Source organism: Pangasianodon hypophthalmus, chromosome 16 (assembly GCF_027358585.1).
Source record: "Pangasianodon hypophthalmus isolate fPanHyp1 chromosome 16, fPanHyp1.pri, whole genome shotgun sequence".
Lineage (NCBI taxonomy): Eukaryota > Metazoa > Chordata > Actinopteri > Siluriformes > Pangasiidae > Pangasianodon > Pangasianodon hypophthalmus.
The window spans coordinates 15072895-15144983 of NC_069725.1; the positions used below are offsets into that span (position 1 = coordinate 15072895).

The 72089-nt window shown below is 39.7% G+C and overlaps 2 protein-coding genes across 4 annotated transcripts in view; one reads left to right on the forward strand and one right to left on the reverse strand.

The window, feature by feature from the left end:
• The window catches only part of osbpl2b (oxysterol binding protein-like 2b), a 21443-nt gene extending 20470 nt beyond the window's left edge, over window positions 1-973 (reverse strand). The window contains exon 1 of the mRNA XM_053240463.1: window positions 793-973. Coding sequence (XP_053096438.1) covers window positions 793-958 — 166 coding nt within the window. The 5' untranslated portion in view covers window positions 959-973. The remainder of the gene's footprint in view (window positions 1-792) is intronic.
• Window positions 974-6239: 5266 nt separating this feature from the next.
• Window positions 6240-50580, forward strand: soga1 (suppressor of glucose, autophagy associated 1). Of its 3 annotated transcripts, XM_026920485.3 has the most exons (15): window positions 6245-6464; window positions 6569-7409; window positions 9263-9487; window positions 16804-16962; window positions 33371-33433; window positions 33775-35082; window positions 36410-36538; window positions 38799-38936; window positions 39401-39631; window positions 42325-42468; window positions 42585-42755; window positions 44287-44547; window positions 45296-45354; window positions 45478-46930; window positions 49108-50580. In XM_026920485.3, exons 2-15 carry the CDS (start codon window positions 6591-6593, stop codon window positions 49258-49260), a joined length of 5313 nt encoding a protein of 1770 aa, XP_026776286.1. In that variant the 5' UTR covers window positions 6245-6464; window positions 6569-6590; the 3' UTR covers window positions 49261-50580. The 3 variants fall into 3 exon arrangements, with proteins under 3 accessions (XP_026776287.1, XP_026776286.1, XP_026776285.1); XM_026920486.3 differs by having other exon boundaries at window positions 6240-7409; window positions 42588-42755; XM_026920484.3 differs by having other exon boundaries at window positions 6245-7409.
• The last annotated feature ends 21509 nt before the right edge of the window (window positions 50581-72089 follow it).

Here is a 72089-nt window from a genome sequence, read left to right on the forward strand (position 1 = left end):
ATGACAAGTCAGATTTAAATAAAAAGAAATAAAAGGTTCCCATAACCAGCCAGAATATTATTACAGAGAGTTTAATACTTTAACAGTTCATAAAAATAAGGGGATGCAAAGATTTTTTTTTTCCCAGTTAAAAAGGATTCTGGTGGCCAAAAAAAATTTAAAACCACCAGTTTGACAAGCTCTGATGTAGGAAATGTTGAGCTGATGGCTGGTATCTCAAACCCCAGCAAGGTGCTGTTTGGACAGAATCATGACTGTCCTCTGAGTCACTCTAAACACATGTCACAAAGTCAGATGAAATAACCGGAAATGGAATGTGAGGTAAATTCACAGCACACACTTACCTGCAGCAGAGAGTTTGTTTAACAGAAGCAGAGGGGATCAGTACTAACTCTCACAGCTCACAGCTCACAAGCAAGCAGCAGCCTGAGCCTGTAGCTAGTTAGCTCGCTAGCTGTGCTAATAGAGTTTCGCATCACTCCAGTCCAAAGCGTAACGTATAGCTAATAATGTTTACCATGTGAACTGAGTAATGACAGTAAATAACATGTCTCTCTGTGGCTTCTACACTGCAGCTTGGTGCTCGCATCACCACTGTTCAAGTGCGGATGCTCGCTTACAGCGTTCACTTCAATACATTCCCCATGATAGCTACAAGCTAAAGAGCAAGCTAACTTACAAGGTCCCAGTGCTCAGAGGCTTCACACTGACAGACATGGTGTACACAAGTGTTTATGCGTGTAAAAGCAGTCAACAGCACTACAGTAGAAAGGTAGAGAGCTCATTTCGTACCTGTGCTGATTTGAATGTGATGTAGTCCAGCGCCTGCTTCCCACTGAACCTCTGAGTGCTGGGACGCTAACGCAGCTGACACAGAGACGGAAGTGCCTGAAGTAGGCGGGCTCATGACGCGCCGATTGGCCAATCGCAGTCGCTGGATTTTGTCGCCTGACATCATTTTAAGCTACGTCACACTGTGCCTGGCTGATAAATGGTACATATGAGGGCGGCGCAGTGGATAGTGCGCCAGCTGCTGCTCCAGCTCCAGGGTCCTGGGTGCGAAGCTGAGCTCGGGTTACTGTTACATGTTCTTCCTGTGTCTGTGTGGGTTATCTCTGGATTCTTCAGTCTCCTGTCACCTCACACGCCCCTAGGTGTGAAGGTGTAGAGCCCTGCAATGGACTGGTGTCCAATCCAGGACATACTGTATTCCCATCTTGTTTCCAGTGTTCCCAGGATAGACTCAGAATCCATCCCTGACCAAAATAACATTCTCACTGTAGATGAACGAATGATTCATTTGATCAGTTAGGTCACTACATTCAAGTTCATCCATGTGTGTATTTCTGGGCAGCAGGTAGCACTGCCGTCTCACAGCTCCAGGCTTGGGTTACTGCCAGTATGGAGTTTCACATGTTCTCCTCGTGTTAGTGTGGGATTCCTCTGGGTTGCCCCTAGGTGTGAGTGTGTGTGTGTGTGCTTGCACATGCATGATGCCCTGCAACAGCCTGGCATCCTATCCAGGGTGTGTTCTCAGCTTGCATTCCAGATGGATCCATTGCAACCCTGATCAGGATGAAGTGCTTACTAAAGATGAATGAAATCTTCATTTTGTCAGTCAGGTCACATCTCCATACAAGTTCATCCATTTGATTTTGTCCTGATAATCTCTGATTTTTTATTTCATCAAATAACTTCTTACGGTGAGTATTGCATCACTGGTACATTATTAATGAGAGATAAGTTTGACCGGTGTGTATGATCCTTCTTGTTAATAATGTAAGCAGGCATCACTGATACACTCTTCTCTTCTTGTGTACCACAAATAGAGCGGCACACCGTGACCTTCAGTGACCCTGGTGCTAATAAGAAAGCATTCATGAGTGCAAAAGGGACACCGAGTGAGAAAGACAGAGAGGCAGTGAATGTAAAGGTTCTCAAGATCCTGTGAAAGGAGACAGTATAACTTTGCAGAACGACTTGAACTGTTTGCATATTTGGTGTGTAGTTAAGTGAGTGTTCACTGGATTGAGATGGACTGATAAGGAGAACTGAATAAAGACAACGATAGCTTCTTGAGTCTGAACCAAAAGGTTGCTAGAGTGAACATTCATCAGCAGCCTTCTCTCTCTTACAAGTTCTTGCAATTTAACTCTAATCAGAGGACAGTTTGAGTGTTTTTTTTCCCCTCACTGATTATTCTTTCCATTAAAAAACAGTGTTTAAAACCATTTTCCCACAAAAGAGCACTGCTGGAGATCATTAATGCACTATTACTGATTGTTGCTGAGTCATTGCTCCAAAATTTGTGGAAGTTTGAGGAACACAGAGCACAGAGAAGAAAGTCTTTCATCCAGCATTATACACGCCAATTACACCCACTGACTGTGCACAACATAGCCTTGTTCCCTACTCGTAAAACAGCCCAAATTTGTCGCTTTCCTACCCGCACTCAAACACTTCCTTACATTCGACCTTGGACTTGGAACACATAATGCAATGACTTTTCACTGTTTTTTTCTTTTCTCTTATGATTGTCACAGTTGACTTCTAAACATAGACCTCTTATGCCTTTTTTCATCGTACAATTGTACTTCCTGAAAGTGAACACTAGATGGAGCTAGAGCACTGCTTAACTACATTAATTTCCCATTGGCTCTGTTCAAAACTGAATACTATATAAAAGTTTAGTCTATGATTAAATACTACATCACATTCCTTAATAAATTGTCTTTAAATTAATTATAGTATTATAAATAACATAATATAACATTATAATAACTTTCCTATTAAATTTCCTATTACTTCAAATGCATTGTCTTTGTGCTCTTGATCAAACCTACGTATTTGTAACAAACTTTAGTATAAAATACACTACATGGCCAAAAGTATGTGGACACCTGACCTTCCCACCATATGTGGTTCTTCCCCAAATTGTTGCTACAAACACACAATTGTCCAAAATATCTTCATATGCTGTAGCATTACAATTTACCTTCACTGGAACTAAAGAGCACAAAACAAAGCTGTGCACAAAGCGAAGGTTCATAAAGACACGGGTTGCCAAAGTTGGTGTGGAAAAACGTAAAAGGCCAGAACTCTGACCTCAACCCCAGTGAACACCTATGGGATGAACTGCGCCTCCTCACTTGATCAGTGCTTGACCTCACTGATGCTCTTGTGGCTGAATGGGCAAATCCCCATAGCCATGCTCCAGAATCGAGTGGAAAGCCTTCCCAGAAGAATGGAGGCTGTTATAGCAGCAACCAGAGGCCCAACTCTGTGTTAATGCCCAAGGATTTGGAATGGGCACATATGGGTGTGATGATTGGGTGTCTACATACTTTTGATATTTTTGATCGTGTATATTCTAACATTTTTAGTCCCAAATGACTAAAGGTTTTACATGGCTTCAGAGCTTTACTACACAACTGGAGTTACAGAATTGAACTGAAATTAAACGTGTTATAACACATCATGCTGGGATAAAGTAAGCACAGTAAGCTTCAGGAAGCACATTACCTTGTTATTTCAGTTCTGTGGCAGTTGGTTACGAATCACTCGGTTACTATCACCTATACACCAACATGCAGCCAAAGCGTACAGTCATGTCCATGCATGAAACAATGCTAATCATGGAGTATTGAGTTGCAGGAATCCAGTGCCTAGTTTTAAACCTGCGAATTAATTTGTGTTTTTTAGTTTTGTCCTTTACTATTTCTTTTCAGGCAGGTCACATGATGGGCTGATTGGGAGAATCTGTGCCTTTCCATATGCAGACAGAACGTACAAGATACTCCGGACCCAGATTGGCACTGTCCTCATTAACATCCTCACACTCTGAACCAGACAAGACAGTTTAGTGAAAAAACAAGACAGTATTACTGAAAAGATAGTAATACCTCTGATAGGTTTCCCTCTGTCACTAACTTCAAAACTGTTATTTAGGCTAAAAAGGCTAGATAAGGGCCTAAAAGACATTTCACAATAATTATGCACATTAGCAAAGAGTCTATCAAAGAGGTTATCTAATATATTCTGCAGCCAGCTTAATATTTCCTCTTCACACCTTTATCTCTTTATCTCTCTAAGGAAATTAATAGCAATAACAAGTATTTTAATCAAATACTATCAAATAGAGAGAGAGGCAGAAAGTGAGAGAGAGACAGAGAAAGAGAAAAGAGAGGCAGAGGGAGAGATTAAATGACATAATAAATGTTTTGCTTGATCCTCTATAATTTTTTCATGTTAATTTCTGTGTAAAACATCACGCATGTAGTCAGGGTTGTATAAAAAACATATTTTTAACATTCATTTTTGTAAAAAAGTAAATGTCAGGAATGAATTTATAAATAAAATGCTGTGAAATTAGTGATATTGGTAAAACTCCATATTGTTTATCCATATTGTTTATCCGTATCCATTATAAAGTCAGCATATTTACTTTTAATTTGTTCCATTTACTCGAATATTAAAGCATTGTGTGTTGTGTTGGAGGACTTTGCTCTAAATCTAATGAGGTGTACATTTTTAATGATGCGTGAATGCTTACTGGAGTGCTTTAGTGATGCTCTAGGGCTTTTGCAAGCTCAGTGCAGAGCTCCAGCTTGACTCGGCCAGGACTTAAGCACAGGCCTGGCCTTCTGTATGAAGCAGTCATTAAAACCCAATTACAGGGCTTGGGCATTGTGCTCTGCACCTGTCTATCTCACTAACAGCAACCATTCTACTGCAACAGACATGTGCATGAGTTATTATTTAACAACCAATCCTGATCCTCTACAGCGCAGTGTAATCGCTGGCATATGTTTTGAGTTACAGATGTGTGATCAGTGTCAAGAGGGCTTTATTTATACAGCAGCACGTGCACTGTGTATTACACATAATAAAATGGATAGATTTACTTCCTGATTAACATATTTATCACACATCTTATCTGCCTCCATGGATATTACACATTACATTAACGAAAAACCCCACTTTTCTGTTTCATATGCATTACATTAACACACATATCTCAGACTGCTATACTGCACCTTCTTACTTCACACCGTGAGCATTTGCACTGGCCCACTTTTGCACTAATGTACAGTTAATGTCTTTATTTTTATTTTATTTTCCTAAATTTTTATATTTCTATATTTATGCTTATAGTTGTTTACCTTACTAATATTCTTTTTATTTCTTGTATTTTACTGTTATACTGAGCACCAGTACAGCAAGCCAAATTCCTTGTACATGTAAACTCACGGGACTTGGCCATAAAGGTGATTCTGATTCTGATAACATATTTATTATAAGGCTGTTAACCTATGGCAGTTATACAACCAAACAGATCTGACAAAAAAAACAAAAACAAATGAACACTAAATAAAATAAAATAAAATACAGGATAAAACAAAATGGAGAAGCTTCTACAGCTTGGAGTGTACAGATACGTACAGGGTGCAGGTTCACGTAGGGTCTAGATACCTCTAAACAATTACTCTGAAGCAGGAACTTTTATATAATATCCTGTTTCTTACCCTGACAAAACACACTGTTACTATCTGTAGACCTCTTCCTAAGAGTGCAGTGGGGTGTGTTGCCACCTCACAGCTCCTGGATTGTCGGGTTTGATCCTGAGCTTGGGTTACTGTCTGAGTGGAGTTTCTGTGCATGACCCATTGCCCACATTGATTTCCTCTGGGTTCTCTGGTTCTCTCCGACCTCTCAAAAACACGCTTGTGGTTAAATCAGCTACTGTAAATTGCCCCTAGGTATGAATGTGTGTGTGTGTGTGTGTGTGTGTGTGCATGGCTCTGGATCTACCACAACCCTGATCTGGATAAAGCAGTTACTGAAAATGAATGAAAATGAATAGCCTTTTGAAGACCAACATGTGTTGTTCTACAGTATAGTATATCTTGCATGATGCATGGGCCTACACTGCAGTACAGTAATCTAAGTAGGATCTAATCTCGGATGGATTTGAAACTCCTGCAGAAGGTCGAGATAACACTAGAAATGCTGGAGCTCTACATAAAGTCTCATGGGATTGACCTTTGGTGGAAAGGCAATCTGTAAAACTCCTGCAGGACAGCAGCTCATCCCCGGCATGTATTTAGCACTGGGGTCCAGCTTGCCTACAGGTAAGGTAAGAAGTGGTGATGGTGCTGAGGGTTACTGGTGGTACTGGTGTTACTGCTTCCTCCACAAGGCGGTGGTGGCACTACAGAGCTGTGAAGGCTGTGTTTAGCTGCTGGTCGTCACCACAGCCGCTATCTGGGCGGAGAGACAGTCCCACATTCACTGACTGCAGTTACACAGAGCAGAGTGGAAGTGGAACCGGTCAGGGAAAGAAAGAAGAAAAAAAAAAGCAAGAAGCGAGCACGAGTTGAAACGTGGTCCTAAAGCAGACAGTACAGAGCTTAGTCAAGCTTCTTCGGTGTTTCTATCTGCACCGGATTCACCTATTATTCAAGGTTGTTGTTGTTGTTGTTTGTTTGTTTGTTTGTTTGTTGCGGGCGCGGCTTTATTCCAGAGCTGAACCTCTGCCTCTCTACGCGGGGTTTTATTTCTCTTTCAGTCGGCACTGGAAAGCGGAATGAATGACCAAGACAAAGGTTGACGCCGCGTCCCCGACTCACTTCGTCTCGGTTAAGGAAAAGAGACTCAGGAGCAAAATGGAGACGGAAAGCGGGCGTGAAGCAGGAGACGGCGTGCAAGCGCAGGCGATAAGCCACGAGAAGAAGAAGCCGCACCGCGCGCCGTCGCCCGCGAGACCCAGAGACGTGCCGGGATGGTCCATCACCAAGATCCGGGGGGGGATCGGGGCGCCGACCCTCAGTGTGAAGCCGGGGGCCATCCATTTAGGGAGCCGTCTGTCCAGACGCAGCCCCGTTAGCGGGAAGGAAACAAAGGGTGAGAAGATGGGGAAGTCAGCGGGGAAATCGGCGCTGTCTGCACTCGGGGCTACGAAGAGTAGCGTGAAGCCGAACAAGGCCGCTCGGAGGAAAGTATCAGACGCCAGTATCGCGTCTGACGACCTGAGCAAAGACTCAGGCAAGGAGTCGGGCAAACTGTCGCCCACTGACAGCAGCTCCGAGCTCTCCGACTGCGCCTCAGAGGAGCACAAGCTCTCCACGGACGCGCTGAGCAGCGACACGGAGAGCAGCAGCCGCGGCGCTGGAGCCGAGAGTGAAAGCGCGCGCGGGGAGACGGAGAGACAGCGGCTCGCGCTCGGAGCAGACGCGGCGCAGGAAAGCGCGTCTCCGGGGGATGAGCGCTCCCTCACCTCGCTCGACAGCCGGATGCCCGCGAGCACATCTCTGGCCTTCTCCGATCTCAACGAGGACCTAACCGATGGCATGCACGAGGAATATCTCCGAGAAATCGAGGAACTGAGGTCGGAAAACGACTATTTAAAGGTAAAAGCGCGTGGCAGTAACTTCTGTTCAACTCAACCTGCATCTCTTATTGCATGATTATTACTGCAGTATGTATTTATGTGCACTCAGAGTGGAAGGTTGACACAAGAGCCTGTATGTTGTCCTTCTGCTGGATCACTCAGAAACAGTGGTGCACTGAATTTACTCTAATGCATGCATCATTTCCATGTTTTTAGTGCAGCAGCACAATTATTGCCAAAAGGAAGTAAGCTGAAAGACAAACGTGTTCATTATATAGTCTAGCCAGTTTTATTTGTGTGGAAATGGTGCACATATTTGAATTAAGTAAATGCAATGCATCACTTTTTTCCACTGATGGAGAACTGTACAAGTGAGTGTTTCCTATCATAAAGGGTTTCGAGGAGTTTTTTTTTTTCCTCTGACTATACAACTACCCACTGCAGAAGCCTTGAAGGTTTCCTTTTAAGTCCAAGTCTTTCCCCCAAACACTGCAAACACACCACTATGGGTTAGTCTTATTAGCAGCTTATTACGCCTCTTATAACGTTTAATTACCAGTGGAGTAGGCCAGAGAGTGCCATTTATCATTTCTGGAGGTAACTGTAAAATGGCCTCTCTAGCTGTCTGTTAGCTCCTGCAATATATTTTATAACCTAGTCTGTTTAGTCAAAATCTTATCCACACTGATACCAGTCAAACAGTTCATGCTAGCACTGTAGTAGTTAATCTGCTGTGAGTTGTCATTTATCCCATTGAGAAGATGATTTGTTATGGTGAGTGTGTAAATGACAGAGTGGATGATAAATGATGGCCAATTGTTCTCTAGTTCATATCCTCACAGCAGTCCACACACCGACCCACAATGCCGAGCGCTAGCTGCATATGTGCAGGCGTTAATACAAAGCACTTTGCAGGCAATAAACATGTCTTTGTGCAACTACGTGAAGTTCAACACAAGTATTCAGTTTCTGTATCCTAGTCATGGATAAACAGTGTTATAAGTCTGCTTAAAAGAAGAAAAGGTCTGTGAATTGTAGGCAGCATTAAGTTTAATTCGTTGGATACTGGTTTGTGAAGTATAATTTAATAGCTTATTCGTTGGTGCTTTAAAGCCCATTTTGACCCTTCCTCCCTCGTCAATTACACAGGATAATATTATATATAATATAATCTATTTTCTCTATTCATTCCTTATTATTAGTGTGATTATAGTAGCTGTTGTTTATAAGCACGTAGATCACATGACCCATGCTGCAGAGCCGACCTAGATTCACGTAAAACCTGTATACATTTACTTACCATGTACTATTATTCATCCACCTCTCTTAGCAGCCCTTTTGTTGACTGGTTCAGGTTGGTGATGTTTCCTAAACATTGCTTTGTTTCGCAAACCAGCAGCAGCAGGAGTAAATGGAACTAGACTGCAGCTGAATGGGCGCAAATAAAAGCACAAATACTAGTCTGATTGGATTACATGTCTTGCTCCTAATGAACTGAGATGGGACTGATACAGGCCATCTGGTCTGATACAGTTCATGGAACAATGGATCAAAATAACAGCACTTACATGCTTCATTAATCCTGTCTTATTTCAGCAGTTATCAGATTATAGAAGTGATAACGTAACAGTGTAGTACAAAACAAAAAGACACCTGGATTTCAATACAGTAATCAGGTTATGTATTAAAATAAATGTGAAGGAATTTCACATTAAACGTCACATCATTCTTCTTCAGTGGGCGATGTTGCAATGCAAATATATAGGCGTATGGCATATATATTTAGAAATAAATTTGATTGTTGACTGACATGTGCAGACCTGCAGTTACTCAAGGTGTGTGTGTGTGTCTGTGTGTGTGTGTGTGTATCAGGATGAGGTTGAGGAGCTGCGCTCAGAGATGCTGGAGATGAGGGACATGTACATGGAGGAGGATGTGTACCAGCTCCAGGAACTTAGGCAGCAACTGGAGCAGGCCAACAAGACATGTCGCATCCTGCAGTACCGACTACGCAAGGCCGAGAGACGCAGCCTGCGCGTGGCTCAAACCGGCCAGGTGGATGGCGAGCTCATCCGTACCCTGGAGCAAGACGTTAAGGTGAAAAACAGCGAGCACGAGTGGTGCCGCAGTGTGTTTGTCTGTTTATATAGTTTCTTTCTATAGTGTGACCATTAGGCATGTGGAGATGTTACATTGTCATTATTAGAAAAAAATATCAAACTTTTATATCATGGTTTATGATAGTCTCACAGTACTGTACTTACATTAATACAAATTTAGCTGCCTTTAAGTGAAAATAAACTTTGGTTAGCATTGCATTCAGAAATCCAGTCAGTGTCATAACATGCTGTGACTGCTAGTGAACTAGAACGGTTGTCTTTGCCAAGAAGGATATATGTAATGCTGACATTATCATTTTCCCGAATCTTAGGAATGTGCAAATGTTGACAAAAAATGCAGCCTCTTCCTTAATGCAATGCAGTGCTACTGCTGATCTTTTACATTGTTTGCAGTTACAATATTGTGTGTGCTGAATATCACTGTTTACACCACAGTGCTGCTGAATTCTCGATTCTGATTGGTTCAAAGGTGTTGATTAATTTTCTGTAACAGCACGCCTCTGACACTAGTGCTGGCTGTAATTCAAACCGGAGGTTTATATTAATGAGATCGTTCTAATATATTATTATTACTATAGTAGCAGCGAATACACAGGGACTTGTAATCTAAAGCTAATAATAATAATAATACAGAAAAATCCAACATATAGTTATTTAACAAAGAAACATGGTCGTTAAGTCCACTTATTGACCATGGGAGAGTCTTTAGGACCGAGGACTTTGCACTGTCATGGCAACTTGAGGTTTTTGATGTTATTAACTTCAAGAGAGAGGGAAGAAAAAGGCTGGGGAGGGAATGACTGTTTCAGCTGCTATAACGTAGGCGTTAAGAGGAACTAAGTTGACTTGAAGACATTCCACAACTATAAATGGTTAGAAGTACAACTTGTCATGAATTAATAAATTCAGCTGTTGTGGTATAAGAGACAGGAAACACCCTGGGACATGTTGTTATTGGAAAATAATCAGTTGTTGGGTGGTTATGCACCATCACACCACTCCTTTGTGGATTATTTTCCTATAACAGCAAGCCCTGTTGTGGTTTCTTCCTTACATATTGCAAAAACAATCATGTGCCTGAATTATTCTCTCATGAAACTCGCAAACGTACTCTCAGCTTTTTGGCTTGTCTGCTTTGTGAGAAACTGAGCTGTCTAACTGCAGTGACAGAAACACCAAGGGTCATTAATTTTTGCCTCATCCAGTGAACAGATCTTCAAATTTACTCTCAGGCTCTAACCAGGAGGAGCTCTTTAACAAGGCTTTTAAGAGCTTACGTTAATGGCTTACATGTGAAGTTATTTAGGCCTCAGTGTCTTGTGGCCAGGAGGACAATACTTCTTTTCTCAAGCCTGTCAGTAACGGAAGATTCAGGGATGATGTCATTCTCTTAAGCCACATCCTGCTACTGCCGAGTCTCGTTTTAAATAGCCAACATGTTCTTAGTAACACAAACAACAAAAGGAGCTGTGTCCCATCTTCAGCAAGGCTAACATGGCTGACATTTAAATCCAAATGATTTCAAGTCCATCCTGCTCAAGAGAGATTGTCCATGCTCCTGATTTAAATTGTGCTTAGCCAATCAAGAAACACTTGCCAATGGTTGGCACATGGATAAAATGGGTGTGTAAGAAGGATTTAAAAGTAAACACTCAGTGCGTGTCAGATTCTTTAAGTGCTAGCAGGAGTCTCCTAACAGTGGGCCAATTGTCTGTCTGTGCTACTAGTTACCAGTTCAGATTACACTGTCCTGCTGAGTGTTTGCTGTTTCAGCTGAGTTTAGACGGTGTTGTGGGACTGACGATGCCACAGAAAAACACTAAATCACTGGCCGTGCTGTGTCCGAAACGCTTTAAGGAAGCATGGTATTTACTTCTTGATTTATATTAACCCAGCAGAAGATAACGCTGATTGCCAGTTTGGACGTATTTCTTAGCTGAACTGTAAGATTTAGTCAGTTATAAAACACACTGCTGGTTTATAAATGTTTGTGTTACCCAGGATAATATATTGAACACAATTTTGATGTTTTTGAGGTTTTTGGGATATTTGGACACTTGAAAGATTGGCCACCAAATATCACCCCTCTATCAGCTGCTGTTTGGTACATTCTGAATGAATGACCACCAGTCACGGTTCAGCTGTGCTCTTGCATTACGTCTGTGTAACTGATGTTTTGTTTGATTTCGAATCGTGCCTTGAGCAGTTCCCACGTTTGGCTTTTTCCTGTCTTTTCACAGAGCACAAGATGATGTCATGTTATGTAGGTCATTAGGGAGGCTGTGAGGAGTGACGAGATACTTGGATTTTAGGAAAATCCCAGCACTCTTTGCTGCCCACTTATGCACTGAACTCATTTTTCAAACCAACAAGACACCCAGGCCCAGTACTGCTTAGGGAGAGAGAGACAGAGAAAAATACAACATAGGGAGAGAGAGAGAGAGAGAGAGACATGCTCTTTGTCTTCTACTTGGCTGTTGTGGTTTAGTGAATGTAGGTTGAAGAGGCACTGTAGATTTATCTGAAACTCTGTTGGCTGCAACCCTCTACAATTGAGGGCCTATCCTAGTGCAAAGAAAAATTCTCAAGATAATGGCTAAACTATGTAGGGGAGGACACGGAGAGCTACAATGGAAAAAGCTTTCCATGAGCCTCTAATTGGTGTTCCCTCCATGTCAACCAGCTCTCATTGACCCCAAACTCCATCCACGCTTACTGTCTTTACTTTTGCTATCTAGGACAAGGTTCTGAAAAATGGATATGGAAGTCATCCAGTCAAACCAACTACCAAAAGGCTTAATATCTGTTTTGTGAATCAGTGAAGGTTCCAAGTAGAAACAATGAGGTCTTCAGTACACAGGAAAGAGTGTTAAATTAAGAATGTTAAAAAAAATTACATAAAAATGGATGATGTAAAAGCAGAAATGAAAAATTAAAGCCAAATGCTACCACTCAAAAAGCACCATCAGCTGTCACTTGAGCCTGTAAAAGTGATTTTATGGTTAACACGGCAGAAGCTATATTAAGCTGTTGTTGTTGTTGTTGTTCCTCTTTTGGCTGCTTCTGTGAGGGGTCGCCACAGAGGATCGTTGGCCCACGTATTTGATTAGGCATAGTTTTTACACTGGATCCCCTTCTTGACGCAGCCCTCCCCAATTTTATTCAGGCTTGGGACCGGCACTGAGACGCACTGTTGCATGCAACCCCAGTAGCTGGGGTCGGTTCCCTGGCCAGGAATCGAACCCAGGCCACAGCAGTGAGAGCACTGTGGCCTAACCACTAGTCCTCCAGGGACCCCAGAAACTATATTAAGTGTTTTTAAAAAAAAAAAAAAAATTTAGGTTAACAATCATTGTAACAAAACTTTGGATGTTTAAGCAAAGACCAGCTAGCTACATATTAGCCATCCAAGTAAATTTAGCTACTTTTTGTGTTCTTAAAGCTGTGACATTGTTAGATTATTTTTAAATAATTGAGCTTATTATTTGCTCAGACTAGCTTATAAAACCAGCTAAACTGCTAATTAAATGACATCGTTGTTTTTGTTCATGATGTCAGTGCTGAAGTCGAATCCAAGGCTGGTATTTTTAAATGGGAAAAAGTCCCCATTTGGTCTGGAGCTTTAAATTTAAGTTACGTCTACAACTTGTAAAGTTCAAAAGGCTTAGCTGAGGTAATGGCTGATAGCAACCATCGCTAAGCAATAATAAAAACAAGGCCAAAAAAAATAGAATCTATCTACATCAGGAAAAGTGAGTGCCACCCCTCCCCCTTCCTCTTCCCCTTCCACATTCCACAGACAATGAGAGCCGCATCCATAATGGCTCATGTGCTGAGTTCACATGTCACAGTCAGTCCAAACATCTGACACAACTCATATCAGCGATGAGCACAGAGAAGCCTGGCAGCACAGGGACCCGGAAACTAAACACCATATTCTGCTGTCTCAGGCTTGTCAGTGCAAGAGTGCTACAATTAGCCAAAAGCAGTTTTTTTTCTTTGTCTGTAAAGGTACAAACAGTTGGAAAATGGCCAATGGTGTTGTTATAATTTGAAAATCATGTGAGTGTTGGATTAGTCATTTTACTGTTCCAAAGCAGCAGGTTCTAAAGGTTCACTCAAAAACAATACTGGATTTATATTATAAATAATTATACTGTATATATTATAAATATCAGAACACATGTGGTGGCCTGGGAAAACCCCTGACATGGGGAATTTTGACATTTTCTACTATATATAGTAGTGAAATTTGCACGCCTTACTGAACTGAAATATATTTCTCTTTTGCTTGTATCCTAAGCAGAATTAAAGTCATAGCATTTTAAACCTCCAAAGTGAAAAACAGAATGCATTTAAAGGTTTCATTTCAAATCCACTGAAAGACTTCATGGCCACCTCCACATTTATACCCTATTCTACTTATGGATAAACAGTATTGCCAAAAGATTAATTTGTTTACAATGGGAAATGAGTTATCACTTTTATTACCAGCATCATCCATATCAGTTTCTGTCTCATGCCCTGAGTTAAATGTTGCTCACAGCATTTAAATGCAAGCCTCATGGTCATTTCCTGACTCAACTGATCTCTGTTTGTGGTAACACAGGTTGGGAACCGCTGATTAATTCAGTCAGTTATGCTCTGTTGATTAAATTTCTTTTTGATCAGTCATTTAAACATTGTAAAACTTTGTTCTTATATTATATTATTATGTTTTATGTTAAATTGGATATAATATGTTACATATTATATGTTACATACAGCATATGTATATACACACAAATGGGATAGCGAGAAGACTGGACAGATGAATAGTTACAAATAAGTACTTTATGAAATCGATTATGTTATGATGAAACACTTTTTCTTTTTCTGTGTTTTTGGGGAATCTTTATTATGGAGTTCTGGAGAGTGCAATGAGCTGGGGTTAACTGAAGAGTAGTGCAGCTGGTTTGAGCTGGGTTTAATGAGTGAGAGTTGACCTCATACAGACCTACACAGTGAAATTCAGTTAAACAGCTGTTTTGTTAGTAGGGTGCTGGGTCAAGCAGGACCACACACATACACAGGCATCTCTTTGATCGCTAATTGCACCCCTTGGATTCCTGTTGTTGTTTATATGATACACACAGACAGCCGATTATGCCTCTGACTGGAGTAGGGTGGAGGAAACCAGACAAGGGAGGGAACAAGGCAGTTTTAACATCTCTAATGCCCCGTGATATAACACCTCCTTCTCACCTTTGAAACCCCACTGAAATCTGCACCAGCCCTTGTTCTCTCCTCCATCTTGGCTCTGCCTCTTTAATCCACCCCCAGGTGTCCTCCGCTTTACCATATCAAAGCAGCACCTTTTAGGAGTGTTAAAGCTGGCAGACAGATGCAGGTAGGTGGTGACAGACAGGGAGGCAGAGAGTTCAATGCAAATAAATCATCGTAGCTACTTACTTACTTACTCAGAGGACCGTTAAAAAGATGATGTGAGGATGCATTTTGATGCATTTCATATTTTTCATTTTGTTTGTGTTATAAATAAAGCAAATGTAACGAAATAATACAATTAAAATATTATGATATTATTGTTTTAGATTTACAGCTTATTTATTGCATTCTATTCATGAAGAATCATGATAAACACTGCCCCTAAAAAGCAATAGAAAGTGTCAAGAACAAACTCTGAAGGCTTGTATAATGAATAAGAAAGAGCATTGATTAATACTAACATAGATGACTCTCTGTGTGTAGCCAAAGTGCAACCAAGAGCGCGACTGTATAGACGGGACAGTACAAAGAGTAACTGGTGGAGTGTCAGAGATGAACAGAGATGGTTTATTCTGCAAAACAAAAATGGCAATGGATGTGAAGAAAATTAGAGAATGAATAGATGCACAAGTGAGAGGAGGCAGAGAGAAAGAGGCAAGGCAGGCTCTTGTATAAATTCAAGCGTGGTATGTGCACAGAGGGGTATTGTGGGTACCCAGCTGCTCTCTGGCCTTGATTCAGATTCAGAGCAGGGATTGGTCAGAGAGAAAGGAGAACCCCTAATGTAGTCAGACTCACAAATGTCCACTACGCTCTTGTCTTTTCAGCGAGAGCTGCCTTCTGTTGACTCCAACCCTCCTTATCACACACTCTGTCTCACCATCATTCACCTATTGGATCATTTTATAGATGAATATATAAAATAGCTTTGCTGTTTTTTTTATAGAAGGTTCCCTATCTTGCTTTTCGACAGGATAAAGTGATTACAGAAGATGGATGAAAGATGAATGGAAGTAACATATTCCAAAACATCAGAGCTTATTTTAACATACTGCTAATAGACTCCAGTTAACTACCATGTTTGTGTGTGTGCGTGTGTGTGTGTGTGTGTGTGCGACACTGATAACAGCCCTTCTTAGCATGGGTTTCTGATGGAAAGCTTATAACATACTCTTTTTCATGAGGGAGACAGTAATTCTACACCTACTGTTAGTCTACATCTCCTTAGTTCTGCTCTCCTCAACTAAATAACATAGAGCTCTAATTACAAGAAAAGTGGTTGCAATCAGAAATTAAACATGTATTAACAATGTAAAAATAATATTCAATTGTTATGGAGTTCTGTGTAAATGTTAAAATATCCAGCTGAAATGCTTTATTATGGTAAGATACCCTCAGCGAGGTCTTTCAAGCTTGTTCAGTAACAATTACTGCGGGAAAAGCTGTATTTCTTGCTTACGGCATTGCCAGGTTTTTGTACTAATTTGTTTCAACAACTAAAGAAGTGCCTTTTAATTTGTTTAAAAATTAGAAATTTGAACACCATGTGGAATGTCTTAACTAGGTAGAAATGAAGTCCCCTTTGTGTTAATATGGGCTAACATGTGGCCACATTTCCACACACATGCACACACACACACACACAGTCATGTGTGACTCAAAAGTCATAGGCCATTACAGTGTGCCACTAACTATAACAGCCTCTTCTACAGCTTGTGTTTCATGTCTGCAGTTGCACATTAGTCAGATGACCAACTTCCACTCGGTGTCATGAATAATAGCGACTGTGGTTTCTTTTGTTTAGACCACAGCTTCCCAACCCTGGTCCTGGAGAAACCCCTGTCCTGCACATTTTAGTGTCACATTTTCCCTGCTCCTAACACACCTAGTTCATCTAATCAGTTTATTAACAGCCCTCCCTGAGTTGAAGCGGATGTTAGAGCAGGAAAACGAGTCGAGAACCTGCGGTTTAGCCAGAAGATACAGTCTTTTTATATCTTTATGTCACATTCACTCTCTGCATTCCAGGTGGCCAAGGACGTGTCCATCCGCTTGCACAATGAGCTGGATGCAGTGGAGAAGAAGAGGAGTCGTCTAGAGAAGGAGAACGAGGAGCTGCAAGTGAAGCTCCAGGACCTGGAGGTGGCCAAGCAGGTTCTGCAGGCCGAGCTGGAGAAGAGCCGAGAGGTAGGACATGGGCCAGGCTTCTGAAACGTACAGTGTATTACTGTCTGCTGGTTTATCTGGAGGTATTAAAACTAACCGCTATTAAAAATAAAACTAAGTTAAACAGATCTTAGTGCATGATCTGAGGTTTATATGGAGTCAGTGTAAATTTGGTGATTTGTAGAGGGCATGATCAGTATTATTCTGGAAACAGGGAACATACATGTATAATGAAGCAGACTTGGAAGGGAAGTCAGGTTAAAGAGAGCTTTATATGAGCAGTTGGCTTTCACTTGACCGCAGTTTAACTTTTACACAGACCTTAAATATACATGGCTCAATAAGCATTTCAGATGTAGTTTTGCATTCTTTAGAGATTAGTTCATGGTGTGGTCAATATGGTTAGCTTAAGGCTTGTCTGTGCCTGAATATAGAGAGCTGCTGGTGTGTGTTTAGCCAGTGATGAGCTGTTGACTTTTGCAGTGTAAATGTCACGGAAGGGGAAAGACATTAATCGACTTTAATGGTAGACACACAAATGGGCTTTAATGGTGGACTCCTTCTGTGAGACATGAATGGTGTGTAACGTAGTTGTAAGGTTCTCCTGTATAGATATTTTCAGTTCATATTGTATGTTTGTGTGTGAGAGACAGTCAGTATGAATCAGTGTGATGGTTGTGGAAGTGAAACTGGTTTTTATTTCTATTGGAGAATGATTGATTGTATTGGAGTTTATTAGAGTTTATTATCTCAGAGGGGCAACAGAATGACTCATTTCTACCATCAATGAATGCATCACTGTAAGGGTTCATAGTTTACACGTTGATTTAAAAATCATTCTTTGACTGTTTTGTTTTGTTTTGCATGCTCAGATGCTCAGCTGCTGTTTGGCTGCACTTCTGCATGTGGGCTGGCACACAGAGCTGGCAAAGCCCTGATTGGATAAATTCCTGAGCTGGACTTTTCTACTGTTTACTGACCATTTGTGGTAGAGGACTTGGGCGTGTGTGTGTGTGTGTGTGTGTGTGTGTATTACAGAGTAAAGCTATCTGGTTACTCTAGTGATTATATTTAGTGTAAAACAAAGGGTTTGGGTTATTTTGTTAATGGAGTTTGCATGTTCTCCACATGTTTGGGGGGTTTCCTCCCCCAGTCCAAAGGCATTTCTAAAAAATTTTCTGTTATGAGTGAGAGTGTGTGTATTTGTGCCCTGAATTGGGTTGGCATCCTGTCCAGGGTGTCCCCCGCCTTATTCCCCGAGTCCCCTGGGATAGGCTCCAGGCTTCCTCTGACCCTGTGTAGGATAAGCGGTAGAGAAAATGGATATGTTGTTTTGTATTATATCTCAATATTCGTGTTGCTTTGGTTAGATTATACATTATAGTCAAATTATACATTACGAGGTGTCTAAAGTCTAATTATAAAGTCTGTATGTTTATAATTTTATGCCATTAAAGCATTATAAAAAGAGGTAGACAGAGATATTTATACTTGCTCTTAGATGAGCTGGAAGGTGGTGAAATATTTATCAAGAAATATACATAATGTGTAGTTCTGAGATGGTGCCCTCAAACTGAAGACTCCTTTACATTTACATTTAAAATGAATAAAATGTAGGGATGAGCTATGTGACTAAAAAGTGACATGGAGGAATTTTTACGGCTAGTGCTCCCTCTTTGCAGCCATAATTTTGATAACTTCAAACTATCAATCGGTGGCACAAAGTATCAGCACAGGATGCAATGCTTTTCATTCTGTTTAGACAGATGATCAACACACTGATCATCAACTTGCTGCACTTGCCGAAGGTCAATCAGGAAGAAGCACACTGCGCTTATTAAAAATGGCCTGCCAACCTCATGGCCTGTCATGCCAATGCTCCCACACACACACACACACAACCTTTAACTCTTGTCTTCCACTTTCTTACCATAGAGTCCTGTTTTCTCTCTCTTTTCCCATTCTCTTACTCTCTTCACTTACGTCTTACTCTGTTCCATCTGCATCAATCTTCCAGCTGTTAGAAAGCTTCACGGGGGATTTAGACAGGGAAGGAGAGCAGGATGGGGGATGTGAAACGTGTGTGTAAGATGGCTTGAGGCTGATATGGCATGGGATTTGGAGACAGACCTCTTGAAGCAATAATTGGCAGAGACTCAAATTTACAGTAAATTCCATTTTATCCCAAATGCTGTTAATCAGATATGTTTGGTATCACGTTTGCTTCAGATCTGCAGTTTGATATCTGAGGGTGACGTTAGTATTTCAAGTTTGTACAGGAAATACTAACGAATTTTGTGTTAGTCAACATGTAATGGTAGCTTGTAGACTCCAGTTTAGCATTGTGCAAACTGCATTGTGCAAACTGTAGCATGTGTAACTCAACCAAAGCAAGTTTAGATTAGATTAGATTAGATTCAACTTTATTGTCATTGTGCAGAGTATGAGTAGAACAGCCAATGAAATGCAGTGATTTAAGCATTAGGTTTGTATGAGGATAAACTAGTAGCTATGGTTGGTAGCTATATTAGCTTTGTAGCCTCAGAGCAGAGAAGAAAAACATCGAAAAATTATATAAAAATGTCTTGCTTGTCTAAATTTTGGGAAAATTATGTCAGCATAATTTTAATTTCTTTCATCAATATTTTTGCATTTCTGTTCTTTTAATGGGAAACATTCCCACAGGACCTGAATATATCCACATACACATCCACACACCGCACACCGCACACCACACACACAACTGCTAATAATTACCCATATATACAGGCATACCCGCGGGCTTCTGGTGATAGAGCTTGCATTAATATTTGGATAGTGCTATATCTGTTAAGGGCAAACCCTGAGAGGCAGCTCTGTACTCACCTTGTCAACCATTTTATCATTTTGGGAAGAGGACACAGTTCTCAGACTGACTTCAATGTTATTTATAACCTTCAGGAAGTTGCTGTTTTTGTTTTTCATGTAATTAGGGCCTACAGATTGAGAGAGGGAAGGGCCAGAGTGGAACTGATTTTCACTCATCTGCGCAGCACACTCACTTGGGCTGTCCACAATGACAAAAACCTTCAAGTTTAAACTCTTTTGACTATTTTCAAAGATATTGCACAGTAGGCAGCAGCTACAACACAAATGAAATAAATATATGCAAAATAAATAATAGACCTAAAATCAATATAAAAGGCTATAGCTAATTTCAAATGAAGATATTATCAAAATGATATTTTGACTAAGAGAATTCTGACTTTAATTTTTATGCTTAAACAGGCACTCTTACTTAATTTCCTTTTCACTGAACTGTTTTAAAATGTACTATTCTATTGATAAGCATACACAGTAGGCCACTAGCAATGCCTACTTAGGCTTCTCAGAGGGTACAAAATAGCAAATATCTGTCACACTTAGATGGCCACATAGCAATTTTGAAACTAACAAATCAGTCATTCATAAATAAATATTCCAGCAATGCTTTGAAAATTCTTTGATGCTAAAATAACTAACCACTAAACTGAAAGTAGCTTGAAGATGAAGGAAAGATGGGCTACCTAGAAATTGTAGCTTGTCAAGGTGTAAGCTTCTCATGATTTGTAAGCAGTAGAGTATCTCTGTAGGTAATTTACATTTATATTATTTGCACTGGGATGATCACACAACAGTCATTGTTAGAGTACCATTTATTATGCAGTGCTACACTGTGTGTGCCATAGATGCCTGTCTGAGCAGCTGCATCGCTATCATCTGCGCTTGTTGCTGTCATAATCAAGTTTGTAAGTTTTGCGTCTTGCTCTAACGCCTTTCTCTTCTTTAATCTGGCCTTTTCCGCTCCCCCTTTTCTTTTTTGCTGTCCATATTGATTAAAGGCTTAGAAGGCGCTCTGGTCTAACTGTAAACCTGTACATTTGTCATGTGACCAGCCTGGAATCAGTCGACCAATTAGGGCTCTCAGGAGGTCGCTCTCATTGTCTCATTGCCTTCTGTGTGGGGAGGCAGGGGCATGATCGATAGGCTACCAGAGAGTGTGTGTGTGTTTGTGTGTGTGTGTGTGAGTGAGTATGCGGCTCAGAGCACAATTGCCTGCAGTCTCTGCTGCAGCAAGTAGTTCTAAGTTATAAAGCTAACATGAAATTTACAGTTTGCAATCCGCGACCCACTGGGAATTCTCCCAGTTCTCCCGCCACTCCGGCACTGGGATGCGGTCATCCTAGAAGAGACCACTCCCATTAGTATAGAAATGTTTCAGCATAGGATAAAGGTGATCAGTCAAAATAAATTTGTAGTGATTTGCAGTTTCCCTCTAAGGGATTGAAGGGACCCAAACAATACCAGACAAATATCTCCACAGCATAACAGAGCCACCAGGTTTTTTGTTTTTTTTGTATGTCTGTATAGGAGCTCGGTGCACATTTATCAGTGACCATTTTACCAGAGCTGTCACTGCTGATGTGGCAAAAATATGAGTAACCATACAGAATGAATGGGAAGTGTTAGAAAAAATGTCAGGGATATACCATTGTATTGGTCACAGTTTAAAATTCCAAACAGGAAGTACAGAAATTAAAAGGTTTGTGCTGTCATGTGAGTCATTATATGATGACAAAGAATGTCTATTCAGATTCCTCTAGTTAAGTCGAGTATACAATTAGGACCTTAATCTGAGGTTCAACTGACAGACACCTCAAGTAGCCAATAGGAAGACTGAACAGTCACATATTGTATATCTTCATGATTCATGACACTTATACTGCAGACTCTACCAGCTTACACCTAATTAGTCACATATATAACTTAAATAACAACAAAGAGAAACTATTGTATTCATATTGGTGTGGGAAGGAGCTCTTATCCATCATCTGATCTGATCTGTCTCTGGTTTTGTCTCTAGAACAAAAGTAACAGTGTAGTCTATCTCTTTCACCTTTTCTAAGACTGGTAACTTTAAAGTAGATTATTATTATGTAGTATTATTATATATTATGTGTTTGTGGGTCATTATAATTGATACTATATATAAATATACATAGAGCAGCTGTATTTACTGTAGAGGTAACACACACATACACGCACACACACAAAGACAGGTCAAACACTTTAAAGCTGACACCAACATTTGTAATAACATGTTTACAACAAGATAGGCAAACATTTGTTCTGGGATTTGTATCTCACACATGTACAGATACAAAGAAAATATCAATTAAAAAAAGATTAATTATTTTCATGTTCCAGTAAAATACCAGGCACACACCCTCACCATACTGAGTTTAATGTCTGAAAATGTAATCGTATCTAAAGGAGAAACCTTGAGTGTTTGTGCATGTTTGAAATACCTCTTTCTTTTCACCACTGTCAGTTGTTTATTCATACCCTTACACACACCCATGGCTGTTGTTTTTCTATTCTTCCTTCTTTGTTTCTCCCTTATCTTTGGAAACACTTATTGGATGAGAGGTGTTTTGAAGTGTCGGGTTGCCAGACCCAGCGGGATACACTGATCCAATCGAGAAGCTTTTAAAAGGACCAGGGGTGCATTCACTCTGACTTGGTTTTGGGAGTCTGTTGGGAGCCATTGTTGTCTGGGTTGAAATGTTGAGTGCTGCAGGGGTGGGGGAAGGTGAGCGAGTGTGTATTTTGGCGTGTGTGTATGTGTCTGAGGGGTTGAAAGGATACTAAGGTTACTACCTTCAGCCTTCAACTGTTTACACTAAGTCTTTGTAGTTGTGGTAACTGCTCATCCATGCCTTTCATCTTTCACCTTGTACAAGTGAATATCATTAAGCAGAAGAAAGGAACGTCTGTTAGGGATGATAAGAAATTTCTGAATATTACAAAGCAATTATACTATATCCAGATGCTTGGACTGCACTCCAAATCACTTTGGATAAAGCCTCTGCTAAATTAATAAATATCAAATTAAATTATATATGCGTATGACAGCATATGATCATTTACATTCTATGATCAATACTTTTGTTTGCTTAGTTACTGTACAAGCCTTGGCAAAGGTGCGATCATCTTAACTGGGAGAGAGAGTGGTCCGTGTGATGCTTGCTCTGTGATTTGTGCTGTGAAAACTTTGGAAAACTCGATGTTTATCACAAACCAGTAAAAAGTAGAAAGCAGTAGAAAGGCTTTAATGTTGGGATTAAGGGTGCCTTGCCCTGATACTCTTATCCTGAAGAAACAGGTGCACACACACACACACACACACACACACAAGATCAGAGGTAATTTGATTGATAATTTGACTGATTTGATAGGGTCAGCACTACAGCACTGTCATCTTGACAAGTCATCTGTAAAGCGCACACATGTGCTCTCTCTCCTGCACAGTACATTATTCAGAACATCTGCCACTTCTATTTATGGGCTTAATGTTGTTCTAATAGTGCCGTCTCTAAGCTACAGCACCAAACAGCCTGTGACGTCAAACAGCATACCACAGAACTCGACAAGAGCCATAGTGACTACTTTGGCCTACAAAGAAGAATCACAAATTTTAAAAGACATATAATCTATGTAGAATTACAAATTGTTTTTGTTTATTTTTAAGGCCCAAGAAACTAGTAAATTGTATAGGAACATCTCCATACCTTTACCCTCCTTAACATATCCAGGATCTATAAATATACAGGGTGTACCAAATGTCTCCATACATAGGAGAAATTAGCACTTTTTAGCAAAATGTGTTCCAAAATTTTTCACACTTAGCTTACATTATATATATATTTTTCCGATAGTGTTTAAGACAATGCCTTTGACAAAAGAAGAACGTATTGAAATCATCCTCATGGCTGGATGGGCCACAAACTGATGTGGGCCACAAACACTTCCTCTCACTTTCTGATAAATTAGGACATTTGAATACATTTTGCTGAGACTCCAGGGTGTCCCAAAAGTCTCCATACATAGGGGACTATGTACGCCAGCACCATATCGGTTGTGCCTTCATCAGTGGATGTCCGTAGACGTCCACTTCTCGGTTGGTCTGCGACACTTCCGGTCTTTTTGAATTTGTTAATAAGTTTGGCAGCAGTGTCATGTGTGTGATGTGCTTGCCATGTTTCCTGTTAAAGTCCATCGCAACCTTGTGACAGCTTCCCGATCCAGCCATGAGAATGATTTCAATACGTTCTTCTTTTGTCAATAGCATTCTTAAAGGTTATCTGAAAAAAATATATATAATATAAATTAAGTATGAAACATTGGAATATATTCGGCTAAAAAGTGTTAATTTTCCCTATGTATGGAGACTTTTGGGACACCCTGTATAAAAATTAATAAATTAGGTTAAAAACAAAATTGAATACTTAACAAGTAGCTCTGGCAGGACACACCATCTTCTCATACTTACGGTAACGTTGATATTAAGTGCCACTGCAAGTGCATGTGTATAAATTTGATTTGGATTACATGTAACATATAGAAATCATTTTTAAGAGAGGGTTGAGTTTAGGGAAAGTAAAAGTCATTTAGGGAAAGTGAGCCATTCAGAATTAAATCAGTCAGCAGTTGGAATCAGTTCCTTCAGATTTAGAAAGATCTTTACATGTCAACATAACCAATGGCTCCACATTTCCTCTGTGAAATACAATGTTTGACATAAACATTTAGGTTTTAAAGGATGAGAAAATTGGCAGACGAATGGTTTTAGTTCAAACTTGACCAAAAATGCTTGAGTTCAAAAAATTAGTGCTGAGTGAGCACAGAATGAGTCTGATCTCTCAGATCAAAATTACGTTACTGTACAGCTTTTCAGTATAAAAAAATATAAAAAATTATATTACTGAAGTCCTGCACATTGACCTGACTGACAAAGAAATAGAGAGAAGTATTTCACTGGATCTTTCCTGCGATTTGATTTAACATAATGCAATGATGTTAAAACCATCATGTGCTACCAACTTCATTAATATTTATTAGTGAGACGGCTGAAAATTCTAAGTACATAAAACGTAATTTGGCTACTTTATTAACAGTATGCATTATTCCCTTGTGTCTACATTTAGTCTGGTATTTGCATCAGTCTAGTCATCCTGCATTGTGCTGAATCAGCCCTTAATAGGATTTCAAGTTGACAGTATATGGATGTATTCATTAATAGTTAAAAAAGATCGATTTACAAGCCATTAAAATGCCAACAACCACACTGAATTAAATTAAACTGCCATTGAAGGGGCTTTGTAGATTAATCAGGAACTAGAAGTGGTAGACATGATAAATGAGGGACAGAATTAACTCTATTACAGATTTGTGATTTTCAAAAGCTTCATTTATTTCTCTTTGAGAGAATCAGGGATATACCGTAAAGGTCCCTTTCTCATTTTTCTTTCTCATGCTGTGAAATGCTGATGGTAAGTGAAGTTTCTGCTTCAGTACTCTTGTTTGGTGATGAAGTGGAACTAGTGAATGACTATCATACACTCTCACATATACACATGTTCCAATAGTCCTACTGCAGAAATATATAACGGATGAACCATCCAAGTTATCCAGGCAAAGACAGAGTGTGTGTGTGAGCAAATGCTTGCATGGTACAAACACTTTTAGACTAGGCTTTGGACTGTGTTTGTTGTGTCTTTACACTAGACTGACTGCGTTCTTCTATCATGTCATCCTTCATAAAGCATTCAGCTTTGAGCCAAGGAATTTGACCTAGTTCCATTCTCACAGTCCTCCTCCAGACGTATACAAATTCGCTCTTCAGCTCTGAATCCCAGTGTTATTGTTACTGATATGAATGTGTAGCTGAGAAGAGGTATGAGAGAAATACACTAAGCTGTATGACTCTGCTGTCTGTCAGTGCATATTAGTGGTTAGCTGCTAGTGGCAAAACACCTTGCGTAGTTTCAAACACTGGTTGTCGTCATGCACAAATGGCCTTGGTGATTAAATTCCCCCTAATAGGGAGTGTAGTAGAAAGACAAGCAGCGGCACTCCTTTTAGATTCTCTCTTATATGCTCCATTACAGTGTGCATTGTCTTATTGGTTGTTAAGCCTTATTGTTTTCTTGATGCCTTAAATACTCGATTACGTCTATAAATAGGCCAGGTTTGAGGGCATGAGTGTGTTCTCAAAAGAGAACTGGCTTGCAGCTCTCGTTTGACCTCTCTCTGTATTCATCGTGGTACTGGGAGGTGCCCATATGTTTTTGCTACTGATTGATTGGGCATTGTTCTTATTCTTATAACAGTGCTGTCTCTACACTGGCATGCTAGATACTTGTAAAGTTGGAAGACCACTGGTATGGTCCAACCTTATACAATGAACACTATGCGGCACACTTCAGAAGGGGACCATCCACGGCAGCCTTCTGTATGGTTGCTCCAAACTGAAGAGATGAAAATGATTTACTTTGAAGGGCCCTTTAAGACACTTGCTCGAAACAGGAACAACTGATGGTTCTTGAAGGTCTTTACTCTTTAATTAAAATAGCTGTGGTAACTGTCAAGCTCACCTATAAATTATTGGCACCCATCATGAAAATGAGCAAAAATTACTATATAAAACTATACTATATACTACATAACATAAGCATTACTCAATGGACTGGTGATTGTGTTGTTGAACTTGTGTTTCGGGGACAGGCTCCTGAATCACCATTACCCTGATCAGGACAAAGCGGGTGTTGAAGGAAAGTGAGTGATAGTTTACACTTAAAAATATAATGACATAGTATAGTTTTGTGTAAACATGTTTTATCCGTGGCCAAGTTTACACCTTCTGGCAGAGGTAATCAGCTTTTGAAAGGAAATATCCTGGTACTTAGCAGAATTGGTACTTAGGACTGGAGTGGAAAGTGGAGGTTTCTGCCAAATTCCTGCCAAATTTCCCAATGTTCCAGACATGTGAATCTTTTTGTTATGGCCCTATTTGCGGTTAATGGTATTTTTAACTGCTTATATATTTTTATATCCATTACTTTATTTGTGCAGCTCAACAACTGTCTCTTTCGTGTTGAAAGTTCTTCGGTTTTTCCAATTGTAATGGCTGACGAAGGGATTTTTATATGTGTAACCACGCAGGCAAGCAAGACATGGTTAAAAACAACAGAGTTCCTGGGGATTGATAGTAAATGAAAAACAGTATATGTTTTTCAAAAATGACAAATTGTTTGCATTTACTTAAAATATTCCTTAGGGGTGTCAATAATCATATTTTTGCTATATATGAAAATACTATTATTTAAAATTATTTTATACAATCATTTTTGCTTATTTTTATGAGGGCCAGTTTACATACAAATCATATTAACGTTACATTTTTAAATAGTACATAGTTACCAAAAGCAATAATACAGCCCAAAAAGTTCCATGTTTCTATTCCTCAGGTAAGAGTTTGTATTGGTAATTGAAACTGTGACAGTATGGGGAAGGTTTTGATGCTTATCACGTAAGTTGAGGAAAATTCAAACTGAAGATTGGTCCGGTTTTGTCGAGCACATGTCCTCATTATCGTGCCCATGTCTGCACGATAATCTGCCTTATTTCCCTGTGGTTAAAGTCCTGTAACCACTGCTGCTTTTCATTGCCTCTGACTGAAATTAACTAGGAACAGCCTGCTGACATTACATCTGATTGGCCCACACCTGGCAGTAAAAAGCATGATTCTTCTAGTGCCTTCTCTAATGCCTATGGATACATTTGAAAAGCTTTTCATCCACAATGGCATTGCACCAAGTGTTTTTATGTGGTGTGTTTCAGCAAGGATAGCTAAACTAAGCAACAAAACCACAACAAAGTGTATTCTTTTTATGGTTGATAAAGGCACTGATCAAACAGTGGTCTCTCATATAGCAGTGAATACAAAGTACTTTGTTATGTATCCAGGAATTCTGTGTTTGTATTGTACATTGCTGTATTCATAGCTAATAGTAAAAGAAGAAACAAAGCAGGTAGAATGTGTCCTCCATATCTATTTTTTCTTTTGTTTGTTTCAAACATCAGTTCTTGACATTTAGACATTTTACGCAGTGGAGTCCGTCCATTTTAATGTACCAGAAAGAAGAAAGGAGGGTTTGGTGCATTGATGGAGAGATGAAAGTGTTTATGTGGCAGAAATACCCTTGTTACTAGGCTATTATGCTGGGTTATAATGTGGCTTTGGATAAACTGCATCTTTATTCATCATACCCATAAGGGAGGTGAGCTGGGGGGAGGTGGGTCTTCCATCAGACCCACTGTTCATCTCACTGTGACCTTTAGTTGACCTCTGTGTTGTTCTCTGGAAGGATGTTGGTGGGGAATGATTACATACTGTGAATGCCAGAGGCTTTTAAGCTGCACCTTGAGGCTCTGTACCTCAAGTGATGTTTCTGATTCAAACACAAAGCAGGATTTCTCTGCCTTTCTGAAATCTTCTTCTGTCATTAAACATTGTTCAATTCCTCTCCTGCAGGGTGTGTGTGTGTGTGTGTGTGTGCAGTATGCATATACACGTTGCTACACACCTCTTTAGCCCTACAGGGATTTAGCTGTAATTAGCCTTCCCTGGCTCTAATTAACAGTAAAGTATAATAATCTTGTAAAAATAACTGTCACATTAAGAAGTGGACACAAGCTCAAGCTTTGTTGGATGGTATGGCAACAGTCTTAGTGTGTGTTAACACACTGGTATCACTTATTCTACAAATGAGTTAATTTCTCTTACAGAGTGATTTGTAGATTGTTTGCGCACTTTAATCAGTCTCAGGGAGAGAGAGTTTAGCAGTGTGTGCATGTGTGTGTGTTTGTTGGGTGGGTGTATTTTGTCTTCAGCATATGGGCTCTCCCTAGGGCTCCATCTCAGGTGTCATTGTGCAGCTTATGGGGAATGAGGGTTGGATCACTACACAGCACTGGCCAATAAACTGCTAGCAGATGTGAACAGACAGGAGTGTGAGCCAATGCGGATTTTAGATGGAGAGAACAATAGAAATATAAACCGTAGAAAATCAAGTAGAGGGTTTAGAGGAACCACCTCATTGTGAGTGTGTGTGTTATTTGAGTGTATATTGTGAGGATCTATTAATGTCTATTAGGTTCTACAATTCCTTTTGCATAGTTAAGGAGAAGTGACAAAAAGCACCACTGATTCCACATTTCATTTCAGTTAATATTCAGAAATGTTATGCAAAAAGCATGCAAATGAAATAGACGCTGGCTTTATTGTTTACATGAGCGTAGTGTGTGTGTGTGTGTGTGTGTGTGTGTGTGTGTGTATTACTGAGAGAGAGAGAGAGAGAGAGAGAGAGAGATTATGTGTGTTTGGAAGTAGAGGAGCTGCCTCATGTCAAGAGGATTTTCAGGGTTGCCATTTCCTGGTTTTCCTCCTCCGTCTTCCTCCCCCCTCCTCTCCCCCTTCAGTTTGTTCCATCAGCCTCAACTGGCACTTTAACAGTCACCATGGGAACCTATTATGGTCTGTTGCACCCATCTGCATCTGCAAGTGTGTAGTGTAAAAAATCAAAAATGGTCACAGCTTTCAAAATTGTTCCTCCTCAGGCAGGAGTCTCCTGCTATTGTCTCAGAATGTTTTCCCGAGCACTTCTGCTTCTGCACTTCTGCACTTCTGCTGCTGTAGCCTGGCCTCCGACTGTCTGAGCGGCCGCAGGTCTTTCTCTGTCTATGACTCTGTTACTGAAGCTTGAAAGTACTATGAAGGTGCAGGATTACAAAACAACTCCTAATATCGAAGATGGAGAGAGAGAGAGAGAAAGAAGCCAAGAGTGCTCTCTCTCACACACACACACACACACACACACACAGTGTTTCCCTGCCTTTAATAATGACATATTATATAAACATTATGTAAATGTTTATCTTGATCCATCTTCTACTCTCTGTCTTTCTCCCTGCAGTTTAATAAGTGTGCTTATCATTTCTCGCTCTACCCACTGCACTCAATGGAAAGAGAGCAGGGACATTTAAAATGAACACAATGCCTTCCTGAGAAGAGCAGCCAGTGCTCTGCCTCGTAAACAAATCCAATACAAATAGACGTTTTACTATTTTCATGCCGAGTGTCTGAAATATCTTTCTACACACCACACCTACAATAGATATGAATATTTCATATTAGATATCTCTCATTTTTGCTGCTCTTTCTGTGTTTATAGAGAATAAATAGTGCAGTACTCCAGTTCTGCATGTAGACATGTGCAGAAGCATGTACAATAAAAGCCATTTACTAGCTAAACATTCTAGTGAAAACATTCTCAGTGAATTCATGAATCACTCCTCCTACACGAGTGGAGCAGAGATCATTCTGAACCGTGACCAGAGATCAGGGTCTATCAATGCAGCGCAATCACGCTTTTTCATCCCATGTGTCTGGTTTGGATGCTTTCTCTTTCTGATGAAAAGGAATGTCAGCGCAACTGTGTGCTCTTCCAACACAACACTCAATGCTCTGTGCCTCTCAAGCCCCGTTTTCACATGTGCTTTTATATCTAATTATTGCCTAACAGGACTAAGGGTTGTCTCTTGTGGGTGTGGAGCGACTGCTACTGTTGTTGTTTGCCAGTGTGCATTGCCCAGGGTTTTTTTTTTTTTTTTTTTTTTTTTTTAGTTCTGATGAGAAATTGTAGTAGTGGCTTCTGAAGCTAACACAAAATGCATTTTTTTTGTTTACATCTTACGTGCTAGGCTTTGCACAGGCTTGTGTTAGCAGATCAGCACAAAACAAGCTAACTGGACTAGCTACATCCACTGACCAGAGGCACCAACAAGCTTTAATACTTTCTTCCAACCTTTATTTTCTAAATAAAAAAAAAACTCTACACACATTTAATGAGAGGTCATATAGGACAGAATAAGATGAAAGCATGGTTATAAGTTTTCTTTCATTTTTTTTTGCACATCAAACAGGAACTAATTGCAGATAGGAACCAAAGTTATGACTGGGGAATTGAAGACAATACATGCCACAGGATTGGTCCAAAGAATCATTCGAGCCAATTGTCATACCTGATTTGCATAGAATTGAGAAAATATCAATTCAGATGTTGTTTGATATTTCTTGCAGCTCTCTGAAATTGTGTCTCTGTGTCTTGCACATACATAGAAATTGAATGGTTGCCCATTGCTAAATCACTTACTAGTGTAAATGTAGGATAATATTGTTTCCAGTTTGGTCGTTCAAGTAGGAGAGTACGAATTGGCGATGTGACCTCTTGTTAATTAATCCTAAACTGTGTGCAAGAGACACGTTTCATCAGCTCTATCAAGCAGTGACAAGCACAAGAACAGGCTGGAGCTGAACAAATGAATGTCTGTGTCAGGTTTCAGATCCCTTATTACATTTCATGGTGATGAAAACCAGAGCGTGTGGGAGTCAGATGACAACAAAAACTGTTGAGACATCCCAAGAGTTGCTAAAGAAGGCACGGTGCACTTACGCCAAAATGTGTTATTTCACCTCATATTAACTATGGAGTTATGTATGGTCAGTAGCATTATAATTTGCAGGTTACTTTGGTACTTTGCTGCCAGGACTGTGCTGACACATGCATGTATCTGTGTATATACATGACCTTGTTCTGGGGTGACGCACACAGTAGCTGATGAATGTGGAGGTGATTTTATACTTCTGCGTGCGTGTCTCTGCATGCAAGTAAGGACGTTGTTCGTGAATGCTCGCATGGTATTTATGGACGTAATGGGTGTCCTCTAGGAGGCGTTGTCGTATGGAAGTAAAAAAGTGACAAAGATTTGAATAAAAAAGATTTGAATTTTAAAAAACGTTGAATTCTTAATATTGAAAATTAAAGACCGTTACATTCATAATATTGAAATACATAAGGCTGAAAACCATACATCTGTATTTATTAATTTTGAATTAACATCTTCAAAATTCAAGTTTTGTTTTTTTTTCATTGTTCAGAGATTCATATTTTAAAATCCAGGTTTTCAAAAAAAAAGTTCAGTGCTCAGATTCAACCAGTAAAATTCAGGCTGCAAAATGAATCACGAAAAAAATTCAAGTTTAACATCCGGGCTACTCAGGAGTAGGACAATCGAACCTGGAGTGTGTTGTGCCGTTTTGCATCTCCCACTGCAGACTATGGCTAAAGAAATAACAGAATAGTTCTAAGACATATTTCTTTATTAATCTGATTAAAATCCACGATTACCTTCGCACTGATCTGTTGATATAGTGAGATAGGCACTCTAAAGAAATTGATGAGAAATTAGCACTATGAGAAATTCACAACCTGAATATTGGAAAACTAAATGATTGAATCTGAATTTGTTAATGCTGAAAAATATATATTTAAATATAGATACCTGTTTTTTTTTTTTTTTTGAAAACCTGAATTTTAAAATATGAATCAGCGATTGATAGAATTTTGGATTTAAACACTAGTTATATTGAAGTGATACAAAGTCGCTCATACTGCTGAACGACGAGTTAAAACATTTCACACATGCTTTCAGTGAGGATTCACTTGGTTTATAATTAATCATGCAAGGTTTCTTTTTCCCCAGCACTTTTCAAAAGAAAGTCATGTCTACAGTGAAACTCGGAACTCGCATTGTTTTTCAGCTTTTCTTTGCTGTGTAAATAAGTCAATTCTGATGTGGTTCACGAGGCAGCACTTCCTAGAGGACACACTCATGTTACGTGCATAAATACTGACTTCCATGCAGAGACATGAATGCAGAAGTACAAAATCGGCCTTAAGAGGCCTATGGGAGCTGTGTAACTAATGGCATTAGCGCTCTGTAATCTCATTAGCCCCATAACGACTCTGTAGACACCATAGTGCTAAAAGAGATCCTCTGTTGAGTCGATGCTTCTGTTATCATTCAGAATAAATTTATTGATTTTAAAAATAATGTTTAGTGCCATTTAAAAGTGCTTTGCTGCCAGCTTTACTGTGGCACTCTGTCAGCAAATAGGGTTAGTAAATGGATTTGATGCTGCACTGTTACTGTAAGCAGAATGCTTCAAAGCCCCTCTAGCTACATTTCCCTCTCCCCTTATCATTATATAAAAATATGTGCCATACTTGAATAAGGTTCTTCGCTAAGGTTCTTATAGTGTCTGGGAAATCTGATTTGTTTTTGTCTGCACTGACTTGTATTATGATGATAGTGCATTCCCTCTCGATCTGCAGTGAAACGAGGGTTGGTGGTTTCTATGGAAACCACAGATCTTATACTGCAGCAAGCTTGGGTATGTGTTTTATTCCCCCCCTCCATGCTCTGTTCATTACAGTGCAAGGCAGTATTTACTACTATAACCATAATTCACACCTAATTTCTGTCTCTGTTCCTTTATATACATTACTTTAGCTCTATATCTAACTGTACCTTTGTGCCCCTATTGCTGCTACAGCGATGATAAATGCTCGGAGAGGTGTCTGTGGTATGGAAGGGGCTTTTTTTGCAGTTATTCCATGTTCTTACAGTTTGTAAGTAATTTCTCTGTTTTGTGTTCATTTCCTAGAATTCTCTAAAAAAGCGAGGTGCAAGGCCAAACAACAAATCCGATAAGAAGACGTCACCACAGGTAGAGTACACATTAACAGTAACTTCTGTAATTATTTCATACATTTTAGCACAGTATATTATTGATTATAGTCAATATAGTCCAGGTAGTACACTATAGGTAAAGATAGCTGAAATGCTTAAAGAAATAGGAAAATTCTTTGTCATAAGATTCTACTTTGAACCTTTAATAGTTCCATAAGGACCATAAGAGGGTTGTAGATTAGACTATTTCAACATTAATTCTTACCGAGTTTAAGGCAGAGAAGCTTATTTGTATAGATTTAGCTTAGACAGTTGTTATGTATTTGTTGACGTGGTTATATATCAGATTACTGACAAGTCTGACATCTCTACTATCAGCCTCCAGAGGATAGTTCTGACCTGAAGTGCCAGCTCCATTTTGCCAAGGAGGAGTCGGCACTTATGTGCAAGAAACTCACCAAGATGGTGAAAGACAATGAGGTGATGAAGGAGGAGCTGACCAAATACCGTTCACTCTATGGTGACATGGACACTTCACTGACCGTGGAAGAGGTGGCCGACTCGCCCCACACGCGTGAAGCTGAGGTCCGAATTCACCTGAAGCTGGTCGAGGAGGAAGCTAACTTACTGAGTCGAAGGATAGTGGAGCTGGAGGTGGAGAATCGTGGTCTCCGGGCTGAAATGGATGACATGAAGATTCAGGAGACCCCCGGAGGTCTTGCAGTTGCGACAGGAGTTGGGCAGCTGCTAATTTCACCTTCAGCTGAGAATGTTATGGAGCTGCAGCGGCACCTGCAGTTTGTAGAAGAAGAAGCGGATCTGCTGAGAAGGTCACTGATTGAGATGGAGGAGCAGAACAAGCTCCTGATGAATGAACTTAATCGGTACAAGTCGGAGCTTCCTCCTGATTCTGATATTGAGTCCTTGTCGCCCTCCACCATACTTCCTCCATCCATCACTCCTGGAGTGGCAGCTTCTGAAGAAGGGGCTCTGAATGAGGCATCCCAAGAAGAGCTCCTAGCAGCCAGGCTTCAAATCAGTGACCTGAGCAGTAAGGTGAAGAAGCTCCAGTATGAGAACCGCATTTTGCTGTCCAACCTCCAGCGCTGCGACCTGGCTTCCAGACATGTGGACATTCGGCCTGCCCTGGAGACTGATGCAGAGGCAGGGGACTCAGCCGAATGCGTGCCCAGCCCAGAATGTAATGATGACCCAATGGATGGTGAAGAGAACCAGCCTCTGGAGGACAAGGGCGAGAAGGTGACAGGAAACAACCATTCCCTTTCTGATCAGTGCCTCAGCATCAAAGAGCTCTTGGCCATCCGTGACCAGGCCCAACTAATTACCTCAGCAATCCAGCTCCTCGTGGCTGCCGATTCCAACTGTCTTCTAGCCGTCTCATCAGACACAATCTTACAAAAAATCACAGCTAGGGACCCTGAAGATGCTGGGTTCCTGGAGAAGAACCAAGTGCAGACCTCTAATCTGTCTCTAGTTGAGGCCCTTCACAGTAGGCTTCAGTCTTTGCAGGCCCAGCTGCAGTCTCTCAGTCAGAGGATAGAGGTCCTGGGAGAGTCCCCTGAGAATAAGTATGTGAAGGGGCTGTCGTCTGTGGCCCTAGTCTCTCAGTCAGCAGAGCCCTACCCACTAGATACTCAGGTCAATCAGATCACAGTTCAGCAGAAGGTAAGAACCTTGTATCATCAACAGTGCCTTGAAACTTTTAAGCACTCGTTTTCATTTCGTTTTCTTTTATCCCTCCTTTGTTTATTGAGAGCAAATTAATTTTTTTGCTTTGCCTTTTATATTATTGCCAAGTTACTAACACTGTTCTGTTCATTTTATTTATAAAGCCTGCCAGCCAGTGCTACTAATGTGCATGGTCTTATTTTGGCCTCTAATGGAGTAAATTATGGCTAGTGTTACACTGATCATCATGGGTCAAATATCTGTTTAAAGTCTTAGAAGGCGTTATAAGATCCTTTCTAAAATCAGATTTATTTGTGAATAGCCAAATTGTTGGTCTCCAGTTAATTTGTTTTCACAGAATCACGGGAATTCACACAATCCACTCAAACAGATGCAGCCTATAGCTTTCAATACTATATAGCACCATACTGTATATTCTCGTAAATGTATTGCCTATTTTCATAATGGTCTCACTGATAAATCGACTATTTACATCCACTATTTTGCCATATAGTGGACAACATTATTTATCAAGAAGTTCATATTTTAACTGCATTCCTGATTAAGATATTTTCTTTCTTAGACCAATGTTGTAGGTATGTTTTATCATGTAACAGTAAGATTTAGTGTTGCCTAAGTAGCCAAGCCATTACTGGGCTTAGCACTGAATTACCCACAACTGTTCAGTGAAATAGCCAGTGCATGAATGGACAATGAAGAAGCGGAATGGAATAGGTCGAAATGCTTAATACATTATACTGTGTGTTAGGTGTAGTCTCCATTAGAGGTCCGAATTTTTAAATCCCAATCCAGACCACTCTGTCTTTCCTTCTTCCTTTATTTCTCTGCACGTGCACCATGACCTGTGGTTTCTGTCTTTACCTCTTTCACTCCCTCTCTTCCTCTTCCTCTCTTTTGTTATGATTTTCCCACTCTCCTTCCCACCACAGTTGACACTGGCTCTCCTCATGGGCATTTTGGTTCTTTTTATCACTCTGTCGTCTGCCACATTTATCAAGCTGTTGTTTCTTTACGTACTTTTTTTTCTCCTGTGAGTCTTTTTTTTCAGACTGCATGTTTTTATGGACACAGTTTTGGTTTAATGGTATCATTTTATTTATGATGATTTTTCAGCTGCTTCTCTATTCAAATTCCTCTTTGTCTTGACCTGTCTTATGTCCTGTATTTGACTGTTCACATTCCACCATGTCTTCTGTCTCCTTCATTACCTGTCTTTCCTGTACTCCATTCCTGTTCTGTTGTATTGTTTGATTTTTGTTGCTTTTGTTTCCTTCATTAACTTGCCCATGCATGCATGCAACAGCCCAACATTAGGGACCAAGCAGACGTCAAAGGTCAAGATGCGCACCTGTGCAAAGCTGACGAGAGCAACAGCAATACAGACAGCAACAAAGACCGTGTGACAGAGTTGACAGAGACCAACTGTGCACTGGTAGGTGCTAAGAAACAACAAGCTTCTGATCAGATCAGATGTGTATACATACTAAAACATACTAATTGGAGAATTTTATGGAATTCTATGTTGTTATGCTGTTGGTGAAAGGTCATTATCATATGAGTTTCTTTTTTGTGGATATGTCAGATCTTTTGAATGGGGTTACAAAGAGAAAATGCACACACATATACACACAGGCTTGTGGTTTTCCTTGCTTACCGTGTTAAATAAATAAATAATGCTACCATAAATAATGCATGTTGCATTGACCAACATTTTAAAGGCAAAGCTGCCATATAGACAGCCATGAAGAATATAAAATATGAGATTGTTTAGCACATTTGATTTGTTAAATCATACTTTTGGTGTCTTTAGTGTTACAGTAAAATGTTAGTAGGAGTAAGATTAAAGAAAACCCTTATATGAGTAGCTGTATCCAAACTTTTGACTGGTATGGCTAGTGAGCCAGCAGAAATGCAATGAAGCAAACATGGTGTAATTAAACTTCAGCAGTTTGAGGTAGAGTTGTTCGTTTTCCATTTATCAGTAACATGACAAAATGCATTTTTGTCTTATTAACTTCAGGAGACTGAGGAAAAAAATTGAGAAGCTGTTATAGGAAAATAATAAACCATCACACCACTGAATCTATGATTGTTTTCCTAAAACAGCACACCTCACTTCATGCATTATTGTGCATCGTAATGTCTGAGCCAAAGCTCAGGTATTCACTGCCAGTTAACTTAGATGGACTAACATACACTGTATGCAGTCAGTGTGATATGACATTAAAATGTGCTTCAGCTAATGTTAATGCCAGCTGTACAGTGTAGAATAAACGACCTCAGGGCCTTGAAAAGCAGAGCAAAAGAGAGAGGGAGGCAGAGTTATATGCTCTGCAGATTTAAAGCATCAGTAATGTGTCTCTGTGGGAGGCTTGTAACAAGTTTATCGGGAGCTCGTTGGGACTGCTGAACCGCTGTTTATTACCCTGTTTAGCTCAAAGCTTTATTAAAAAGAGCAAGCACTGTACAATGTACGCCTTCAATGCTGGAACATGTTCAGTCACAGCGATGTAGATATCATACAGCATTACTTAGAGAATGAAAGTCATAAAAGAATATATTTTCTCAAAAACTGAATCATTCGGTTATAAATATCCAAGCATTGTGTTGAGTTCATCCCCTGTCCATATTCTCATCAATACACCTTCCAATTTTTATTTTAGTTAGCTGATATAAATCTGGGTGGTTCTAGCTATTTTAAGCTGTTTGCAACTGTTTTAGGAATAATTAGACCTCATTATATGTGACTAACCCCTGTCTGTAATGTACAAAACCTGTATATAAGCTTAAACATGCAATATTAGCACCATGCATGTGGAAACATGCAAAGTGCACTTTTCCCCTTCATACTTATTTATTTAATCACACAAAAAGTAAGAGGCTGACCCAAAAAAGGATGTGGATATGTGCAGCTGATTTCCTAAATTTTGGGCACAATAAAAGCCTGCTCTGACAGTGCCCAAAATTTAGGAAATCAGCTGCACATATCCACATCCTTTTTTGGGTCAGCCTCTTACTTTTTGACAAAAAGTCAAAATGATATGAGATAATATAATATGAGACCTTTTCAGGACAATCATGAAAGAACTGTTTATGGAAACTATGTCTTTTAATAGTGCCTGTCAACTGGACTAGGTTTGGCAACCTGGTTTCTGAATGTTGGTTTCCTTTTCGGAAAAAATGACTACATATTGAAATCTGTTTTTTTGGGTTTTTTTTGTCAGCAGAAGTTATTTGTATGTTTATAGAAGTTGGTGAGGACCACACAATTGTTATTTAGGCCCAGATAAATAAAAACATAGAATAGAATGAGGGTATACTTTCTTTTCCCCATGAATGTACCTGAAGCTATCTTTATGCTGCAAAAAGACTTTATGGTGGACACCAAGATTTACTGAATGTTTAGAAAAAAGAACAAATAGAACAAAATGGGGCATGGCAGTAGTTTGTCTAGGAGAACAATATAATGTGCAATTTAACATAATGAATGCACAGAATGTTCAGAAGTTAGTTTTGGCACAGAACTAGTACACCAGTACAATCAGTACATAGCTAAACCCTCTATATTACTAAAGTAGTACTAAATCACTGTGGCGTTCCTCTGAGAGCTATACTAGTTGTTCAATGCTTCTGACTGAATTTCTACACTGTCATGGGCCTGTGGGCTAAAGAGGATTTGTGTCTCTCTGTAGCTTCTGGAGCAGGTTCGTGAGCTTCAGGCTCAGCTGTGTGAGGCAAAGGAGAAGGCTGAGAAAACTCAGGAGGAGTTGGCACTGGAGAATCAAGTACACCGTGATTACACACAATCCTGCTCCCAGAAACTCTCTCAGGTAATTCCAATCCTCAAGGTGCCACATAAAGCACCTCAGCATCACTAGGCATATGTAAAAAACAAAAAGTATATTGTAATTGGAATTAACAGAGAAATTCTCAGATTAAGTTGCAGAAACTCAATTACTGTCAAAAACAATAATGATTCACTTTGGAAACTGTTAGCATAGCAAACATTGCATGCTAGCACAATACTGTAAATTCTGAAGTCTAACTGAGCTTGGCTGTAAACAAAAAGAGCTAAAAAGAACATCAATAAGAAAAAATAAAGAGGTAGCACCAAAAAAGTGCACATTACATCATGTATAAAACACTGGTATGTGTACATGTTCATTTAGAGTTCATCTTCATGTACAGTGATGGTGTGACTCTCTAGCACAGCAATCTTCACATGTCTTAACTGATTTTCCTACATCCTTTTTTTGTTCTCTTCCTCTCACCTTTCCTACCTGCTAATTTTCAGCTGCAGGAGGAGCACAAGAAGGTGCTGGTGCAACGGGATTTCCAGCTACAGAGCATGAGCCTGCAAACGCGGTTGCAGCAGAAGTTCTGGAGCCAGGAGAGGAACGTCTTGGTGCAGGAGTCCCAGCAGCTCAAGCAGATCCTACTGCTGGTCAGCCTCAAGCTACGTTGGCTGCTCAAGCAGTGGAGGCTTGGCAAGAAGTTTGATGCAGAGGGCAAAGACATATTGCAGGTACTAATAGGCATTTTATACAATAATTGTCTAAGATGGGAGGCACAGTAGGGCAGATGGGGTTTGTCGCCACCTCACAGCTCCAGGGTCCTGAGTCAGAGTTTCTGTGCATGTCTGGGTTTTGTCTGGGTTTTCTGGGTTCCTCCCACCTCTGAAAACTTGCCAGCAGGTGGATTGGCTAAGATAAATTGCCCTTAGGTGTGAATTAGTGTGTGAATATGTGTGTGCATAGTATCATGCAGTGGACTTGCATCATATCCAGGTTGTATTCCTGCTTCATGCCCACTGTTCTTCCAGATCTACTGCAACCCTGACCAAGACAAATTGGTTACTGAAAGTGAGTGAGTGAGTTGTCTAAGGTCAGAGTGGCTGCTCTGGAAACTCTTAAAATATGAGGATACATGCTGCCTTCTCATGGTAATAGATAGGCTGGCTTTCGAATAAAGACACACTGCCCAAAATTAATATCCACCTAGCAAACCTCTTCTGGAAGAGAGGAGCAGAGTAATGACCCCAATAACAATAGTGTATCCACGGTAAAAATAATGTGCATTGACTAAAATGACTTATATTAAACACATATTTGCCCATGGCTTGACTGGTTTGGAGTTTCTGGAGGTAATTTGAAGCCACCTTTTTAATTTTTTATATGTACAGTCTCCTCCGAAAGTATTGGAACAGCAAGGCCAATTCTTTTTTCTTTTTTTGCTATACACTGAAGACACTTGTATTTGAGATCAAAAGATGAATATGAGACGACAGATCAGAATTTCAGCTTTTATTTCCTCATATTTACATCTAGAAATACTAAACAACTTAGAACATGGCACATTTGGTGGCAGACCACCCAATTCTTAGGTGAGCAAAAGTATAAGAACAGATAGTCTTAAAGTAAATTAAAGTAAATAACACTTAATATTTGGTTGCATATCCCTTGCTTGCAATAACTGCATCAAGTCAGCAGTCTACTGATATCACCAATCTGGTGCATACTTCTTTTGTGATGCTTTTCAAGGCTTGTACCACCTTCTTTCAGTTCTTTCAGTCTCCTCTTCAGGAGGTGAAAGGCATGTGTTAAGGTCTGGTGATTTACTTGGCCAGTCTAAAACCTTTTTTCCCTGATGAAGTCCTTTGTTGTGTTGGCAGTGTGTTTAGGGTTATTGTCTTGCTGCATGATGAAGTTCCTCCTAATTACATTGGATGCTCAAGCAGAATGCTGCCAGACAGAATGTTTCAGTAGACTTCTGAATTCAGTCTGCTGCTACCGTCATGAGTTACATCATCAATAAAGATTACTGAACCCATTCCAGAAGCCCCCATGCAAGCCCAAGCCATGACACTACCTCCACCGTGCTTTACAGATGAGCTTGTATGTTTTGGATCATGAGCAGATCCTTTTGTTCTCCACACTTTGGCCTTTCCATCGCTTTGCTGGAGGTTAATCTTGGTTCTGGAACTTTTGTGGCTCATCTCTGTATTTCTTTGTGAATTCAAATCTGGCCGTCTGATTCTTACTGCTGATGAGCGGTTTGCATCTTGTGGTATGGCCGCTATATTTCTGCTCTCAGAGTCTGCTTCGAACGGTGGATTGAGATACCTTCACCCCTGTCCTGTGGAAGTTGTTGGTGCCATCACTGACTGCTGTTTTTGTGTTTTTCTTCACAGCTCTCACAATGTTTCTGTCATCAACTGTTGTTGTTTTCCTTGGCTGACCTGTTTGATGTCTGGTTTTTAATGCACTTTATTTTTCAGGACATTAGAAATTGTTGCATTGACTATGCCCAATGCTTGTGCATTGGCTCTGATCGATTTTCCCTCTTTCTCAGCTTCAAAATGGCTTGCTTCTCTCCCATAGATAGCTCTCTAGTCTTTATGTTGGTTTGTCCTTTTAAACAACAAATCCAGTCTTCACAGGCAAAACCCAGGGGTCCAACCAACAGTAATTCAGAGCTATGAATTATTTAAACAATCAATCTAATAGGGCACACCTGACCAACAAGAAACGTCTGTTCCAAAATTATCTTTGATCACTTGAAAAATGGGTGGTTTCAAACAAATGGTGCCATGTCCTAAGTTGGTTGACATATCTAGATGTAAATATCGGGAAATGAAAGATCAGAAAATTCTGATCTATCGTTTCATATTAATCTTTTGCTCTGAAAACCCAATTGTCTTCAGTGTAGAGTAAAAACAATAAAATTGGCCTTGCCGTTCCAATAATTTTGGAGGGAACTGTAGATACACTAATTTAAGTGCAGGTGTGCTACAAATATTGGCGCAGTATAGTGTATCCTACGCGTCAGCAAATATGGGTTGGCCCAGACTGCAACCCTCTCTGAGCATCACCCAAACGACTCACACACTTTAACACACACTCCCTCACTCATACTGCTAACTCTTGGATTCTCTCATACAATTCCCCACTCCTTCACATCACAAACGTTAGTCTCAGTCACAGACACTCTGTATCTTTTGTACACTTTTCTGGCTACAACCTTCAGTATTTTGAAGAGATGCTGGTGGCAGTTTCTTAGAAAGGTTCTAGGGTGCCTACAAGCCACTTGATTTTCCAGGATGTAGCCTATTGTTAAACTTTAAACAATGTATTTATCATAATAATTGAAAACATCAACTCAGACTGATAATACAGTCAGTACCAGTTCATGTGAAATGAAAGTATGTTGCTTCTTCAGATTAACAGCATTAAGGAGCTTCACCTCCCTCTGGAGGATGATGGCCTTGCCCCTCACCATGGAGACAATAAGATGTCAGCCTCCAAGGAGCAGCCTTCAAGTCCCACAAACAAAGATCGCAGCCTTCCAGAGAATAACCTTCAGGTAGGTTACTAAGGTTTGAGCAACTGGGTGCACATACAATACAACCTGAAACCATGAATGCAAATTCAATTTCATGATAAACATCTCTAACATTCTTCACTATCCCACCCTACCAGCAGGCTAGTGGTTTGAATGCGACTTTGTCTGACCTGAAGGTGGCTCTGCAGGATTTGAGCACCGAGCTGCGAGAGGAGCGTCAGAGCTCCCAGGAGCTAACGCAGCAGTTTGCCCGAGCTAAAGCCTCCTGGGAGGTGGAGCGCACTGAGCTCAAAAGCCTCATCACCCAGGTACTGGTTTAATTACCCTTTCATTCAGTGAAATACAGAGCTGTGATATAGTCTCTAGTGTGTACCTACTGAATTTGAAATGTAATAGATTTAAAAGGTTGTTAGTCATAGAGCTAAGGCTAAGAGATCTCTTTTATTTTGTTTTTATTTTTTTGTCATGCCTTATCTCTGTGGTTATCATTGTATCCAGTCAAAACATGAAACCAGTGGATTGTGTATAGTGAGTTGGGTTCAACAAATATCGTATACATTTTATACTTGGGCGTCCCATTAAACAAGGGAATTTGGTTTAAGAACTAGTTGAAAACAGATCTACATGAAAACATATCTACAATTTCCCTGCTTTCTGTGTTTCACCAGCACTTATGCTTGCTTCCTCAATGTTAACTGATATGAGAGATCTCTGGAAGGACCATGGGCTCTGTTTGGTTCCCCCCTTCCTGTCACTCCTCCATATCCTCCACACTGCTTTTGTTCTGTGGTGTGTACACAAGAAAATTCAAAACAGGTCAATACTGGAGTGAAGAGAGATGAGATTTAAAACTGTTCTAGACATTATATATAGTTTATCAGACAAAGCTCTTCACTGAATCCATCTTATGATATATTACAGTGGAGATACAGCATGTTATGTAGATATGTTCAAGGGAGTTAATGCACCTTGCATGATATTGCAAACACAAAGCCATTCTCATTGCCTCCTGCCTCATCTGGTGTCACTGATAAATTTCTGGCGATCTGAAATTCTTCAGTGCTCATCTCCAAATTATCCTGTGTAAGTTAAACCTTTCTATTCTATGTGGCAAACCTTGTAGCCGGGCCCATTATAAAAGCAACTGCCAAGCACTTCAGCATCACTGGCAACGTGGCATTGTTCCACCAGCTGCTCTGCTGCTCCACCCTGCGTCTGGCTCTTTCCCATAGCTCTGAGTAACACACAGGTTTAGAATAAATGAATTTCTCCTCAACAGTAAACCACAAACACTGTTAACTTCATTTAACTATCCACAGTAAAGCTCATTAGGCTTTGTTTGCAACTGTGAAAAAGGGGGAATATGACAAACTCCTCTGATGCGTGACTCTAATCACGTAATCATCTCATGGGTTGCCAGGTTCCTTTGGGGCTTTATATGGCAGACACATGCTGGGGTGTGTGACTAATGATCTTCCCAAAAGGCCAGAGTTTTAATAAAATAAACTACATGGTCAGATAAAAAGAGTGAGTAGCAGCTTTTGCTTTGATGCTCAGCTTCATACAGTATAATGGAGAAACCACAAAAAAGGATTAGAGACAGAAACAAAGGCTAGGTTTTCTGAATATTTGCATTTATTTAAGTTTTAAGTAATATTTCTATTTGTTGTGTTTCGTTGTCCATATATTTAGTATCCTTACATACATTTAGTTCTTCTGTCAACAAAGGACTATACGCTGGTTAGCACTTTTCCACCATCATGCTGTCACCATGGTTACTGTTCCCCCATTAGCACATAAAGTATTAAATCCTCATTTGTCTCTCCCTATTCTTACCAGCTGGAGGGGAAGGCAGGAAAGATGTCTGCAGCTGGGACTGACATGGATCCTCCACATCTGAAGGGGGCTCTGAAGAGGGAGCGTGAGGAGCACCAGCATCTGCTGGCAGACTCATATGCTGCAGTGATGGATCTGACCAAGCAGCTACAGATAAGCGAGAGAAACTGGAGCCGGGAGAAGCTGGAGCTTCTCGAACATTTCAATCAGGAGAGGAACCAGTGGGAGCAGAGGCTCCATGATGCCCAGAGCAAGGGCACACAGGTCAGAGGTCACACTCATGTCACTGGTCATATCAGTTAATCTACATATAGGGCTTCATTAGGATGTCTTGAATAAATGCTATCTTTGTCTGATCATGTATCATTTATTCTTTTATTTTAATTTCTCTCCTCGATTCTCTTTGTTAGGGTACTATCAGGTTTTGTGAACACATTTTAAAAGTTGTAAGTGCATCATGAGGTTATGATGTTTCACACTATGTTGTACTTGTCGTGCCTCTTACCCATCTTTTTTCACACATTTCCTCCCTTTGCTATATATACCATTCTCACAAAGGGGAGATATTACATTATCGTTGAACACTTCCAAAGATTGCTCACAGATTGTTATGCTGTTGCATCATTTATTTGTGAATGTGGGGTGTCCATGTGGCTTCTTGCTGCCAGTGATAATACTGGAAATTTAGCAACATTCTGTGTTGATAGTGTCTGCCCAGAATTCTTATAAGAGAGCAAATAGCTAAACCTTACCATTGGTTCTTTCAAATTTTAGATGCTGTTTGGCTGGCTAGCTTTCTTTGAACGTCTTTGAGACAAACTATGTCAAGATTAACACACACTCACTCACGTCTTAAGCAAAGGAGCTATTTTGTGTTACCTCATGATTCACTCATGAGTATGATAAGAGAGTGCCCCATGAAGGAGAGAAACAGCCTGATCTGTATATGACTTACAAATGAAATGCTCTAAATAAGCATGTTAAAACTCAAATAAAATATGTTCTTTTTTAGTCTCTCAATGACAAGGGAATATCCATAGATGCAACCACAAATGAAACAAACTTGCAGAGGTAAAATTATTTATAAATTAAAAATTTGTGATTCTGTAATACATTACAGTTCTAAAGTCATTTTCCATATCAGATTTTCACCTGTTTCTTCTCTGTCTGTTCAAACCTGCTTCTTCTCTGCAGAACCCAACCAATTTCCTCCTTGTCAGACTTTGAGAGTTTGCTGGATGCCGCTTCTTTCCTTCCAGATCATGAGGTCAATGGAATTGCTGAGGTAAAGGCTGGGAAGCACCAGTTTAATGACCTTGTAATCCGCACAGACCTGAGTGACCTCAGCCAGAAGAACTGGAAGTATCTGAGTAGCGAGTCAGCTTCTCTGGAGAAGGCTGAGCCTTTTAAAACCTGGGACTGCCCCAGCACAAGCTTTCCAGAGCTAGAACTGAGTGTGCAGCATGTGCAAAGGAGTTACACTGCCCCAGACAAAACAGGTATCCGAATATACTACAGCCCTCCAGCTGTCAGGAGGATGGAAAGGAAGGTCAAGGATCTGAGCTTAAATGATACCCAGCTGGGACTCAAGTTTATTGGTGCAACTAACTCAGACCAAGCGGTACTGCCTCCAGTGACACAAGCTTCATCTTCGCACTTGTCGTCCTCATATGAGCAGTGGCTAAGCTCACTTTCCCTACAGCACAGGGACCTACTGGAGGGCAGGGCGGGCAGCTCCGAGGCCCTCCACACCCTTGAGATTTCTGCAAATCTGAGTGACGACATGAAGGAGATGACCAATTGTGTGAGACAGGCCATTCGTTCTAGCTCTCTTGAGAGGAAATGCAGCAAAGATGCAGGAAGTCAGACTGTGGGCTTCACCAACACAGGAACACAAACAACTAAGTTTGTCAGCGTGGGCCTGCAGACGGAGAGTCCAGCCTCCTCAACCTCCCGAGGGGCAGGATTTCATGGGAAGGTGTGGTCTCCACGCCCATCCACCTCACTCACTTCAGCACGATCACGCCAGATCTCCACATCACTGGAGAAGGTGCATGGCCGCATTGATCGACCCTGCTGCTCACCAAAATATGGCTCACCCAAGCTCACAAGAAGGGTCTCTGCTTCATCCTCATCCTCCAAACTGGAGACATCTTCCACCTCCTCAAGAGATCGGAGCATGTGGAATTTGCCAAACCGTAGCATCGCCCAGAGTGGATCTGCATGGGCTCGGTCCACCACAACCCGTGACAGTCCTGTACTCAGCGGCCTCAATGATGGTCTGTCCAGCCTCTTCAGTGTTGTGGAGCACCCCTCCAGCATGGAGTCACTCTGGAGGGGTGACACATGCCCTGGAAGACAAGCTGCAGGCAAGCCCTCTTGCCCCAGTGTCGGCATTAGCCTTGGTGACCCTGGCACTCAGAAGTACGGCATCGTGCAGGAGTTTTTTCAAAACATGTGTGGACGGACATTGCCAGGAGAGAAGACTGGAGCCATAGATGAGCCCAAGCCTGAGTGTCTCTCTGGTGCTCTGATGTCAACAGACAGTGTCACTAAGATCGTCAATAAGAGATTCATGAGACAGACACTGCGGGATGATGCGGTAGTCAGTGGGAAGGAGTCTAATACAAGCGCCAGTAGCCCAGAGGTGAGAGTTGACAAAATAAATAGGATTTCACCATGTCCAAAATAATTTCAACTCTACTATGAAATTATGACCATAAAGCTGTGATAATTTTACTTACAATACTAATCCACTTGATTGACATTATCATTAGTTTAGGGCCATACTAAGGGCCATATTCAGACTCAAAAGATACTAAATCAAAGGTTATGACATTTGCTATTATTTGTACTCAAATGAATTTATTGTACCCTTGTTTTGGTTAATTGGTGCTCTCCTCCAAAGAAAACATGCCCATGCTTTAATGGATAAATTGACCAAGTACTGATACAGTTACAATTTAAGTTGGTTAGTTCACAATTTATCTTAAGAATCAGCATGCCATACAGTGGGCCCTATCAATCTTTTTTTATCAGTCTTTTAGTAAAGTTGTGAGTAAATGTTTGCATTAGCCAAACTGAACAAAAATATTCCACAGGATTTATAAAAGTTTTGGAAACTTTTGACTCACTCATGTGTGTATGTTGATCACCCATAAAGTGCAAAGCGCGTTCCTGATAATAGCTCATTTACATGTAGTGATGCCCACAAAAAAAAAAAGTTCAAGTGCACAGACAGGTGTGGGCAGGAAATGAACGATGGGAGTAAAGGCTGAAAGACAGAAGTGGAAGTTATTCTGACTCACTTCCATGCCAGTAAAAATACGTAATAATATATAATATTAATAATAATAAGTGAGCACTAAATCTTCTATCACCTGAGGCATTTGTTCACATCTTATGGCTATGCATAGACAGACAGGCCCGTCCTCTGTTTATACGGTAGCATTTGTTTTGCTATAATTGATTGATTAATTTTATTTGTCTTAATTTATGGGTTTGTATTGCTTTCTTTATTATTTATATTCTTTAATTAATGCCAATAATACAAAATGTCCACTTTTCACAGAATGTTCTAGATGATATTTTTAGTCCCTGACCTAGGGATCGAGCATGAGGATGTGTTTTTGATAGAGACTCCAAAGTACTTCTGTAAGTCACTCTGGATAAGGGCATCTGCTAAATGCTGGAAATGTAATAACAATAACAGTATAATCCATATATTAAACTGCAGTAGTCCATGCAAATTATATGATTTGAACTGGATCAGGTCAATGTTTACTTTAGTTAGTCTTCTTAGGCGTAAATTTACACAATCGCAAGAGGATGAGTAGGATATAGACATTTTTCCGAATTTACTGGATTTCCATGAATTCCAAATTTCTTGTGCAAATTTACAAATAAATTTACAAATAAATCCGTATCCAGCTTGATAAATGAGGCTCAGTGTTTGGTGTATATTTAAATTACATTACATTGCATAAATATTGTGATTACAATAAATTGTCAGAAAATGTCTCCTGGTCATAGTGGATATCACACAAAAAATAAGTACTTACATTCAGGGTCAGAATTACATGAAACTGAGGCACGCCCCTGATTTTGCCAAATTCTACCCCATACTCTCACTTAGCACACAGCTGTCCAATGTGCACAATTTTGGTATTAACTTTTCACTAGACTGTGTTTAACTGCCTTCTGCCTAATGTTATTTCCAGCATCCATAAGACTTAATGAATGGTATACAGTTAACTGCTGTAAGAGGGAAAACATCTTTAATGAGGTGTAATCAAGTGTCATTAATTAAACTTTCCTGTCAGTGGTGGTGCGTGGGTTTTATGTATTTGACAGAGGTGATATGGAGAAATAATGAACAAAGAATATTAAACACATAGGAAAGCTTTACTGAATGAACTTTACTAAATGTCATATCAATATATTAGCCTGTAGCCTTACTATAGCATAAACAAATGCATGCTTCATGCAAGAGCAGTGCCCAGTGTAAAGTAAAATGTGTTGCGGCTGTTTGTGGTATAAAATGGGCTTCATCTGCAAACCCAAGGCACCTGATTTGTGTCTGTAGTTTAAAATTTTTAAAGGAGCTGTTCTTGGAAATGTAGTAAACATTAGTGGATGTATAGGGTATAACATAACAGAATAGTGATTTCAATGTTCATATATTGGTTTCACAAATGGTTAACCATGTATTTAGATACTATGCCAACCCTGAATTTGGAGCTAAGTTTGTTCTAGGAGCCAATGAGTATAATTAAGTGTTAATTTGTTTGTTTTAACATATTAATGTAAGTAATTTCTTCCTAGGATTCATCTTGTGACTGCAAATCACAGTCCCCGACCTCTTGTTTTGCTCGCTCCTCCCGCTCCACTGTTCGTCACATCCACAGCCAGTGCAAGCACCGCTTGCAGGAGACTGCCTTGGGAAATGACGAGAGATTGGATGTCAGCAATGAGTGATGGAGAAGAGGGCACAGCTTCTATCACTGCTTTAAAACAAACACACGCAGATACTGCCTCACACATACTATCACATAAAAGCACTGCCATGTATAAACTTGCAAATAAACGCACACACAAAGACACAGTAGTATACATGTCTGGACATTTCCAAGAACCTGTGATTAGCACAAAGATTGATGCCAAGGAATATTACTCAGCCAGCTTGACCTCACTTTTAGGATCACCATTCTCTATCCAACCAGCAGGACAGCCCAACTCTTGAGGGATCAATCTTCTGTTAATAGTAGGGCTTGATATGCAGAGTAACAAGTAGAATGAGAACATATAGAATTAAGTTAAAAGGTGATAGTGATTTCTTGTATATTAAAACTGCTCAAATCCCAGTTGAATTTAGTGGATTTACAAATTTACTTTCTAAAGATTTAGATAATAAAGGCCTTGAACTGACATCTGCAGCTTTTATTTTCATCCCCATAATCACAAACAAAAATGGCTCCATGGTTTAAATTTCACAGTTCATCAATCTCATTCACCATGTTGCACTGGGGAGCTTCTTTAAAATCATTGTTTTTAGTATTGCTGTATTACTGTAAATTACTGACTATAATATGTGTGAAATATGTCAATATGTCTGAAAATGTCAATTAGCAATTACCAGTTAGAAAGGATTTTCTAAGATGACATTTTTATAAATGGAGGTGATTGTGATTACATGAGAATGTCATTGTATAAGATCATTCTTCTACCCATCAACTCTTTCTTCTCACAAGCCTTAAGTCCTAGAGTTTGTCAGTCAACATTAACTTTTATGAAGCCATGACAGGAGTTTATTACTGCCAGATGTACATTTTAAGTAATGGACACACTATTTTCCCACTTTAAACTATGTATTTATAACTGTCTAATATTAGAATGGTGCTATACAAATTCAAATCTTTATCATATTTTATGTGATTTGAAGAGCAGTGACATTTCAGCCTTTAGCTGAATGTGCGTGACTGCTATTGATAAAATATTTAATATTTCATATTTAATATAGTTAACTGGTAGATGATGCAGTCAGCATTAAACACTGTATGGGGTGTAGAATGATAACCTTGAAGACATGCCGACTTTCAGCTGCTATCAGAGCTCTTTCTATATAGCCACACACTTTTGCTCTATCCCACTACTTGTTCACATGTATATGCACACACACACACACACACACACACACAAAGAATACTCTCTAAATGGCAAGCCATGATGGTCAGGCTCCTTTGTATGTTTCAGCTACTTTCTGCCTCAGCTCTTTAATAAATAGGGCATTAATGGTGACCCACATTTCTTCATTGCCATTGACTATGGTACTTTCCACAGCGTCTGCCATAAAATGTCATTACCACTCTGTCATTACACTTCAATACACCTTTTGCGTTATACCTCTTGCTGCTACCTCCTTTCTGCATTTTCAGTCTCACTACTCCAAATTCATTCCTTTTTTTTAAGGTCTCAAGTAAGCCTTTGTATTTTTTCAAAGAAATTAAGATGTTTCATTCAGTGATGATTATTCAGTGAGGAGCTGCATTCAGTGACAACACTGGTTAAATTTGCAGTGGACTCAGTAAACACCCATATTTCATTCTTAACTTAAGCCCAGCATATGCTACAAAATCTAATGTGGTGGCAGCCATGACCCACTGAGCAAGTTCCCAACAATTAACTACTCTGATTTTGGTCATTGACCATTTGGTCATAACTAATCATGATTGCAGCCACAAGACCCTACAGCTTCACATTTGTCTAAGGCTGGCATTTGCTGTAGAGGAAAATTTCATAGCTGATACTTAGTATTCCTTTGCCTCAATGTGTATTGTGTATGTTGAGCTTGGTCTAAATGATCCCTAAAAATGCAAATAGACTCATGGGGGGAGGACTAAAGCTCAGCTGCTTTGGCTACCATACAGACCCATTTTTCAAATCTAAACTCCAGTCAAGTGCTTTAAAGCCATATCTACAGGCTACTTCAAAACAAATCTAATGGAACAACTTCCACTAGTGTAGTTTGAGTAATTTACTTCCAAACAATTACACAAATTGTCCCTACTCAATATAAATACAGGTTCTTGGTTCATAAGATCAAAAGAACTGATTAACCTCATAAACAAGCCATTACTCATCTTCCCTTACCATTCCAGATCCACCTCCCATAACATCTAGCAATACCTAAACGACATAGTCGCTTGATACCATTTGCTAAATTATTGAGAATGCTTGTATATTTTGTTTTTTTCCCTCTTTTTTAAACATTTGTTAAATAAAATTAGTGAGTAAAACACTTTAATATTGTAACCTTAAACATACTGTACATATACAATTTATACTCTTTCTATCTTAGTCTAGAAAAACTCTGGAATGTCACTGCTGAAGTAGCTTGACCTTCAGAGCTCAGATCCTCCCCTTCAAGAAAATAAGAACCTCTTTTCGTGTAAATAGCTCCATTCTGGGGAAGAGAATATGCTACAATAAAACAGGTGGAAATTGTTTTTGTCTGGGGAAGGACTGACTTGGTTGTTGCCTCAAATAAAACTTTCCTGTTTGTTAAAATTCACAAATAAATGTTTGTTGAAAAAAATGTCTCAGTATGCATGTCAGTTTTTTAAATTTATTTATTTGATTTTATTGTGTATTACTAGCATAAGTATCTACAGTAGGGTCCAAAAGTCTGAGACCACACTGAAAATCTGTTATTATTTATTTTATTTTTTTTTTTTTCATTTAACTGGAAATAAACAGAAGGTTTTAGAATAAAATAAAAAATAAATAAAACAAAGAATTTACATTTAAGCAAGTTTGTGATATTGACCATGTTAATTCCTTTGTACAAATGGTAAGATTTTCGTTGATACATATGTCTTCCACTGAAACATTTTTGATCTAACATGGATCACCAGGTTTTACAAAAATTTGTGGAGTCCATGTCAGCTTGAGTGCACATTGGCTACATTTACATGTACATCAAATTCCATTTAAGGTCTACATTCGGGTTGCAGCTATATTCCGAATACGATGTATTTTTGCATATAGGCATTGGAATATTCCTGTATACATGGTTGTTGTAAGTATGCCTGACTTGCCATCCCTAAATACCTAGCCTACAGCTCAGCATCTATTAGCAATTTCTTGCAGACTGAGCATACGCATATATCTCCTTTCAGTGGATTTTCTGAATAAGGTGTTCACATGCAACAAATTTCTGATTAAAACAGGCATATTCCGGAGGTGGCAGTTGGAATTTGAGGAATCAAAATATTGTCTTAATCTGAATCAGGCAATCGGATTGCGGCATTTAAATGACTCAGTACTAATTAGAATATTGATATGCATGTAAACGTAGCCAATGTCATTAAAGCAAAAGGGGGAAATGCCAAATACTAATAAATTTTGAAATATTTCTAAGATTTTTTTACTGAGTTATTGCTGGTAATGTAATTTGTAATGAAAATTTAATAAAATGTAATAAAATTGAAAAGAATGCAAAACAGAAGCATTTTCACTAGTGGTCTCAGATTTTTAGACCCTACTGTATGTGTAATTTTGTTTTTCAAAATCTTGCGAGCTTGGCCTTGAAGCCTATTTTCATACTGGCATACATTTAGCACCCTTATTTCTCTGTCTCCCTTCCAGGCCCAGATGTTGTTCTATTGGCTGATTTGTGTAGCCGCAGGCAGACATGATGAAATAGCCTGCAACACATGCTGACAGAGAATGAGGGTGTAGGAACTAGGGAAAAGAGGAAGGTTAGATTCATGAAAATAAGCAGATTAGAGCAGAAGGAAGAATGTCTAGAGGTAGTCTTTGGCTGTGGTGCAAGAGGACACAGTGTCCAGTGTGCTCGCTTAGTCTGATCTCAGGCTACATTTCTCTACTCACACTGAACACCCGTCGGCCTGCATAAGAAGTAGCATCCAATTTATACAAACCTGAAACGATTGGGTATAGGTTTAAGAGCATTGTGTAACACTGTCAGTGTGTGTGTGTGTGTGTGTGTGTGTGTGTGTGTGTGTGTGTGTGTGAGATCATGGAGAGGGAGGAGGAGCATGTGCTGGTGTTGGATTCACTTGCTGGGAACATCTGGGATTCTGCCATGAGACATTTTTCCCTCTGACTCATTTTCCCTTTTTTCCTTTCCTTTTTTCCTTTTTTTTTTTTAAATATACACAAGTTTATATTTAAATCCCAGTATGAGTATCACAGGATGTGACCTAACACTGATTACATTCAAAATGAATCCTATCATTGCTAGAAAATGGGACTGAAAGCAGGAGGGGAGAAAAGAGATAAAGAGGAAAAAGAAATTAGATACATGGTCATGCAGTCACACTCAAATAAATGAAAACACACCAGATAAATGAATAGAAATCTGCAGTTGTGTGTGTGTGCGTGTGTGTGTGTGTGTGTGTGTGTGTGTGTGTGTGGGACTAGTGTAAAGCCTGTCTCAAACAACATCATCAGTAGTACTTACTACCTAATTAGTAGCAATCAATTGACGTGCAGATTTTCAGCTTTAATTCAAGGGGTTTAACAAAAAAAATTGCATTAACAGTTTAGGAATTACAGCCATTTTTTACATAGTCATAATTACAAGGGTGAAGGTTAATGAACTTTTCTCTCCATGAAAAAGAAGCCGGCACCCGGGGGGAAGAGGAGGGTCTGATTATGCCAGTGGTGAGCAAGTCTTTGATGCACTGCTCCATGGCCTCTTGTTTAGGGCGGGAAAGGTTGTTCAGATGGGTAGTAGGTAGGGTAGCCCCAGGGAGCAGGTCCATGGCGCAATCATATGGGCAGTGAGGTGGTAGGGAGAGGGTCCAGTCTTTGCTGAAGACCTCTCCCAGGTCATGGTACGCGGGGAGCACCACAGAGAGGTCTGGCGGTCTTGGAGCCGGGGAAGCCGTTGTCACTGCAATGGGTGTAAGAACTGATTTCAGGCACAAAGAGAGGCAGAAGGGACTCCAATTAGCCACCCTTCCTGTTGACCAGTCTATTTGGGGGTTGTGCATTCTTAACCAAGAATGGCCCAACACAAGCGGGGTACTTGGTGAGGAGATAAGGTTTAACTTAACCTGTTCATGGTGGGTTCCCGAGAGAGCAAGGAACAACGGGGCAGTGCGATGGGTAACCCGGGCCAAGAATCTCCCATCCAGGACATTAACAGTAATGGGGCAAATGCAGGGAAGACAAAATAGTAACTGATCATAAAAGCATGCCAAATGGCATCAAAAGACTATACCAAATATACTGTGGTGGATGCGGAGCAATTCCAGTAATACTGGGCAGAAGGCAGGAGAATTCGTCCCGGATGGGACGCCAGTCCATTGTAGGACACCATACACACACACACACACTCGTTCACACCTAGGGGCAATTTATCATAAGCAATCTGCCTACCTGCATGTTTTTGGTCATGTTACACATCACAGATACAGTACTACAGTACTTTATTAATGTTACAGTACTACAGTGCTTTACACACTTTCTCACCTTCAAAACAGCAGCCTCTGCACAAAAGAGTAAATGGCTGAGACATTTTCATCAGTGAGTCTCAAATCTCTTTCTCTCTAAGGTATTACATATAATAAAGTATAAAAAAAAACTAGAAATATAAAATCAAGATCAAGCAAATGCATAAAATGTATAAAAATATAAATGCAGAATTTAATTAGTTATGAATAAAACTAACATAAATAATGGATACATTGTTATGTAACTAAATTTTACTAAAATAAATAAATAAATAAAAAATAAAACCACATTTTTAAAAATATCTTTAATATCTTTTTTTTAATTTACTTTTCAGCCAGATCCGGTCATCCTTATAGAGGTGGAGCAATATACATAGACAAAAGACATTAGATATATACAAAGACAAAAGAGAACCCACAAATTGAATAGGAATATGTCTACACTGATTGATATTAATGTCGAGAGATTCACTAACATGAGTTAGAGAGGCAGGCACTTCAGGAACAAAAGCTAGAACCTATCTGTGAAGCATAACACTGTGTTCCCACAGGACTGAATTCTCTGACCTAAATCAATCACACTCGCTCCACCACAGCGAGCAACATGCCCTCTCTCTGCACTCTATAAAAATGGCTGACTACTGAAAACTCAGTCTCACTTTTCAGACAGGTCTGCAGTAATGTGGTAAAGTAGGCCTAAATCATCACTGCAGAATTTAGTAGGTGTGTGAGTGTGCATTACAGTAGATACACTATATGGCCAAAAGTTTGTGGACACCTGACCATCACACCCATATATGGGGCTTCACCAAACTAATGCCACAAAGTTGGAAGCACACAATTGTACAGGATGTCTTTGATTGCTGTAGCATGACAATTTCCCTTCACTGGAACTGCACCCCAGACCTCCTGCACCCCACATCAGTGCCTGACCTCACTAATGCTCTTGCTGCTGAATGAGCACAAATCCACACAGCCACGCTCCAAAATCTAGTGGAAAGCCTCACCAGAAGAGTGGAGGTTATTATAACAGCAAAGATGGGGGACTAAATCTGGAATGGGATGTTCAAGAAGCACAATAAGGGTTGCATATTATATATGCATACTGAATAGTATATACAGCCATCCATTTTCTGTACCGCTTATCCTACACAGGATCACGGTGTGCCTGGACCTTTTCCCAGGGGACACAGGGCACACTCACACACACATGCATTCATACACAATTTAGAGATGCCAATCAGCCTACAACACATGTCTTTGCACGCAGGGTGGAGGCAGGAATCATACCCCCATACCCAGAAGTGTGAGGCAAACTTGCTAACCACTAAGCCACCAAGCCACACTGAATAGTATATATATGTAGCAACTGGTTGTTTTTATGCATTACTGAGACTGACATAATAATTTGGAATATGTTTAATTTGCCTTTGTGGTGATGGAAGTAAAAGCATTAATGTATATGTGTGTGTGTGTGTGTGTTTTATGGAAGTTACAGCACTCTTAATTACAGATTAAGATTCTGGCAGATTGTATCAGGAATACATCACAACACCAGCAAATGGATGTACTACAAATGGAGGAAATGGCCTACCCAGCAAAACAAATTAAAAATGAAATGGAGTGCAGCAGCCAAAGAAATATCACTTCACTTTCACTCGTTTAAATGAAAGGAAGGGTGTGCATTTCCTGTGAGGCCCAGTAATTAGTAATAATTTCAAAGGCAAACATGAATGCTTTTTAATAGTTGAATAGAATGGCTCAGTTAAACAAAGCCTGATTCAGCTGCAGATTGCTAATCAACCAGTCAATCAGACTTTTGTAAGCATAAAGGTCATCAGTTAAAGTCTAGCCTCTTTTTTTCTGTGAAAGATGGAAATGGGGTAAGGTGGAAGATGGAAAGCAAAATGAAGTTTAAAGGTTTTACCCCAAGAAATCCACAATTTACAGTCAGAAATAAAATTTTGTCATTTACATTTTGACAAAGTCAAAGTAAAAAGGAGATCAAAAAACAGGATAAGACAAAAGGAAGAAAGAAAATTAGGTAATACAAGGTCATGGTGCTTAGACTATATTACACTAGGTTTGAAGTTTACAGATAACACTCTCAAACAGAGACAGAGGGATATTACCCAGATGCCTTAGTGACATTACATGAATCAGGTCTGAACTATTTCCAACTCTCTTATTCCTATTTTCCAAAAGCAAAAACAGTTCTGCTGATGCATCCTTGCTGAATTAAATAAACATATTCTATGCACATTCTGAAGCTAATATCACAGAGCAGCATTGCAGGACCATAACACCCAGGGAGGAACAAGTGCTAGAACTATCCACAGATGCTGTGAAGAGATCCCTGAGAGAGGTAAACACACGCAAACCTGCTGGACCTGACAGAATTCCAGGACGAGCTTTAAAAGTATGTGCACAATAGCTGGATGAAGTCTGTGTGGATATCTTCATCTTGTCAACAAAACTAAAGAGTTGATTGTTGACTTCAGGAAACGAATTGTGAACCACAAACCCATGGAATGGAACTGAATAGTGTATAGCTGTATAGAGAGTGGGAAACTTCAAATTCCTTGGGGTCCACATAACTGAAGACCTTTCTTGGACCTCCACATCTCCACCCTTATCAAGAAAGCCCACCAATGCCTACACCTCCTCAGGAGGCTGAAGAAGACCAATCTACACCCTTAGATCCTCATAAACTTTTATAGATGCACAGTGGAGAGCATACTGACCAGCTATATCACAGTCTGGTTATGGTAACTCCACTGTGTCTGAACGGAAAGATCTGTAGCAGGTGGTCTGAATAGCCAAATGCATCACAGGGAATTCATCACAAAAATAAAAGATATCTATGATAAGAGATGTCTGAGGAAAACCTTGAGTATCATCAGGGACCCCACACACCCCAACCATCACCTGTTTAATCTCCTACTATCATTCCCACGCACATACACCGTACTCATTACCTACTCATTAGTCATCCACTACTCATACAGAACCAGATCTGCTTCTACTGTAATACTGTAGGTATGGCATATATTTTATCAGAACTGTGTAATATTCACCCCACTCTTAGCAATAAGGTTCTACTGTTCTACAGCCCTTTATCTCAATACATTGTCTGTTGTTTTGCACTGTGTCGTCAGTGTCTTGTTTTGCTCTGTGTTGTCTGTCACAGTCTATTGTAATTGCTACATATTACACCATACAGAACAGTGAGAAAGCTTTGCTCTACTGGATAATGACAATAATTGAATTATAGTTGAATTGAAAGAAATTATATTTTCAATCTTTTAAAGAAACCCAACAAATCTCTCAAATTGAAAAAGAGGCTAGTGTAAAATATAAAGACAAAAGAAAAGACAAAAGAGGAAGATTAAGCAGGACGCATTTATGTGGAAAGATTAATTGAAATTAGAAGAATACAACCTCATGAACCCAGGAACCTCAATCACTGGAAAAGTTAATCATTTAGACACAACTCATTAGACAAATCAGTTAATGCTATATAACTGTTTTCAAAATGATGTGTGTGATAGTACTATTTTGTGTTGGTGATAAACAAAGAAAGAAGTTAATAAATATTGCATTTAGAACAGAAAAAGGACTATAGACTAATGACTTGTCTTTCATTTTTTTTCTGTATCTATATCTTTGTTACTGAAAGCCCTGCCTGGTCTGTTCCTTGCTATTCAATGCAATAATTTTTAGCTCATTTAAATCCATTTAAAAAGCCATTTGAAGAATGCTTTAAACGAATTTTGTATTAAATTTTTTTTACAGGGACTGAAAAAAAATGCATATTTCCCTCACATATCCCCACAAACCATTTGATTTCAGGTCTTTGCGAATTTGTACTTAGTAAACAGGTAAAATGTTACAGGTAAAATAAGAATATGCATCACATAGGGAATATGAAACAGAGGTAAAGAATGTAATTAATAATGAAATCAGCAGCCTGTAAATATTGCCTACTGGTAAAAGAGGATTTGGCATTCTAATCTTCCTCCTTACACACATACACACAACCTAAGTATAATGGGAGCATGATGCAGTGTGTTGCTCCTACATGTATCAATAAATTGCTCTGTTATTCAGAAGCTCTCTGAGGCCTTATTGATTTAACTACACCAGTGACTCTAAAACTGACATTAAAAATGACACAAATAAAATACATGCACAGATACAGCGAGACATTTAGCATTGTATACACAAATGTGCAAATCCCCATGGATACAGCGAATACATCTACACCGACTGACCCAGCCTGAAGAAGGACCATGAGTCAAAAGACAATCAGGTCATAAGAAAAGAAAAAGGAAGAGATGAGAGATGGGAAGAGGTAGTAAAATAGCAATAAGCAAATAACCCGTAGATTTTTTTTTTAAACTGTTGTTTAAAAGACACAATCTGACAGTGTCATAATAGCAAAATAGAAGCTATGGAATATATATTTGTTTAGGAATAAACACATAAAATATGTTTAGATATAAACATATTAAAAATGTTTATATGTTTTTGGTGTTCGTGGAGGTTTGTATATATTTCATGTCTTATGGAGTATAAACTTTAACTACTGGCTAGCATTTTATGTGCATATCAGGTATTACATTATCAGGTGACATTACACCTTGGATAAGACTCAAATGCAACTCATCAGTAAAGTTCAAGACAGTTGTCAGACATTTATACCACCTGAGGTGATAATTTGCTTCTAGAGTGTTTCAGTGTCACTGCACTGTTTGTAATAAAACTTACTGTATTGTAAAGGATCTTAGTCAATAAGAAATAAATCAGTTTGCAGTGTATCTTACAAACTGTTAACAAAAAGCCTTAAATAATTTACACAGTTTACTTATAATTTGGTCTTTTACAGTAGGCATGGCAACAAAACTGTTTTTGTTCTAATTTGTATTGTGAATGGGTAATGTAATCTTTCAAATTCTTATTTATATTGTTCAACAAAAAATTATTACCAAAATAGTGACTGAGAAATGTCAAAGGAAAAGGCAAAAACTGGCTGAAAAAAACAACAGAAAATTAAAAAATCAAAAATAGCAAACAGCAAATTCCTGTAAAACCTTTATCAGTCAGTTTTAGACTGATTCAGAGGCCCCCTGCCTCCCGTTTTCTTGCTTATCAACCAAAATCTTTCTACCCAGGGTTCTGACCAGTAGTGATGGCAACATCGGAAACCAAGGTCTTGCTGGTCTGCTCAGGGCCACAAGTGACAGTCATGGTATCTTGGAATCTATGGCTTAGTTGCTGAAATATGTACAGTGTGGAAAGAATCAGTGACAGAGAAGTGATACTATAGTAGATAGTGAGGATAAACATGGGTTAGTGCATCCTGTCCAAGCAGGCTCTAAAGCTCTGCCAAAGATAACCACAGTCAGCAATATGTTGACTTGGCTTTAGCAAAGGAGTCTCCCTGTGCCTCACCAAACCTTTTCCAGCTCTGGGCTACCAGTTACAGGGGCAGACACCACTCTTCTGGGTGTATGTGCTATCTTGACAGTATGTCTGCTGCACCATTGTACAGCTATGGCAGATGAGTTGTCCTCAGTGAGACTAATTGTGCATGGGATGGGGCCACCTGACAAGATTCTGTGCAAGGTGAAGAGAGCTGATCCACCTCATGGAGCTCTGATGCATGATGTAGTTGACTGTCACCATTTGAATGAAGCAACACATGCCCTCTGTGCCCCAGTGGCAACACTCTGCTCTCCAGCATGTAATGGAAGCATCCATGGTGCACTGTCTGACGAAGCACTGCTCCAAAGTGGACTCCTTTCATTAGAAAAGTCTTGCATCTCCAGAAAGCTAGAGCCTGGACATCTCTCACTGAGACAATGTTCCCCTTTTTTGACATTTGGGGTCCAGCTCTAGGCTGATATAACATTTTTGAAAAACTTGTAGCTCCAGCAAGCCTGGCTGAATCTGAACAGCATAATAATGAACTACATGTTGGGATGAGAGGGTGTCCAGAATTTTCAGTGAATATTGCTAATGAATTGTTTGGCATTCCTTAGGGAGCTATTTTCTGAATTCACTGTGAGACTAAGTACCGTAATATGTGGGAGAAGGGTGTCATGTTCCGATTTCTTTTGTCTTTTTTCCTTTGCCATTGTCACCTCTGGCTTGATCATTAGGGATCTAAATCTATATGTGGATTTCTATAAGCTGTTTTTTTGACAATGTCCATTGTCGCTATATAAATAAGACTGAATTGGGTTGAACTGAATACTGTTGGTCTCGCTAGAAAAACTATAAACTGCAGGCATGTAGGTCCATGTGCAAAAACCCCCTTTAAAGCTCTCAATAAAATCCTTGCACTGTTGCATAGTGAATTCAATGCTGTCAGTTGCCTAGCACCCTCAAATCCACCTTGGGCCACCATAATTTTAAGAGTGGCTGCCATGGCTAGTTAAGAGCCTGTCAGTAGTGCCTGTGAGCAAGCAGGGACTGACACAATTTCGGTCATTAATGAGGCCAGAGTTGAAAACTGCAATTCAACTGCTAGGCCATTATCATTTTGGAAGAGTCTCCCAGACATGGCTGTAGACATAGCATCCTCATGCTACTTTGATGAGGGGCAAGGAGGATAACTAGTTTGCCATCTAGCACTAGTCCCTGGACAATAAGGAGGACTCTGTTGAAGGACATGAGCCTCTGAATCATCAGTTTCAAATCAGCCATGTCCCACTGTCACAAGCTGTTGAGCAGATAGCTCCAAATGGTATACATGTGGTCTGGCATGTGACAGATCTGACAGGGATTTAAAAAAACAGATTTTACAAGATACATAGTCATTTACCAAATTCTCCCGGAAGAATACCAGCAGTGCAACATAGAACCTTATGGTTTTCTTAAAAATACTCAACTTATAAAGCTCTGGACAGACAATAAAGAATGAAAGGAGAAAAGGAAATTAGACCTAGATAAAATCAAATTTTGTAACAAGATTGTGAGGATCTGCATGTGAAGGTTGGATTTTGCACAGGTGACATCTCATGAACACCTAAAAGGAACAACTGACAGCTTGACTATAGAGTGTGATTAAGGATGATAGTCTTGTAGAATGCTAGTGGACAAGTAAAGGTGAGCATAATAGTTGCTGTATATGTTATATATATCACGAATGAGGCATTTACTGAGGTATCTCATCAGTTCTTCTGTCTCATAAACCTCATGTGTTAAAAAGAAGGTATGGTGTTGAGAGGGTGCTGTTAGGGAAATAGGCCACAATCTCAGGGCACTCTACAGTCATCCATCATTGTAATGCACCAATGTGCTCTCTCTCTCTCTCTCTCTCTCACACACACACACACACAAACACACATGTTTCTCAAGACTGGAAAATACCCTGTCGTCCAGAATTTGGATTGAATCTGAATGTTTCAACTGTGCAGGTAATCTTTCTCCTTTTATTATACACTAATTAAAGTCTAGCCCAGAGATAAGTGTAGGATGAGAAGAATCCTATTGTAAGCTCAGTGATTGTCTCCCTCACACACTTCTGTAATGTTTCCCTTGATAAAAGTCCTACTGACTGCAAATTTTATCTAGATATTTATGAACCTTAAACCAAGCTAAATGTAATCATACCTTTACACTGATTTAAACTAAGCTAAATGTAATCATTCCTTTACAGTGAAGTCTTGAGGTTCTAACGTAGTTCAGCAAAATGTCAGTGAGTTCAACCGAATATACACACGCTTCTAGTTGTGGTTATCCCATGTAGGTTTCTTGAATTTCCACATCATTTCTTTATTTCTCCCTCTCCTTACCTATTAATCTTTTTAGTGCCCCATAGATATATTTTAATAATAGTGAATTACACAATTTAAACATTTAAACATGCGCTTTTTCCTTTTTTCTTTTTTTTTTCTTTTTTTTTAACCATGCAGTCTTTTGCAATGTGAGGTGAAGGGCTTACTGGCCATGATTGTGGCTGTGATATTCAGGAGAGGAGAATGCAGGAAAGAAAAAAAAAGTTGAACATACTTTCTATCAGAGGTGAAGGCAAGCTCCTTGTCAACACTTTTAGGTCACAAGCTTCACACATTTGGCATGAGCTTGTCAGTGAGAGGTGTTGTTTGTATACACTAGATTTATACAAACTCATTTTATGCACTCAAGCTTAATTACCATGTGTGAAAATGCTGAGATGATGTGCAAATAAGAAGTTAAATATAGCAGAACGAAAAGGGAATGCATGTATTTACTTGTAATTATACTGCATATGTATTGATGTTTTCCATGCTGCAATATTTTAATACTTATGGCTAAACCTTTTCCTAAGTAAAAAATTGAAAAAAATGGAGATGATAAGTTTGGGGTCATACAGAACATCAGTTGTCTCTATAAAGGATCAAACAAACAAAAGTCAGATTCTGACACATTTCTGATGATAAGCATAAATAGATTTAACATCATATCACTCGGAAAATAAGCAAAAATTTTTTCAATCATGGGTAAGCTAAAACCTTATTTTGCCATCTTCAAAGATATTGTTTTCCCTCCATGATATGCAAATCAGTTCTTTTGAAAAGGCCAGAGATAGATCACCCAATTCATAATTCAACACTGCCGCCTATGGATGGCCCTCTCGAATAACTGAACCAATCCCTCTAGTCTCCCTTTCCATCCCTCTCTCTCTGTTTCCATGGAAACTGTTTTCAACGTGGAGAGAGCAACGTGGCCGGATATACTAAATTATATTTCCCAGCATACATTGCTGCTGATGGAGGGAGCTCCCACTGGGTGATCCAGCATAACAATGAGTTCAAAGAGTTGAGACTCATAGTAATTGTCATTGGTTACCCTATGTGAAACCCCTACACATGAATTTATTTATAAAACACTGAGCTCATACATCACTGCCTTTTCCAATAGTACTTCAGTGTACGCTTGACTCCAGATATACATGGCATTGCTATGTAAATATATTAATATTATATCTTACATATTATTATTTATAATACACGAATACAATGAATTTTCAAAGGCTAATCTGCCATTAATCCAATCACATCTACAGGGTGTCCCAAAAGTCTCCATATACACCAATCAGCCATAACATTAAAATCACTGACAAGTGAAGTGAATAATATTAATTAACTCGTTACAATGGCACCTGTCAAGGTATTGGATATATTACGCAGCATGTGAACAGTCAGTTCTTGAAGTTGATATGTTTGAAGCAGGAAAAATGGGCAAGCATAAGGATATGAGCGACTTTGACAAGGGTGAAATTGTGATGGGTCTGGGTCAGAGCATCTCCAAAACTGCAGGTTTTGTGTGGTGTTCCCGGTGTGCAGTGGTTAGTACCTACCAAAAGAGGTCCAAGGAAAGACAACCGATGAACCTGAGACAGGGTCATGGGTGCCCAAGGCTCAGTGATGTGCGTTGGGAGTGAAGGCTAGCCGTCTGGTCCGATCCCACAGAAGAGCTACTGTAGCATAAATTGCTGAAAAAGATAATGCTGGCTATGACAGAAAGGTGTCAGAACACACGATGAATCTCAACTTGCTGCATAAGGGGCTGCATAGCCACAGACTGGACAGAGTGCCCATGCTGACCCCTGTCCACTTGGCCTCCGAATTCCCCAAGTCTCAATCTGATCGAGCATCTGTGGGATGTGCTGGACAAACAAGTCCTATCTATGGAGGCCCCACCTCACAACTTACAGGACTTAAAGGATCTGCTTCTAACATCTTGGTGCCAGATACAGCACACCTTCAGACGTCTTGAGCTGTTTTGGTGGCACAAGGGGGACCTACACCTATACCTACACAATATTAGGCAGGTAGTTTTAATGTTATGGCTGATCGGTGTATAAGGGACTATATATGCCAGCACCATGTCAGTTGTGCCTTCGTCAGTGGATGTTCGTAGATGTCCACTTCTCAGTTGGTCCACAACGCTTCCTGTCTTTTTGAATTTGTTTATAAGTTTGGCAACAGTGTTGTGTGTGATGTGCTTGCCATGTTTCCTGTTAAAGTCCATCGCTATGCATTATATTGTGTGCTATTTTGATGTTTCCATTGTTTTATATATATATATATATATATATATATATATATATATATATATATATATATATACACACACACACACACACACAGAGCAGTGCAATGCATGGTTGTTGATGCCAGATGGGCTGGTTTGAGTATTTCATAAACTGCTGATCTCCTGGGAATTTCACACATAACAGTCTCTCTAGTTTACATAGAATAGTGTGAAAAACAAAAAACATTCTGTGTGTGGAGGGACTGCAGGCTGCTGAAACACCTTGTTGATGAGAGAAATCAGAGGAGAATGACCAGACCAGACATCGAATCTGGCTATTTTCCTCTGACTTCTCTTATCAACAACACATTTCCAACCACAGAACTGTTGCTCACTCAATTGTTTTTCGCACTATTCTGTGTAAACTCTAGAGACAGCTGTGTGTGAAAATCCCAGGAGATCAGTTTCTGAAATACTCAAACCAGCCCATCTGGTACCAACAACTATGCCACAATTAAAGTCACAGAGATCACAATTTTTCTTCATTCTGATGTTTGATGTGAATGCTACCTTAAGCTATTGACCTGTATCTGCATAATTTTTTGCATTGTCCTGCTGCCACATGATTGGCTGATTAGATAACTACATGAATGTGGAGGTGTACAGGTGTTCCTTATAATGCGGATGGTGAGTGTATATTGTAATCAGATGTATGTTATGCAAACCCACTATTGTGTCACACTTAAATCCCACTCCAGGAATTTGACAGTGAGTACAATAGCTGGTCTGTTCCAAATGAGTAATTAAAGAGGTAATGGCTGAGATTGGAAAGTTTTAAGAATAGCACCATGCAGGTTTGGAGAGAAGTAGAAAAGACTACAAGTGTGGTGGCAAAAGAAGCTAAAATGGAGTGATTAGCCAGGACTGAGAACCCACTTACTGTACAGTGTATGAGTGGTAAGTAGGCTGTAATTATCTGTGGTTCTGAGAGTCTTGGCAATTTGTGCATCCCACACAGGTGCATTAGCAAAGGGACTGAAGTAGGTTTTAATGAATTTTAGCATGCATATACTGCATTTGATAAATGAAGATTCAGGAGAGAAGGAGAGTATCACTTAATTCCATAAACGTTCAGACAATAGTACAACTTGGCTTTGTATTGTTCATACACCCTTCATTGTTTTGTTTATCCTTAAGTATATGACAAACATCCCACTGATTAAAATATAGGTATGCATCTATGGAGACTAAGTTTGTTAAGAACTCCATGAGTGGATGCAAGAATTTCAAAAACACTCAATACCTACAGTTCTAGATCTTTCACCATCAGCTTTTATATACTGTCAAAACACACACATCCCATTTTCTAGCACACCAGCTAGAAGCTAAAAGCACACAAATAAATTTGGTGTGTGTGTGTGTGTGTGTGTGTGTGTGTGTGTGTATGTGTGCGCATGTGAGAGAGAGAGAGAGAGATTCAGTGTTTGCAGAGGAAAGAGATATTTCATAGACCGCATCAGCATTATTCTTCTGCCAGACAGTATAGATAAATGTGTTTTGCCTACTTTTGAGAAAAATGTGGATTTTTAGGAGGGAAAGTGGGAGACACAAGACAAAGGCTGCTTCTGAAGAGAAACTCTCAGGTACTGAAAAAATCAGTGTTGCATCATATTATCATCATATTAATACAAAATTAAATAATCAAATCAATTTTCAAATCAAATCAATTTTCATATCCAACATACAGCATAAGTGCAATTAGCAACTTCAGAAAGAGACAATCACAGTGTGTCTGTTTCTGGCTTTTGGCTTTTCAGATATCCCTCTAATAAAACATAACATGCATATCAAAGAGCACATTAAAATGGAGTTATGAAATAAGTTTGGAAGAAAAACTATGCCTGAAGCTCCACCTTCTTTCTAGATAACTTACTATAATTCCCGTCTCTTCCTTACTTTACTTGTGACTGAATTTCCACACACAGCACTTTCCCACTATACCCAAGAGTATTGGCTATCTAATACACGAAGTACAGAATTACAAACCATTTTCTTTCATAGCAAGCCTGACAAGTTAAACTTGGTAATGCCAGGCACAGTCCAGCAGTGGATAAAATAATTATATTTTTATATTACATACAGATAAAGAGAGAGGGAGATTTGCTTTACAAGTCTATTTGATATTTGTATCATTCTGCATACACAGATATATTGACTCTTCCTAACAGTCTTAATTGCAGTGTAATAACACTCAGGTGTTTTATGTGACACATTGCTGACAACAGCCCTTGATGTAATAAAATTGATGCTGATACCAGGACATTAAAGTTTCCATCACAAACATCTCAAAAATCTCCTTTTCGCAGCATATGCAGCATAATTATATGGGGGGGATGGGTTGCCATAATGGTTACTATGAAGTAAAGCTGAGGCAAAAGCCAGTTAGGCATCACTATATTTCCAGTTTGGATCTCAATGCAACCAACACACAGGTGCATTCCGCACAATGAGATGCTTATTGACTCAAAGACTCACAAGACTGTATTTAGGTTAGTAAGAGTAATTGGAAGCTGAATGATGATGGTGTCAGGCAGGGACAGCTGAGTTTATATAAGCAGGACAGACAGTGGAATGAGAGAAGACCTTAAAAGGCAACAAAAGGCAAAACATCTCCCTCTACTATGACTGTGGAGAAAGAGAACAGCATAGTGGCTATGGTATCAGGATACTTACTGTCAGTATGTGCAACAGATTATATTATAAATATATAATGTTAACTATACATTGCTATATTGCTATATTTAGAAAGAAAATATACATCGCTCGTCACAGTTAGCTGGCTAATGTGTTGCAAACAAAAGAGAAACATGGAGTTGTCTATGTTTTTCCCCACTTTGTAGCTCGAATGCTTGGAGGTCGAAAATGAAGTCATTCCAAGCACTGACTTTCCACTTCTAAGGTCCAAAGTTGAATGCAGCATTACTTGTGTCTTAGATACTAAGAACTGCTAACATACTGTTAACGAGCATGGTTCTGGATGACCTCAGAGTCTTGCATCCAATATCAGTTCATGTAGGCTATAAAATACTGTCATGGACTATTCACTTGCAAATAATTCAACTATATGAAGTATTGACAGTTCAGTAATTTATCAATACTACAATGGGGCAAACAATTCAATACTCTTTCAATATTCTTTTACTATATTCAATACAGTATATTCATTATTTAAATAGGCTGCCACTGTGTTAGCATTGTACTTATGGACAAGTCAAACTGCTCACGCTAGTTTCACATGTGCTAGGCTTTACTGCAAATATTCTATTTAGCAAACATACTAGTGAATTATTAATAGCCTTATTTTTATGTAACATAATTTTAAATGAACCTGGTAAGACACGAGTGTTTCAAACACACAGTATCCTCTGAAAGTATTGGAATGGCAAGGCCAAATCTTTTGTTTTTGCTCTACACTCAAGACATTTGGTTTGAGATCAAAAGATGAATATGAGACAATAGATTTTTAGGTGAGCAGAAGTATTGGATCAGATAGTCTTAAAGTAAATAAACATAAATAACACTTAATATTTGGTTGCGTACCCCTAGCTGCAATAACTGCATCAAGCCAACAACATTACCAATGACATTACCAAACTGTTGCATTCTTCTTTTATGAAGCTTTTCTAGGCTTGTACTGCAGCTTCCCTCAGTTATTTATTTATTTATTTATTTATTTGGGGGTGGGGTGGGGGGGTCTCCCTTCAGTCTCCTCTTCAGGAGGTGAAAGGCATACTCAGTTGGGTCAAGGCCTGGTGATTGACTTGGCCAAACTAAACCCTTCCACTTTTTCCCCTGGTAAAGTCTTTTGTTGTGTTTGCAGTGTGTTTTGGGTCATTGTCTTATTACTGCATGATGAAGTTCCTCCCAATTAGATTGGATACATTTTTCTGTAAATTGTCTGACAGAATGTTTCTGTACAGTTCTGAATTCATTTTACCATCATCATTAGTGAGCCTGTTCTAGAAGCAGCCATGCAAGGCCACCATGCATGACTTGATGTCTAGTTGTTACTGTAGTAAATCAGTGGTTTATTTCTTTTTCAGGACATTCCAGATTGTTATATTGGCTATGCCCAATGCTTGTGCACTGGCTCTGATTTTTCCCTCTTTTCTCAGTTTCAAAATGGTTTGCTTTTCTCCCATAGACAGCTCTCTGGTCTTCATGTTGGTTTATTCTTTTTTAACAACAAATGCAGTCTTCACAGGTGAATCCCAGGGCTCAAACCAAAAGTAGACATTCAGAGCTATTAACTGTTTAAACAATCAACAGGGCACACTGGGGCAACAAGAAACACCTGTCAGTCACATGTTCCAAAATTTCTGGTCACCTGAAAAATAGGTGGGTTCAAACAAAAAGGTGCCATGTAGTAAGTTAACACATCTAGATGTAAATATCAGGAAATGAAAGCTGAAATTCTCATATATTGTCTCATATTAATTTTTAATCTCAATGTGTTCAGAATATAGCAAAAAGAATTAATTTGGCCTTGATGTTCGAATACTTTCAAAGGGGACTGTAAATCTGTTATTAAAATTATACTGTCGGAACAATAGCACTGGTGAATACTTATTTGACAGTGCGTAAAGCCTAGTAAGCCTAGTCTAGTTGAAAATATCTTTCACTTTCAAGTGTAAAAACGTGATGATTAATTATATTGGAAATTATGAACAGATTAACATGCTAAAATATTTAGATCTGTCCTTGCATTTCAAAATAGTCTTTGGTCTCTTTTATTTTGTGCAACTATTTTTACTAAGGTTTACTCCATTGTTAATTGTTCTCTACCCATTAAAGTCAATGATTATGACACAAAGAAAACTCAGGCCCTTGGCTCTGCCCTTCTTCATTTAATTAAAAATTCATTCATTCATTCATTCAGTTTCAGTGACCACTTTACCATGGTCAGGATGAAATACACCCTGGATGGGATGTATGCCCCAGGACACCATGCACACACACATTCACCCACTCATTTGCTCCCAAATTTTATTTAGCGTAGCCAATCCACCTACATGCACTTTTTTACTCGTGGGAGGACACCAGAGGAAGCCCACATGGACACAGGGAGAACATGCACAGAGGTTTGAACTAAGAAGTGATCACCAAACTCACCTGCCGCTATGACTCAAGATCTCTGGACTCACTGATAGATCTCGCCATCCAATTAGATAATCTCCTGTGCAATCAACAGAGACCAAAGGTGGAGTGGAATTCCCAGTCGGAGATACACAGCCCTAAACTCATGCAAGTGGGCCAAGCCAAGCTGAGTGACAAGGACTGTGAACGCCATATAAAAGAAAGACTGTTATTACTGAACACAAATCACCACATAGCACAGTATCCTTTCTGGTCAGCCTCCGCCAAACCATGCCCACCAGTTGAGCAAGCCACCATCCATCACAGTAACCATGAAACACCCCATTGTTCTTGGGTTTCCATGGATGCGCCTCCATAACCCCCAGATTTCATGTGCAGGCAAGGAAATCCCCCATTGGTCTTCACACTGTTTTGCTCATTGTGTTGATGTTCCCTGTCTCCTAGCTGCCTCTACCTCTGTGGAGAGTCCTGAACCCAGCCCACCAATATCCATCCCACCTGAATACCTAAAAATCAAGGAAGTGTTCAGTAAGACCAAAGCCACCTCATCGTCCCTATGACTGTGCCATTGAGTTTATGGCCAGGAACACCCCCCCTCCCCCCCCCTAAAAAAACCTCCTAGATGTATTCCTAGATGTTGTCTACACAGCTGAAGACAATACTGATGACAATGCTGTGGAGGAGTACATCTAGGAGGCACTTCAACAAGGGTACAACTATATATTGACTACAGAGGCTCAACCAAATTCAATTCAATTTTATTTGTATAGCGCTTTTAACAGTAGACATTGACACAAAGCAGCTTTTCAGAAATAAATGGATTCACAAAAAATATATTGTAAATATGTGACTTTATCCCTAATGAGCAAGCCAGAGGCAATGGTAGCAAGGAAAAACTCCCTGAGATGATATGAGGAAGAAACCTCGAGAGGAACCAGGCTCAAAAGGGAACCCATCCTCATCTGGGCGCAACGGATAGTGTAATTATAAATAAATCCCTTCTATTATTGTGTAATATATGGACAAATAGTGCAAATGTGCAACCAATAAATTCATCACAGTTTTTGCAAGAAGTCCAGTTGGTTAAACTCTATCCACTGTCCACTGATGGAGTCCTGAGTACGAAGGTGGTCGTGGCAACCGCAGCCCCAAAGCCACTACAGCAATCGCAGTTCCAAGCCATTACAGTACAAATCAAATCACAGTTAAATATCATTATTCTCTCCCCCTGTTCCCGTCTGCCGTAGAGCATAAATCTTGTGTGGCTCCATGAGGACGTCGAGTGGAAGACAGCCTTTATCACAAATTCTGGCCACTTCAAATACTGCATGCCATATGGGCTTTTTGACCATGGTGACCATGTCAAGCAAGTTCTCACCCAGCTTCTTGAACATCAGCTCTATGTCAAGTTTGAAGAATGTTCACAAAATCTCCTTCCAAGGACACATAATCAGCCCTGGGCCAAGCAAGGTGCCAGCTGTCATGGATTGGCTGGTGCCAAGCATGCTTAAGGAGCTGCAGAGGTTTCTTGGCTAAGTGAACTTTTACAGTTCATTCAAGGTTTAAGCTCCATCTAAGCTCCCCTCACACAGCTATTAAAAAAGGGACCTAAACAGCTCAAGTGGAACACAGCTGCCAGGAGGCACTTGAACAGCTGAAAAAGTCTTTCACCACTGCCCCAACCTAAAACATCCAGACCCCACTAAGCCGTTCATCATTCAGGTGGATGCAACAGAGACAGGAGTGGGGGCCGTGTTGTCACAATGGTTTGGAGAGAAATCCAAACTCCTCCCGGTAGCCTTTTTCTCAAAGAAACTATCACTTCTCAAATGGAATTATGACATTGGCAACCTCGAGTTACTTGCAGCAAAACTGGCATCAGAGGAGTGGTGCCACTGGTTGAAGTGGGTGACACCCATTTGTAATATTCACAGATCATAACAACTTAGAGTAACTTAAGACAGCCAAGTGACTGAACTCTTGCCAGGCAAGGTGGGCACTTTTCTTTGCACACTTCCAGTTCACATTGTCATATCAACCAGGTTCTAGGAACACCAAGCCGAATCCCCTGTCAGGCATGTACCCTGCACCCCCTAAAGCACCCGGTGACAAGCTCATCCTACTACCGTTAGGTTTATTGGG

Coding starts and splice junctions, on each gene's coding strand:
- soga1 (XM_026920484.3), top strand. CDS start 6,591: ATGACCAAGACAAAGGTTGACGCCGCGTCCCCGACTCACTTCGTCTCG. Junction 7,410..9,262: donor CGGAAAACGACTATTTAAAG/GTAAAAGCGCGT, acceptor TGTGTGTATCAG/GATGAGGTTGAGGAGCTGCG. Junction 42,756..44,286: donor TCAAAAGCCTCATCACCCAG/GTACTGGTTTAA, acceptor TATTCTTACCAG/CTGGAGGGGAAGGCAGGAAA.